Below are 56314 nucleotides of genomic sequence, written 5' to 3'. Positions count from 1 at the left end.
TTTAGGATTCAGCAGTTCCCTCTCTTTGGGGGTAGAGGCAGCTCTTCTGGTGTTTTCTCTCCACTTCCCATGGGAGCGTGCAGGGGTTACTGGGTAGCCAGTGCTTCTGAGCTCCAATGACCCTCTCCTGCTTGCTAAGAACTAAGAATCCGCTGCTTTTCATCCAAACATTCGATAGGGTAACATCCCCAGATGCAGGAATCGTCTTAAATCCGTGCAAGCCAGCACAAAAGTAACCCTTGCTGGTGAAGCATTCCATTCCCAAAGAGCAGAGGGAAGGCTGGGGGCCCATGGATGAAGTGCACAGACTGCTAGAAGCACCACAGCTCTTGAGCCCAACAGGAGGAATCTAACTTCCAAGATGTTTTAGAGATTGAGGGGAATACTCAGTCATGGGTACAAGCCCTAGAAAGGGGCTTCGAATTAGATAAGAGAGCTGAGAAGCACTTGGCAATTTGAAAAAGTAAAAGGTAAATCAAAGTAAAAGGTAAATCAAAATAAAAGGTAAATCAAAATCAATTCAAATAAAGCTGAATGGCAGAGCTAGGAAAAGCAAGGCTGCTGTTGCTCAATGAAAGCAAGTGAAAGAAAAGAGAGAGTTTTGCCTCTTTCATACCCATGTACAGCAGGAGGAAGGATTTGCCAGTGCCCATGTTTGACCGCTGGCAGTCTGGAAAGGCATCTGTGGTGCTACTCATACGGAGGTTCATCTGCAGGGCAAATAAAAGGAGAAGCTGGTGTTTCTTTAATCATAGCTGGTGGGCTGCTAACATCCTTGCAAATCTGCTTGTCTAATCTCCTCTTGCACAGTGACAGCCGCTGGTTGTACAGACCCGCAGGACCTCAGAGGGTCCAAACCTTTCTGTAGGGAAATGCAGTAGTCTGGACTGTGAAATTATGGAAAGGACCTGAAGCCTTTGCTCTGCTCCCATTTTAGACACCTGTAGGCAAAAAAAAAAAAAAGGATTATCCTTCACAGGGCATCATAGGACGAGCTGAAGCCAACTCGGGTTTTATAAATCACAAGACTTTTAGATATGTCTCCTGTGTACCTTTGAGATAAACAGAAGCAAAAAACCACATTTCTCTGCCCTGTCTACCTTATCGACTTGCTTGGAGGTCCATTCCATGTTCATATGAAAGCCTGATGTGTGGTACTGGTTTTAGCATCTTATAGCTGCCTTCCAAGGATGATGCGGCAGGCGCCGGTTTCCTCAGGGTTATCACTGACCCATGCTATGTGTTTGCTGCCTAAGTTGTTCTGCTTGCAGGATAACTGCAGCTGCACAAGCTTCCATGAGGAGATTTTCCATGATCCATGTAGCAGACTCATTTACCTACTCCAACCGCATTTAACATCCCTTCAGCAGCTATTTACTCCCTATGAGAAATAAACTCAGTGGGAAGGTTTTCTTTGCAAGCCGTCATACTTTTCCTCTAAGTAAACCCTGATCTCTTTGCAGATTTATATTATTTAAACCTGAGAGAGGCAAAAAGTTGCCTTAAATAGTATTAATAATTTGATTTTAAGTGCAGGTGAAAATCAGGGAGGGAATTTACCTGCAGGTTTCAAAGGTACATAGGTTTCTGTGTTTCAGTTGTACATTTTCAGCGTACAGAACAGCAGAACTAATTGTGGTAGAAACAAGTACCTTGAAAAACTTTGTATTTATCATAAAGATGAAGGTCTAATTAATCCCCAAATTCAAAGCAATGTTCCTTTGCATCAGAGGATGTAAACTCTCAAAACCAAATCCAGGGATTATGTCCTTAGTTCAAAGGACAGAGAAAGAGGCAATTAATTCTCTTTGTTCTTTTTCCCTTTCACTCTGTATGGTTTGAAGCACAACTGTCAAACCTTTGTTAGCCAGCGTTAGCTGGTTGGTACCTAAGAGAAGCTGGAAATTTGCTTGATTTAAAAGCTGCTTGTTAGATCCTCCTGATACTCAAAACCCCTCCTGATTAAACCTGAAGAAATATGATAGCTTTTTTCCTGCTTGAGCCTTGGGTTTCTTTTCTCTTTGCACGTTCCAATTTAACAATCCGAATAAAACCACGGTTGTATCAAAAGCCAGTTTCATTTCCCACACTAAAGCTCTTTGGTGAGCTCCAGGCCACCAAGTTAAGGATTTTTTCAGCCTTTTAACTCCTTCTTTAAAAATGTGGCTTCAATTCTGAAGTGTAATGGGCAGACCTTGACTGGTGGCTAGGTCTGCACCCCATCACTTGCTCAGCTCCCCCAGAGGGGTGGAGGAGAGAATCAGAAGGGCAAAAGAGAGAGGAAAACTCATGGGTCGAGTTTAAGACAGTTCAATAAGTGAAGGGGGGAGAAAGGAAAGGAAAAACTGATTAAGTGATGCAAAAGTAACCGTCGCTCATTGATGATGCCAAATCAGTCTCTAAGGAGCTGGAAAAATTCCCCCCACAGTTTTACTGCTGAGCAGGATGATATATGGTATGGAATATCCTTTTGGTTGCTTCCTAGAGGGGCCAACTGGAAAAACAGAGAAGGCTTTTGTGCTATGCATGCATAGCTCAGCAAGAGCTGAAACACCGGTGTCTTATCAACGCTGGTTTGGTCACTAATCTAAAACACAGCACTGTATGGACTGCAGTGGAGAAAATGAAATCCATCCCAGCCAGACCCAGTGCAGAAAGGAAAAACGCAGTTTTGAAACAAACAGAAAATGTAACAAAATAAGAATGATTTAAAAGTTAAATCTTTTGTTGGGGGTTCTCTGTGTGTGTGTGTGTAAAGTGTGTTCATGCTGTGGTTTACCCCAGCTGCAACTAAGTACCACAAAGCCACTTACTCACCTCCCTGCCTCCACTGAGATGAGGAGGAGAATTGGAAGAAAGGTAAAACCCCATGGGTTGAGACAAGAGCAGTTTAATAATTGAAATAAAACAGAATAAAAATAGTAAAATCATAATAATAACAATGATAATAGGAAATAAAGTGAGGGAGAGAGGGAAGAATAAACCCCACCCACCCCAAAACCACCAAGTGATGCACAGTACAACTGCTCACGACACACTGACCGATGCCAGGTTCTTCCAACCAACACCCCCCTCAGTTTGTATACTGAGCATGATGCTATATGGGATGGAATAGCCCTTTGGCTGCTTTGGGTCAGGTGTCCTGTCTCTGCTTCCTCTGCTTCTTGTGTCTCTCCTCACTGGCAGAGCCTGAGACACTGAACAGTCCTTGATCAGGGTGAGTGCTACTGAGCAACAACTAAACCATCGGTGTGTTATTAGTGCTGCTCTCAGGCTAAAGCCAAAACACAGCTGCTGGGAAGGGAATTAACTTTATCCCAGCCCAAAGCAGGGCTGTTCACAAGGTTTTTCTGGAATGTAGGTTTATCTAGAAAAAAACCCAAACTTTCTAGGGTGCAGTTTTCACCTGAACCAATGGACCAATGCTTCCTGAAGTAGTAATCACCACACCAAATTGTTTCCCAAAAGCATCTGCATCTAGTGGCAAAAATCACTCTTCTTGTTTGCAGGCGAAGGCAGAGTGAGGGGAGTTATAAAGGCTTCAGTCAGTGGGTGTATCAGGTGAGGGTCAAATATGGCATTGAAAGAGCACTGAAGGAGAGGTGGCAGGAATAAGTAGCAGTCACTCATTAGCAAAGCTCTTCAGTGCTGGATCTGACACCCTTCAACATCCTTACCACGAGCTGCTGCACCGGATGGGAGAGGGCAGGGCTGGAGGTCAGGGCTGTCATGCATAGGGACCTCAGGAGAGGGGAATGGGCCAGCAGGAATCTCATGAGGATATTAACAATAAGAGGAGTGCAGCTGTGGGCCAGGGGGCCAGAGAAGGTGTTTGGATTCTCCATCTCCATTTCCAAAGCACAACTAGACACAGTCCTGGGCAGATGCTTTTCACTTTGAGTTCAGCACACTTTGAGCAGGGGATACGACAGGATGACCTGAAGGCATCTCTTAGGATCTACTTTTTCCTATGATTCTGTGATGCTAACTCATCTTGAAACCACAGAGGCGAACCCCCCTGCCACATCTTTACTTCTTGTTCCAATCTGTGTGAAGGTGCAAGTTACTAAATGTGGTAACTAAATATAGTAACTAACTTGCAGCAGTTATTAATGTGGAACATCTAGTAACACAAATCTACATTACTATTTGCTCCTACACACGTTCTGACCTCCAGAACAGGATTTTGTCCTTGCTATTATATTAATAGCTTGGGGGTTTTCTGTCAGAGTAAAAATACCCCTTGACATTAAAACACATAAAACCACCGTGGTCTAACATAATTATTGTCTTTTTTCATTTTCATTTCACCAGTAGCTGCAGTGGTTTCACACTCCTACACGCTTTTGTAAACGGTGTTGTTATGGTGATGTATTTCACATGCTGTATTTTTCCATATGCCTCTGTTACGCCTTTTTCCGGTGTGCGTTGTATCGTTAAATATGCCCACAAGTGACCACTTTGGGATATTGAACCAAGGAACAGCAGAAGTTGTTTCTTGCTGGTCCATTTTTGTCTCCCAGCTTGGCTTTACTGATTTACCTGTGAACTCACTGCTTGCTGGCTAATTCCACGTGTCCACTTTTTCATCTGTTCTTGTAATTCTGCTGCTTCCTGGACTTCATATTCATTGGGGTGACAAGTTGGCTGCTGGTCTTTGCCTTGTGCGCCCTCCACACCCCAGTGCTGCATTACAGAAAGCTGCATCTCTCCTACAGCACCCGAGAAGGCTTACTCGACTGAACATTAACACTGCTCAGTGAAAGAGGTATCAGCATTTGCAGTCTGCTGTCAGTGGAGAATGGGATGAGAACTCCACTTGCACGTGTGGTTATTGTTTATTCCCCTATTTTTACTGAGTTTCCAGGTCGATTACTCTTGACACAAAGCAAAATGCCTGGAGTTTGGCAATATCCACTCTGCAGCCCTGAAAGGAGCATATTCTTCAATATCAGAGCAGCTCTGCAGTAAATTGCCTCTTTATTTATTACAAGATTGCATACAGAGGAGATAACAGCAGAGCTAATGAGACCGTGCATATATATGAGTTACATTAGTAATTAGAAACAGCTAATTAACTCTGCTCCCTAATGAAATTAAATTCATGCAGTAAAAGACATTTACAATAAAGCCAATACAAAACCTAAGTGTATTGGTTTCTAATTCCTTCCCTATGGTCAATGGCAGAGAGGCTGAGCTGAGTCCACAAGTGGGATTTGTTCCAAGCAGATCTAAGTATGATGCTCAGTAAGTGGTGAGCAAAAGCACACAAAGCATATTCCCATAGACCAGTCCCACAACTTATTGTCTGCCATTCACTCCGTGAGCATCTCCTTAATATTGCTGTTAGGAGGCTCTGTTAGCTCCTGCCTTTGAGTGTGTCTTGGTTTTCCATCCACCAAGCTGAGCTGAGGCCACAAATACTTTAGCTCTTGCATGTCTTGAGCAATCAACTCCGTTCCATCATGACCCTGCAATACAACAGGGGCTCCAAAATATCAATATGCACTGCATACTGATAAGGTTAATTTGCCCCTGTGCTAAGCACTCCCTGTTCAGAGCAGAGCAGCTAGGAAACTGTTTCAGCTGGTGCCGCCTTCTTTCTTGGTACACTACACAGAAGAGTTTTAAATGCTCAACAGCATCTCTGGTGATGTTTGCATACTTAGACAGCAAATGTTGTCACATGGTCGTAGCCACCATGGCCAGTAGCCATATATGCTTTTTTTTGGTGATATCATATATGTCCTCAATGTTCACATAGTATTTGGGAGATTCCTCTTTTGTCTGACTTCTCTCAATCCACTGCTCAGTGTCCCCACATTGTAGAATTTCATGTGTAAAATGAGGGCAAGTAGTTTATTAGCAGGAATTTGCATATTTAAATGGGGAAAGTGTTGATACATTTAGAGTTAAAAAAACCCAGAAAGAGAGGGTTCTCCATACTTACCTTGTAATTAGATGGAATCCATGTCGTGACTTTGACTTGGGGTTTTGTTTTGTCTTCTTTATTTCAGCAATAGTTGCAGATTACTGTGCCTTTGGGATCATGTACTTGGAGCATTTCTTATTCTTTTTGTATAGTTCTTCTCTAAATTTAACTTCAAAGTCCTGAGGCATCTTCAGGAATCATTACTTAGCAAGTAGAGAAATCTGATTCAGCTCCCTCCTTTTAAGTACAACCGCTCTTGCACCAACTTTTGACTTACACTGAAGTCATTTTGCACAATTACCAAAATCTTCAGCCATTTCTCAAAATTACTCCCGGTTCCTTTCCAAAATGACAGAAAATGGTAGGCAGGTATTATGCAAAGTATCCAATCTCCAGCTTCTTGAACTTATTGGATTAAAAGACAACAGGAACAGATGGTTTATTTCCTTTTATTTCCCAAACCATTCAAAGCCACACAGTGGAGTGCAGATCAAACTGTGTATCATGTTCTCTAAAACAAGAACTCTTCTAAGGCTAACTTTACTTGTAAACTTTGCAGCTGTTTTTCATGTTTTGTTCCATTAGATTGATACCTGAAACACCCTTTTCCACTACAGCAATAGCCACAATAGTTCACATTTCGTGGAATCCTAGAAATCATCAGGCATTTCAGGTGATGACTGAGTAAGGAAGGCAGTTCAGTGCTGTATTAAAATGGCCACTGCTTTCTGAAATGTCTAACCCAGCCATTCTACATGGCTGAAACAGTCACTTCATGGGAGAACTACAATTTCCAACTTATTTTGTTGCTTTCTTCAAAATAGCCGCTTCCACAGTGTCATCATCATATATGCAGATTGCCTGCTCTTTGGGTTTAAACTTCTGAAGTCCAGTTTAGTGTAGAGACAGTTTTATCCTTGCAAGCTGAGTTTAACTTACAAACTGCTTTTCACTACTTCGTGACACTATTTCTAGGGTATAGACACATCTCATGTCTTGAGCAGATCCTGTTTCAGCTGCTTCTTCTGTAGCAGAAGCTGGGAACTGCAGTCTGCCTCCCTGTATGTGCTTTGCACCCGTTTGTGTTTCTCTGTGTGCAGCCCCCAGACTGATGAGGCTCTCCATCTCTCCACAGGCATGATTGAAGGCTGTCCATCACAGGGTTTTCCACCAATGCACATAGAATCTGTGCTGTCCTTTCTTTCTTCTCTTCTCCTGTGCTTTTGTAGCACCTGACTAGTGGAGTCTCTGTAAGGCCTCACATCTGCTAAGGAAAAGCATTGGGAAGACAAAGTCCTATCTGCTATTCCTACACATCTCTGTTAGAGGACATAGTGCCACCAGTAGTGTGTGTCTCCTCCTCATAGGCAGCTTGTTGTGTTTCTCTATGCTGCAGACCTCTAAACAAATGAGGGGCTGTGAGCTCTCTTCCATGAGTGTGCTTCCCTTGGAGTGCAGCCCCCACTGAGCACAGGTCTGGGTCTTGCTTCCCAGGTTCATGTGAAACATTTGGAGATGCTCTTACATTTCTGTGCTAGCATCTGGCTTGCCTCTTTTGCTGGCATTAGGCATGTGGCCCTTCCTAACCATGACCTGACCACCCCCATGGATGGGGCTGCCTGTGGATTCAATAGGTGAGCCCCAGATAACATTGACATCATTCACATCAATTTTTATTTAGAAGAAAGCCACTATCTAGTACTTTTGTGATGCTGTGGTGCAGGCTGTTGTGAGTGTGTACATTTCTACAAGAATTAAGCAAGGTGTGATTTTAGCACATTCCTGAACAAGCTTGGTTAAGCTGGATGGTCAGGAGGTGCTGCTTGTAAACATCTGGTTTAGCTTTTGAAAGTCCTGCCAAACTTTAGATGGAAAATCTTCATTTATAGGCATTTTTGCAGGAAGGACTTGCTCAGCTTCTTCAGCACATAGTCATTTTGTTTGTTAGCAACTGTATTATGACAGAAGAGTTATAATAGAGTGTTCCAAAGGTATGCAGTGCCTACAGAACACATCCAAAACCAACGAGGTTGTTGGAGGAGGAAACAAAAAGGTTGTGTCATTTTTCATCTTCTCTCCTGCCACAAGGAAAAACTGATTTGTTCATGTAGTTTTAAAACAAACCTGGATCAGAGCAGTTTATTGCTTTCTCAATGACACATAAGTGACTAGTAATGAACTATGTATTCAAGCTGACTTCTTCCATGCTATGGAAGTCCTTGTAGTTGGCTGGGTACTGTTGAACCTGGCTGGTAGTTGTCATCTTCCTCTTTACTGTGATCCTTTTGGGGCAAATGCCTTCTCAGGGAGCTTTTTCCCCAGCTCCACACACACTCCAGGCTCTCACATCTCTACCTTAACAGATGCTGTGATCCAGGCTGTTTGCCAAGGGTGGGCCGTGTGAGCACCCCCACATCCCACTTGTGTTATGAACTTCAGCGATTTCCAGCTTATGGTGTTATGTTATAGCATTACTCAGGCTTTGACCTGAAAATACTTCCTCATGATGAGACCTCCCGAGAGATACAGAGGAGGTTGAAACAGAATGGAAGACAGGGAAGAAAGACTGTAAAGGAGATCAGATCCTGTAAAGTAACCATCTTGGTGGGACCAAAAGCAATGAGCATAGCAGTAAGATTGTACAGGTACAGCAAGATCAACCAGCTGTTACTGGATTCCTGTCTGATGTGCAAGACATGGTGAAGGTGGAGTAGAGAGGAATGGAAAGACTCAGAGATATGAAAAGGTGGACTCCAACAGCACCACGAGGTAACACTGTCATAGGAAACAGACCAGCTGATAAGTGATCAAAATACCATCCCTCTGACTCCAGATGAAAAAATGTGACCTTATACAGATGTGAAGAAGAAGAAAGATACATGAGCCATTGCTCTCCTGGGTTATAGCACTTAGAGATTTATACTCCTTTTCTGGCATAGGTGTAAAGCAGCTGAGCTATGAAGGCCTGATTGTCTTTCACAGTTTTATTTTGATGACTTTCTCCTCTTCTTTGGTGGAATTCGATTTTGTGTTCAGAGACAGCAACTGACAACTCCTCACTGGGATAGAACCAGCTTTTTAGCTTTTCCCATCCCTCCAATGCAAGCAGTAGCATCTTATTGCCACCAATACAGGGTATTAAGTTTTTAGAACTGATTTCAAGCTAAAGATACTGTGAGTAATTAGTTATAAACTTCAGGCTTGCACAAAAGCAGCATAAAGTAATCGTTGTTCTTGGAGACCCAAAATAGTTGACATTTTAAGAGACAATTGCTGTTGAAATGATCTAAATAAAATGATCTTCACTATTAAATATATATATATATTTTAATGGAACAATTCTGTAAATAAAATACAGGCTTTTGCTTGAACTTACAGCACTCATTTCCATAGCAAAGTGTAATTTTTGGTGTTAGAGACATTTACTTAGTGTGGAAAAAAGAACAAAACTTTCCTGCTGCAGTGATGCCATCTCCAGAAGGTGATTTTGAGGAAATATTTTAAGAATTTACTGTTTATTGCTGGTTTCTTTTAAATAATTCACTTAGAAAGTTACGCTTGCCTGTACAGCGAAGGAAGAGACTTGCTCAGGAGGAATAGCACCTTCCCTGGTATTTTATGAGAGCTTGAGGAGAATAAAGAAGAAAAATATATATGGAAAATGATATCGATCTTTATGTTTCAAGAACTGCACTTTATTCCATAAACCCTTGCCTTTCTATTTGTGTTTCTACATACTTTGCAGATCTTCTTCAGTCTCCTCCTAGTGCCTTTGACTTTGCAAACCTGGATGTAAAAGCATTACAACAGAAGAGCCCATGCCCTTTCCTCCCTCTCCTCCAGGAGCATCCACAACTGACCAGGTAGCACCATGAGGACATCCCAGAGGTAACCTTCCAGCTAAGGCACTAGAGGCAGTTCACCCCATGATTTCAGGAGGCAAGTGCATAGAGCCCTTCATGAGCGTGTTGCTCTGTTTCCAGGGCCCAACCTGACACGGTCAGGAGGGGTTTGCCGTGCCTGTCAAACACCAGGCTCCCTGCAGGAGGTGGATGCTAGCAGCAAGGCAGCCTGCTGAGGAGCATGACCACCTTTTGCTTGAAGAGGCGGCTTCCACTCAGCACGAAGAAGAGCAGGTCCAGGCAGCTGAGGGCAGTCAGGCTCAGGAAAACTTCATTGTAGCTTTCTAACTGGTCAAAATCACTCATGTGCTGTATGTAGTAGGCCCTGAAGAGGTGATAGGGGAGGAAGCAGATGATGATGACGCAGATGAAAATCAGGTTTTTGACTTGGGCCCAGAACTCTTGGTGTGACCAGAGGGAGGTGGAAAGTCTTCTCGACACTTTTACCAGGATGAAAATCTGCAAAGCCAAGAGGATGCAGGTGATGCAAGCGACAGTTACGATAATGGCGTAGTTGAGGGCCTTCACGCTCCCCTGCTGTAGCTCTCTGTGGAACTTGAAGCATATTGTTTCATTGTATGAGCCTGAGCGTCCGTACTCAAAGCACAGGACCGGCACCACGAAAACCATGACAAAGACCCACACGGCAGCACTCGCCGCAATGGCGTGCAGCTTCCTGTAAAACTCCACCTTGTCCTTCCATTGGAAGAAGATGAGCCACCGGATCACCAGCGTGATCACATAGAACAGGAAGGTCAGGTACATGTGGATGTGCACCATTGCACTCACTACTTTGCAAAGTGTCATCTTGAATACCCACTTCTTGTTGACGTAGTAGTGCAGGCGGAAGGGCACCGTGAAGAGGAGGATGCTGTGCACGATGACCAGGTTAATGATGGCTGTGGTGGTCACAGACAGAGTGTTCATCTTGACCAGCACGAATGACATTGTGATGGACCCAATTCCACCCCCAGCAAAGGCAACTGAGTAGGCAGCAATCAGGATGGCACTCGTGGTGTTGGTGTGAGTGAAGGCAGAGGAGTCACTGCTGTTCCTGTTCTCTTCAATCATGTTCCTGAAATCTTCCTTGTATGTATGCTAGGAATGAAAGAATAAAAGACTGAGATAAGGTAGGATTGAGAGGGCCCATCTGAAAATCCAGCAGAGCTTTCCACCTGGATCTTCCTCAGTGGATAACCCTGGAATGTCACAGCTGGTACAAGCTGCAAGCAGTAGTTTTATCCAAACATCCTCCAGACTGGAGGAAAAATGGCTGAGAAGGCTGGGCAGGGAAGCTGCTCTAGTCCTTAAGACATTGCTAGCCATACCCTTGAAACCAAGCATGAGTTAGTAATGTGTAGGGAAAAGAGATCCTCAGAGAAATGACATGACTGTGGTGGGTTTGATCTCTGTGTGTTGTTAGTTCTCTCTTCTGAGCATCTGCGTGTTTTAAATATCTAATCTAAACTGATCTCAGATTTTTCTGCTACTCATTCATCAGTTTGTTTATTTGCAGCACAAATCTGCCCTTCCCAGAGCCAGATAATAACCATATGTTGCTCTATCAAAGCTACAGATTCTATGTTGCTGAGAGCTGAGTTTTGCACACGTTGGCAGTCAACTCCTTCTCCATGGGCAGTTTATGAGCAGGGGATTAAACACCATGGACACCCCATGCTCCATGGCCATCCTGCTCAGATCCTGCCAGACTGAGTAGCATGGGCTGTGCTATCCTGGTGCTCAGGGACATTTCACATCTCATATGTGGTAATTGGGTGTTACAAAATGTGCTGTTAGAAAACGTTAGGAAAGGACATCCTGGGTTAGTGCAAATAAGCCTGCCTGCCCCGAGCCAGGGCTAGATGAGAGTAGGTAGCAACTTTAGTAACTGTGCTATATGTTTTTCATCTATCACTGCTTCAAAGAGGTATTAGATGTGATATCATTCTAAATGTAACTTCTGGTAGGATTTTGGGGGACTACAAGATCCTGTAGGAGGGGAATGTTCAGGAAGGGTGTTATCCTGAAGCATGTTTGCATCTGTGAAATCATCAAGAGAATGTTCACACTAGAGTCATGGAAAAGAAGCAGGGACAACTGAACAGTGCTGTGTTCTGTACTGTGCAGTTACACTGCTGCTGCTACCTGAACTGCAATTTCAAACTGACTCCGTATGTCATCCACTTCACTGGTGAATCCCACAGCACAAGAGGGGTTTTCTCCTGAGTGAGGTTCTGCAGTCCTGCTTTTAACGCTGCAGTGTTGTTGACTTCACGGAGTGGTTCCTCTCTCTATCTCTAAGTGTGGTCTTTTGGCTTACTTTGATTTTTAGGTGGCACATCCTGCCACACGTTGGGAGGGGAAAAAGGTTCTTTAACAGTTCTCCCTTCTGTGGAAAAGAGGAAATGCCCGGAACAGGTTTATAAACCAGCTTTGATCGCAGCAGAGTGGTTGTGCACAACTCCAGCTTCCAGGCATCGCACGGGCTGGTTCTGCCTTCAGATTTAAAACCCCCTGTTAAATTTTGCCTTTCCCTATAGATGCCCGAGATAAGTAGCAATAAGAGACCGAAGATACTTGTTTTCTCTCCATCCCAGTCATACGTGTAGCTCCTCACTGAGCTGCCTCCATCAGCACTGTGCTCCTATTTGGTTCTTAGATGCTTTTGGCAGTGGTAAAATTGATGTTGCTATTTTGCACCTGACTTATCAACCCAGATCAGCCTGTCAGTGGATTGCTCCCTTCATTGCTTCCTATATTCATCGGTCACCATTATGTTATATCAATATTATATCAGCTTATTAAAAAACCCCTCATTTGTCAAAACCAATGACACTGCTGCCATCCCTGCCAAGCAGTGAGCTCTGCACAACAAGCATCTGCAAAATATATCCCAGTATACCTCTGCTGAGGGACTGGTGGTCTTCACAGGGTTCTTTGTGTGTTCCAACAGTTGGGGTCTGCAGAAGCAGCGTTTGCAGCCTGCGTGCACCCAACTGAGATGTTTCGTAGGAATTTGGAGGGGAAAAGAAGTTCAACTCAAATGAAGGATTTCTATTTTTGACAGTTTTAATACAATAGAAAAATGAGGGTTTGTCAGGACTGACGTTTCTGCATCCAACTACACTGGGTTGGAGGCAGTACCAAATAACAATGCTTGTTTCAAACGTGCATTGTTTTCACAGACCTCCCTGTTTAGTCTCAGAGATGCTTCCTTTTGAGGGCATTGTAATTGCTTTCTATTTGCTCTAATCCCATGCTGTGTTATGGTAATGGAGGCTATGTCACTGGATTAACTGCAGAATTTGCATTTAAACAACCCAACAACCCACACATCTGATATCTGGAGCACAAACCTCTGCTCAGAGGAAAACATTACAAATTACAGATATGAAATACCATGTGTTGACTGTGTTGACAATATTGACGTTTTCAAGCAGCTTTTAGTGATACCTCTATTCATTCTCTAGCGCATTGCCTCACGTCTTGCAGGCTGTGTCATCACTGTACTGACACTTTTTAGTTTAATTCCAATCTATTGAGGAACAAATAGGATGGAAAGACATGTGCAGTTGGTTTTCTTTGGTTTGAGGTCTTGGCTGTTTTCACACAAGGATGAAAACTATGGAACCTTCCTAGCAATCATTATTTACTGCCCTAGCTATAAGTTATCAACGAGGACAAACTTACCCTTCTGGTCTTGACAGAGATTAGATAGCATCAAACACACACACAAAGATGGATGTAAACAAAAGCAGTTGCCTCCCAATTTTAGGAGGCAGTGCAGAACTAGAGGATAGCAATAGGAAAAAGGATGAAGCAATGTTTTCCCGTACCAGGAAGTTACAAATACCAGTGATGAAAACAGAACAGCTTTAAAATGTGTTAGAAATAAAACAACCGGACAACTGGATGCTTGCTTTTTCTCAAGTTGCAAACATGGTTTTAAAACCCTTACAAGCCAAGGGGCTTGTTCATTCTGTGTGTACTTACAGATTAGAGTTTCTCTTCACTCTTCAGGTGTTTTTGACTTGGCTCTTCATTTTATGGAGGCTCTAAGAACAAAAAGCAAAACACCTGATATTTTAAGGAGTCATTTCTTTCTTTGAACCTATGGCAAAGCAACAACCATGAGCATTAGCTATGGCAGCATAGGGCTGCCCATAAGCACACAGCCTCAGGAAGATTTCTGATTGCATCACAGGATCCCCTGATCTGCAGCCATTTCTTAGCTATAGGAGGTCTTGAAAGCCTCCCATTTCCAAACACTTGCATTCTTCTACTGCCTGAAATGATCAAGATACAAAGACACTTGTAAAGGTCATTCCCCAGAATGGAGGGGATCATTTAAAAGTGTTTTGAGAAAACTGGGTAAGACAGGAGCAAAATACGTCTGCTGTAACTGACTGTGGGTTTGGATAAGGTTAAAAGTGTAAGGGACGAAACAAAGCTCACCCTAAAGCCCAGCACTGTGTCTCAGCCCTGCTTTCTGCCAGGACTGTAGCTCAGCATCCAGCTCTCAGGACTCAGAGCCATTGCTACACCATTGCATGGTGCTGGCAAGATGGAACCAGGAGGTTTGAGTAGGAAAGCCCCATTAGCCATGTCGGTAACCAAGGCTCAGCATCAGTGATGGTTGCCATGTGGTGTGTGTGGTAAATGCTGTCTGACCATGCAGGACTGAGTCTGTGCTAGGTCACTTTTGCCCTCCTGCACCTTAACTCCTTCCTGTCCGAACACAGTTGAGTATCATAGTTTTGAAGGTGATGGTATTAACATTCACCATTTACGTATAGCCTTATGTAAGAATATTTTAACTGACTACATCCTGTTGCCTCACATTTGGTTAAAGAAACACAAGGCACATACTGTGCTGTGGCTCTTCGCAACACGCTGGTATGTGATGGGTTGTCTTTGCATTTTGCAATGTTAACAGTAGCTGACAGCTAAAGCACTGGGCAGATAACACTAAAAAGTGATCACAATAGTAATATCTATCTCTTACCTAGTATCTTTCTGCAGTTGATCTTAAACCTCTGCTACAAGGCAAACATGCCACTCTCCCCATGCTACAGCTGAAAAGCTGAAGCCTCTGCGGCAAAGACAGGTATAAAGCTAAGGTATCCTTAAGTCCTGTACCTTCTCCAGTTAGTCATGTTGTCTTGGCAGTAAATAGTTTGAGTAACTTTTATCTGCTACCACCAAAATTGTACTTTTGACTCATATTTCTAACGTGCCTTACTATTTCATGCACCTGAATAGAAAGATATTCATTATCTACAAGAGGAAAAATGTTCAGCATCAGTTACAGCCACAAACATTGTGTAGATAAGATAATAGGTTTCTTAAAATGTCTCTGTCTGGGTTCTGAAGCAGTTGTGATTTGGGGCTGTCCCCCAGGTGGTGCAAGGCATCCTATGTGTGAGAAACACTGCTTGTGGCACAGCTGAAAGACGTTTTGGAGAAGTATAGGGAGGAAAATGTGACCTGCAATTCCTTGTTTCACATGTCTTTGCACAGCAGAGATATCAACTAAAAAAGCAGAAATAGATCTGCAGGTATATCCATTTAACTAATATAGGGGAAAAAAATACCCACTTTGCAAGTTACTGTCCCCAGGCATTATTACTCAGAAGTACCTGAGGCAGAGTGCTGTGGAGGAAGGCTGTTTCCCCTTCAGTCTGATCTCACCACCTTTCCCTCTTTGAGAAGCACCAAAATCGCACCTCATTCCACACTGAAGTAGGGCACATCAATAAAACCACCTCAGATTTCCATTCAGCTCTTGCAATAATCCAGAGCTTTCAACAGAGAAGTGCTATAAACAAACCCAAACCTCAACCCACAGTAAAACCCTCTCCACTTCTTCCTTATTAACGTGGGGAGGAGGAAGCATAAATCTAACACAAACAATTCACCCAGCTTTCCCCATGCCTACTTCTGGTTTCTACCGACACTCCGCTTTGGCCTCAGTGTTTGTCACTGAGGACAGGAGGAGCGCTTAGAACCATGTACAAAAGGCATCTGTGCAAACTCCGGTCTGAATGGACCTTTCTGAGAAGGTGTCTTTTTAACAACTGCACACTTCCAGCAGTCACCAAGTTGAATGTTACCTTGTTGTGCAGGATTTCACTCGTTCGCATCTGCCGCATGCAGGGAGGCTGCTCAGGATGCGCCTTTCATCAGGAATCCAGCACGGCAATTCACTCCTTATTAGAGCTTGTTCTCACTAGGATAAAAAAATGGAGGGGGGGGGGGAGCTGACTGACAAGGAGATGCATTACTCCTGCCATAAGGATGACATTAGACTGCAGAGAATGAAATCATAGATGCAGAACCATACCGATCCCATATGCATACATGCCTTTCTGAGAAGAAAAAGCCCTTCCCTTCACCTTGAAAAGTCAGTGCTCATCCTAAAATTCGTTTGAACTCTGGGCTAGCCTCTCACTAATTGCCTGCTGAGGCAGGCTGCATATTGTAAGGAAGAATATTGTATGTAATATATTAAACCTATTGCTACTCTATATAAACCTATTGCTACTCACCCTCAACATGCTTACTGCAACGGCTAATACCGTTTTATTCCCAGACTGTTTATTCCATTTGGTTGCTGACTGCAGAGATGATACAAACGCTACCATTAGGTGTGTGGGAAAAATCATTTTACTGATGACCACCTTCATGCTGAATATACACATACAGATACTGATGAAATTCAGTATGCTAAAATGTGCTGCCTGTGTTGGCAAAGGGACAAACCTCCCTGCATTAGGTTGAGTGTCTGCCTGGGAGCAGCACAGAAAGCAAAGTAAAGTAATACCTGCGCTGCTAGATGGATAATGAACATACCTCATGTACTAAATATCAAAGAGACCTATTGACTGTGTCAAATGCCCTGTTGAAATCAAGGTAGATGATGTCTACAGTGCTCTCCTCATCCACTGAGCAAATTGTTTCGTCATGGAAGGCATCACAGAATGGCTGATAAAGTGGTTGCTGGTTTTGGCTGCGAGAGAGTTAGTTTTCCTCCCAGCAGCTGGTGCAGGGCTGTGGTTTGGCTTTAGTCTGAGAGCAACGTTGATAACACACTGATGGTTCAGTTGTTGCCAGGTAGCACTTGCTTGAAATCAAGAACATTTTAGTTTCTCATGTCCTGACGTGAGTACTGTGATACTGTGACACTGTGACAGTGGCAGATGCACAAGAAGCCAGGAGGGAGCAGAGACAGAACACCTGACCCAGACCAGCCAAAGGGGTATTCCAAACCATGGCACGTAATTCCGCGCTGCAGAAGCTGGAGGGGATTGGTCAGGAGGTGCTGACCACTGCTCAGGGACAGGCTGGGCATGGCTCAGCAGGTAGTGAGCAATTGTACTGTGCATCACTTGCATTTCTATTCCTGATACCTGTGTCACACTAAGGCTAAGCAGCACCTCCACTTATTGCTGGGACATGAAACTTAGGGAGGTCCATCTGCAGCGTCCATGTGCAGCAGTCTGTGCTACAAGAGGGTCCTCTGCCTCAACCCTGATATATATCATATGCAACATCTGCATCCTGTTTTTTCTCTTCAAGTCCCTCTACAGCCCTAGCCTTATTTTTTTAAGGGGGCTACTGCCAGTTTTAGAATGAGAATTATGAACTTCTGTTCCCAAAGACACCTCTTAAGGTAAGGATAAAAGATAAGGTAAGGATACTTACTGAGGGTCAGCTAGATGTCATAACAATGTTATCATTATGTGAATCTATACATAACAGTAACAGGGCTCCAGATATTTTATCCAGTTATTGGCATTGCTGGCTTTTCCACTTACAAAATGGTGAACAGAATCTTCTCAGACTCCAGCTGCTTCTGACAATCTACTTGAAAGGCCTGTTGCTTTACATACCAAAATGTAGTGCAACCCTATAGCATATAATCATGCAATCAAATCATATAATCAAAGCAAGGCAAAAGAGACCTCACTCTTTCAGCTGCTCTGAGCATCACTTTCAAATAATATGTGATCTGTGCAGTAGTTCTCTTAGAAAGATGAGTCTGTGTTTGGCTCATCACCTGAAGAGCAGTAAATACTTGATGTACTCAAAGAAGTGATGCCTTTCCATGGGTGCTAAGAACACTGGGGTGGTTTCAGCTCTCACATAGTAAGATGTTCCTGCACAGCAGCAAGTGCATGGAGAGTTATTGTGGAGTGTCTGTTTTTCCCCTGCTCCAAGTTGTTTGCGTGTTCCAGCTGATGGTGCTGTCTCGAAGATGAGAACTGCAGTTTGCAGGGGAAGGTGAACAATCAAGTCTGCTACTTTCTGTCCTCTCAGCAGCAGGGACATGGTGCTGTGGGTTCACAACAGGGGCAGGAAAACGCTGCCACTGCTGCTACAGAGATACAGACAACAAACCTGGTGCATGATCTAAATGATTCTATGATTGTGCAGCAAAGCTTCAGAGTCCAGGCAGAACACCACTGACGAGTTACCCAAATGATGTATGCATAGAGCAGCCTATGTCTGGTGACACAGGTCACTTTTGTTGGTGTACCTTCTGACCACTCACTTTCTCCTGACCTCCAGCCACTGCTCTGTCTTGCCTGACTTACCTGTACTGTTCAGCTCATATTATTCTTTCTCTTCATCACTGGGAAAGGAACTGAGCTGCTTGCTCTGGCCAATGAAGGAAAGCTCTGCAGCACCAATACAATAACCCCCTCCCCATCACCCAGGATTCTTTTGTTGCCTTCCCAATGGCCTCCTGTACATGCTGAGCAACAGGAGAACAGGGCTGTAAAATTCACTATCGGATCAGACAACCAGTGGCTAAGCCAAAGCTCCTTAAGAAGGGGACACTAAACCTTTAACCATCCCTCCTTGCTGAGCTTTGCAAGTGTCTGAGAGCCTCAGAGGTGGTGTCTGAAAGCACAGAAGTGAAGGCAGAGCTGGCAACCCTCTGACTGTCACAAGGACTTTTGATCCTCAGCATCTGGGTGGTTTTGAAAACCTTAGTGATGAGAGAGTGTCAAAGCCTATGAGGAAGTGAGCAGAAGGACCATGGAAATCCTCTTCGTTTCAAGACAAAGAACGCTGCTCTTGTCTCTCTGGTTCACATTTTCTTTTAATACCTTCATTTTCAGCAAGCGTGGATGCTGCTGTAAAAGGAGCCCAGGTGCACTTCCTGCAACACTGGCTCCTCAAATACACTTTAAATCACCTTCTCCTTTGCTTCCACAGCTTTCACAAAATCTGACATTCACAACTGCTGCAGCAGACTGAAAACCTGAAGCGCTTTTAACCTCCATCCTGCAGTGTTTCCTCCCAGCTTTGCTTGGAGCTTCCCTCCCACCAAGAACTGCTAAGCTCCCTCCAGACCTGCAGCCTTCTCATTGGAGTTTATCTCCCTCCTCGCCTCTGAAGTGACAGGTAAAATACACCCCTCTGCCTGCCTGCCTGCAGTACATCTGCTGGGTACCACTTACCTGGGGGCTCTCCAGCAGCACAGCAGGACACTCGCATCGCTCTGTGCAGCTCCCCAGTGCTGCAGTGAAGAGCTGCTGAGGAACTGCAGCACAGCTCCGTGTCCTTCCTGGTTATCACCCCCTGCACATAAACCACAAACAGCTGACAAATGTCATGGGACCATGTGGAGGTGTTGGGGGTTTTATGCGCTCCTGTTCAACATGTATGAAATACTCCCTGTTATTGCTAATTGCATCTGCTTGTAAGGAGTTGCAAGAAAGAAAGAGGACTAACGGACTGAAAGCACTATTGACAGTATGTGTTATAGTCACTTACAGAGTCACAGAATGGTTTGGGTTGGAAGGGACCTTAAAGATCATCTAGTTCCAACCCCCTGCCATGGTGGATATATACACCCAAGTATTCCTTTCCTGTAGTAAGGTCACTCAGCCGCTCAGTTAACACCTGAAAGGTGAATATATTGCCCTAGGAGCCCTCAAAGGAACTTTCCTTATGATGCAATGGTAAACTACATGTAGTAATCCTGAAGCAGGGCAGCCCTGGGGACTGAATGTTTTCTGGTGCTTCTGAGATGCTTGCCTCATTATCAAATGGTAGTCTTCCAAAGAGGTGTGAGGACCTGCTCTGCGGGTGCTTTTTGTATGCTACAGTCTCTTTATAAATTACAAGTATTGACTCAGTGTTTTTATAAATGAAGAGAATAAGGCATGTGGAAAGAAGAAAGTTTTGGCAGGGATTTGCTATGAGATTATCATGATCCTGTTCATTATACACTATTATTCTTAATTGCACCCAATTTATGTATCAGCTACCAGAAATCTGGCAGAACCGCACAAGGACAGCACAAAGGGTGCTGCTGTTCCCTCACCCCCTTTGATTTCCAGGGGTTGCTCTCTATCAGTGGTGCAGCAGAATAGCTGCAAACCTGGCCATGCAAGAAGCAGCAGGACAAACTCCTTTCTCTTCAAAACCTCGAAGAACATTCCCTGGAGTGTCAGCATGAATAATGAAAGTGCTCAGAATAAGGACATTCTTTCTTCAAAACTAAGGGGATATGTTTGGGGACTTTCAAATCCAAAAGATCATTAAATGTTCTTTTCTATCCCTATGTTAAGATTCTACAAGATTAAAGCCAATAGTGCAGAAAATATAATGCTGTCCCTGGCAATGTCCAGCTGCTCTTTTTAGGGTTTAATAAGGAAACTATTGCTTCCATTACTGGTTGAGCTTGGAAAATACTCTTGTAACTTACCAGCTCAGTATAAAAAAGACACAGAAATATCTTTTATCAAACAGAAAGTACAGAAATATTTTCATCTGTACCTAAATGAAAAACTAAGAAACAGCGTTGAATTGGTCTCAACTGTGTAATAGCCCACTAGTCCTGCATTACATGTGATGAAGGTAAGGCAGGAAAGACTTCAGATGATTTCTTCAAAGCAAGTCTGCTCCTGAATTGGAATTAGATTACTTTTCTTCTGGTGTCATGTCTTCTGCTTTAACCTGTAAGCTGTATTTTGCCTTTCAGCACCAGTCAGAGGGCTTTCAGAACTGAACTTTTCCCATTAACCTGTGAAATCCAGTAACCTCACTGTCACCTCAAGCTTAAAAGCAGCTATAAGGTTTTATGGAGCTGCTCATCCTCAGCACTTATATAGAGCATTAAATATCCCTGAGATTTGCTTCTTGGAAGAGTAAAGTTTGCACTTTCCCTGACATTGTGGCTGTACCATGGCTCTTAAAGACTGACCTACTTGCACAGCCCTAGGTCTGGGAGCAGCCAATGGTGGCAGTGGCCACTGTTGACACTAGGCGTGGAACATCCCTCCCTGCCATGCCTACTGCTTGCATCACAAGGGCTGGCAGCCCTGTACAGCATCTCTTGAGGCTGGATCCCTGCAGGCACAGACACATCTATGCCCCTGCCAGTGAAAAACATCCGTCAGGTAGGCACTAAAAGATACAGCAATAAGCCAACAGCTACTGCTCTCCTGCTTGATTTTGGGGGTAATTTGTCCTGATGGCTTGACCATGCCCATCAATAAATCACACCAGCAACCTGAAAGCCTTCAGCTGCCTCTATAATCTTTGTAAGAGAAGACTGCCTGATTCATGCCAACACTTCCAGAGAAAAGCAACAGAACTTTACAAAGTTTCCCACAGAACCATGGAAAGAGGGAAGAATATTTAAGCAAATATGCAGTCAATATGGCATTTAGTTGGCATGGCTTTTCTCTTCTATTTGCTGGCCAGTTCTTTCCTCTTGTGTACAAATAAGCTCTTACAACATAGCAAGGTGAAGATTAAGGATGAGGGTAGTGATGGAGCAAAATGGGACAGGGAAAGGGTGTGAGGGCAGGTGTGAAGACAAAGTCACCATCACCAGAAGAGCAGCAGACTCCACTTCCTGACCATGGGTTTGTCTTTCATTCCCTTTTTCCTGCTCCTCCTCAGTCTTTTTCTTACTCTTCCAGATGGGAAATAGTTGACTTTTTTCTTTTTCAGCTCCATAATTGCAGTCTTTGAAGGGTCAGAAGCTGTGAGAGGATGAAATAGCAAACAACCTTTGCTTCTGCTATTGTGGTGGCTAGTTTTGGGAACAAGTTTGCCTATGAGCAGACAGAACTTGTTTTGAGGCCACAGTCTATATTCTGCATTCTACACTTGGGTTTTCCAGTGTAGTTTATCAGTGAAATTGGGGTCAAAGTCTTTGGTCAAGAGAGGAGGGCGAAGCAGCTCAGACACAAGCAAGGCAGCTCCTTTGCTGCAGAAGTGTGTGAAAGTAAACTGGAAACACAAGGAACTCCAACGCTTTCTGTGCTGGAGTCACTTTTTGTCTGCCCCTCTCCTGGAGCAAACAGAGAAGTCTTGGTTTGCTGGGAAGGTTCCCAGCCTTAAGCAATGGGCCATGCCTTCGGGAGCTGTCTGAGGTGAAAAGCTAATCCAAGGCATAAGAACATAGCTATTTTAATCCCAGTTCAGATGCTGAGATGCTGGCATGTTGTTGTCATGGTTGCCAAACCCAGCTTTAAAAAAATGACAGATAGAGGAAAATCAAGGCTTTCCAAACACACGGAAGAAAGCTGAAGTACTTCAAGCACTGTGCTTGCTAAAAACAAGATGCAGAGATCCCTTATCTGAGCATTCATCCTTCTTTGAGCAAACAGACTAGGAAAAAACAGGGGATTTCATAAAAATACCATTGAATCAACCATGAAATTGCACTCTGAATGCAGAGCAATGATGAAATCAGAGGTAGGGGTTTTTACCCATTTTATCTTTTACAAGCAAAAAAATCTCTGTATAAAATATAAATGGCCATTCAGCTGCCCAAATAGGACAGGCATCTGTAGCACAGAATAGTCTTGTTCCAGTGAGGCTTTCTGCATCTGGACACCACAAGCCTTCTTCTGGAGGACAGGATAAGCACCTTGTGAGCAGTGTGAGCAGTGTGAGCAGTGTGAGCAGTACCCCAATACCTGCAGAGGGTGAAGTGCATGGTCTGTGAAGAGCCAGTGATGTCTCAAAGAAAGAAAACAGCCATAACACATGAAGGAGCACAGGCAGATAAAAGAAATAAGAAATAAAGGCCTGAAGTCAGGAATATGGCACCAGCGAGACTGCAAAATCAGGCACTCGGGGAATGAGGACATTAGAGCAGAACAAACCCAACTCTGTCCAGGTTTTCCTCAAAGCCAGTTTCCTCCATTCAGGAGACAGCGTTTCCAGTTTGCCAAGTCCTGGGAGGATGGAGAAAGGGAGAGGGCTGGCACTACAGCCGCCAGCAAGCTGCTAGGGTTAACCAGACACATCTGGGATGCTCTGCCTGAAGGCTGAGCCTCCCTTGTTTGCCTCAGTCACAATGTTTTAGTGATGTTTCTAGGAGATCTGATGAATGGGAAGACCAAGGTGATACTCTCTGCTGAGTCAGCTGAACATGGAGCCTAAACATACTTCATTTGAGCTGTAGCTGCTAAAATGGAAATCCTTATGGATGCTTTTGGGGGCTGGCATTCAGTGTGAGCCCCAGAGCACTGGCTGCGTTTTGTACATCGCTGGGAGATGGTTGCTGCCTGACAAAGCTCAGCCTGCACTGGAAGTTAAGGTAAAGCTCCTTCAGGGAGATAGCTCTTGTTGTTTGAAACTGAGCCAAGCCAACACCTTCCTAATCACCTATGCCTCTTGTATCACATCCTGAACCTTTCCTGCTTCAGTCAGTGACCTCTATATACCCTGCCTACGGGAAAAGAGTCTTAAGACTTCACTCCCATTCCCTCTATAGTCAAGACATGGCTTCTTCCTGGAGCTGTGAGTGCCATTCTCATCTCTAAATCTTCTCAGAAGCAGATGCAGAGTCCAAAATATCTAATCGAAGGCTGGTATTGTTTTTGTTCTCCCTGTCGTTTTTCATGTATTCATATACATGTGCATGCACAAACACCACAATGTCTTGGTTTAGACAGACTTAGTCCATAGTCCATAGCTGAACATAGTTGAATACCAAATAGGTGTATGAACTAAAATTAAACACTCCCTGCTAACACATCACACACCTACACAACTAAAAGCTAATGGCATAATGCTTGCTAATGCTAATTATCATAATAGCCAGCTTTATAGTTCCTGTTCTGCAGTCATGGTAGTGGCCTTCTGAAGCAGACTTTGGTGTACAGAACCAGCCCATCCCTAGAGGCTGACGTGGAAAGCCACGTCTCTAATACGTAAAGATGCACAAAACCAAACTACAGCATGAACCCAAAACAACCACAAAATCATTCTTCTGTTTATAATTAAAGTGAGAAATCCATCTGGGGACTGTTGGAAATGACAGCAGTTCCAGCTGGTCAGCCATGGGCTGCAGCAGTTTGGTCCAGGTTATTGAATCCATACATTAGTGTGTAGCACCACATCTAACTTATAGCATCTGTAGCTCCTCAGAGACTGTGTCTGGAAAATGACATCCTAGCTGGGCTGCTCAGCGCAGAGCTTGGTAACAGCATGGCAAACAGAGATGTCATAAGGCAGCAGCTTGCTGCATGAACCACCACAACCATTGCTTTTGTCCATCATGCAATTTCTGTTGAAAGCTTGACGCTGAACCCTTCTATACCAGTCATGTGGTTTAGTCAATAAACTCATCAGTGTATTTAGGTTAGGATGCCTCTGTGGTTAGCCTAAGCACAGCTGCATAGCATAAGATACCATTTGCTGGTTAGCAAGAGGTCTGTGGTGGTTTGTTTCAGGAGCCTGCTCATAGCTTTCTAATCACTTCTAATTGCCATCTTCAGCTGTGTGTGCAAAACCTTGCAGATAGCATCCTGGCTTCCCTGCTGCTCCCTGCACTGTTAATCCTTCTGCCTCTCAGAGGCACTTTTGGGTAGGCCTATTGTGATGCATGCTATAAAGCTCAGAACTCATGTGATTCCACTGAGACTGCCTCAACGCAGGAGAGAAGCTCCGTGTTTGGCTTTTAATACATAGTCCATTTGTTCATTGAAGTATATGACTGTCACTGAAGTACTGGCATTTCTTGGTTGGAAAGAGCTGACAAAGAACAAACCAACACATTTTTACTCTTTGCTATGTTATTACTGAACGTTGATAGCTTTTTCAAGGCTCTATCTGCATCTGTTTCCCCTTTTGAGGAAAGAAAGTCCAGGGCATGTATTTGTTAGCTGGAGCTTGTAATTGAGTAGACTAATGATTTGATTGGCATGATATAAGGCCCAATTTTAAAAGCACACAATTAACTTTAGGTACTAATATTCCCATTCAAGTTGGTGATTATTCCTTTGCTTAAGTGCTTTGTTGAACTGGCTCCTGAATATGAAGCAGCCCTGTGTGACAAAATTAATTGCCTCTCTGCCCAGGCAGCTTAGCTGCTTTGCTGACAGAACCAACACAGGGAAATTATATGCACTGCTCTCAATGGGAATTGATAGAGCCGCTATGATTTTATGCCACCTCACTATACCCAAAGGGCCCTGGGGCTTGGATGTGGCAGATACATCTGCAACCACGTTTGGGAAAACAGTTCTTCATCTTCTGCACTCAGCATCCTGGCTTTAGCTTTCCATAGTATGTTTTAATCCCTTTCCTTTTCTTTTGCTGTGATTTGTTTCTGGTTTGGATGCAGGGTTCCCTTGGGATGGGGGGGGCATGTAAATAGGTCCAGCTGGCAGGGTGATGTGAAGGTGTAGAAGAGGCTTCTGGGGTTATTTTGTGAGTTCTTGTGCCTATGCTTGCTTGTCCACAGTGGTGAACTGGGGTGAAAGACTGTACGGGGACAATGCAAGCATGTCTGGAGGCCCTCTGCACCTCCTCTCCTTCTGCTCCACAGTGCAAGTATTTACAGGGTAATACAGAAGACAAAATCCTGTAAGGAGCTAAGGTCATTTCTCTGCTGGATGGTCAAGCTGAGGGGAATCAAGGCACATAAAGCAGCTTTTAGAGAGAAGAGATGGTGTGGGATGTCATCTGCCCTATGAGTAAAGTGTGAGCGTCTGGGTTAACTGGGATTATCCTGCAGTTTAGAGATGGTACCTAAGAGTATAGTGTTGTGTGAATCCTGCATTATCTTTGCTCTCATGTGCCTTATTCAGTAAAAACTTGGGTTATGACAGAGTTTGAATGTTGCTGGACTGAGATGCCTGTGTTTCCTCCATCACCCTACCTACACCCCTGCTTCTTATCTCTCACCCGACAGATACTCTTGTCCTTTGGAGTCAGCTGAGGGGTTTTGTTGCTGTGCTTGACTATGCAGCCACCACTCTTGCCCATAGACCCTCATGGGGCTTCAGGCTGCCCAGGAGCTGCAGCACTCAGAAGGGCAGCTCTCCCAAATCTGTCCCTCCCATTTGTCATCCTTGTCATGGAGGCCAGAAGAAAAACTCAATCACTTCACTGTATAAATAGGGCAGCAAAGATGCTTCCAAAAGGTGAAAATGAATAAATCCAGTGCTGCAATACTAAATTTAATATAAGATTTATTATGGCTTAAAAAAAAAAGAAAGAACCAGGGGGGTTTGTGTTTGCCTTTTGCAGTTTCATGGCAGTTGCTGCTATGGAATAAGTTGTATTGGTTTTCTACCAGCCTGCCTCAAAATGTGAAGGAATCTGGTATTACAAACATATGTATAAGAGCCAACCCACTGTGAGGTCTGTCACAGCTGAGGAATTTCGGACAGGAAATGATAGGGTCGACCTGAGCATCTCATTCCAGCTCTGCAGGAGGCGGGACATGGCACAGTGTTTGATGCAAAACAACAGATCTTTCTGTGCTGTGTTTTCATAGGAAAAGACCGTTTTCAGACGTGACTTTGTCCACAGAGTGTGAAGAAGGATCTCAGCACGATGGCTTCCAACCTTCCTGAGGAAAACAAGCTGCTTCTCAGCGAAATCACATCTTTCAGGGGGTGAGTGCACTCTGAGCAGCTTCCCTCGCTACTGTGTCCTGTAGAACAAGCAGAAAGCCAACAGCTGTTAGAGCACTGAGCATAAGGTGATGAGGTGGACACCTTCTGGTGTCACATAGGCTTGAGCAGAAGCACAGGCACTGCTCATCCCACTCAAAACTGACAAGGAAAATGCAATTTTTGTCAGAGATCTTGCCAACTTCCTGATCCTTGTTAGGCTAAAGCAAACAGAGATAAGGTTGTTCCCCCTGGCTTTTGGTGCACCTACTTCTTGGCCAAGCCAGACAATGAAAAAGCACAGAAAAAGGTGAATGGGATAAAATCTTGTGGGGAGTTCATCAAAAGCTGTCACTGGTTGCAAACTGGGTGAAGCTGGTGGCACATAGAAAGGCTAGATTTGTTTGGTTCGTAATCATCTCCTGTCCCACAAATCAAACACAGGGAGAGGAAAGAGAGGCAGAAGTTAAGGTGAAGTTGGAATTCAGGTTTTAGTGCTCTTGCTCCTGCCTTGCTTATTCTCATGTAACCAGAAGGGTGGCCCCTCACTGACATCCTAATTCTGTAGCTTTCAGACGACACCTGCACCTCCAGGGGCTGAGATGCAACAGGATGATGCAGGCTTCCCTTCTGCAGCCATCAAGAAAGAACCAGAGTGGCAAGCAAAGGAGGTAGGACACGGGCTGCTAACAGGTCAAGGACCCACAACCATCTCATAGTGCCTGCCTATGGTGAGACCATGAGCATGTCACTTGTATTCCATGTAGATGGCAGAATCTTTCTGGGTGATTCAAAACAGCTTTCCCCCTCCGTTTGGTGTGCTTTGGGCAGACATGGGGAGGGAGCACATATACAGTCACACACTCCAATATTTACCAACAGCATGGTGGTAAAAGAAAACTTGTGAGGCCAGGTGATGTTCTACTTTAGCTAATTGCAAATGAGGGAGAAAACAGGTTTTATTTATGTGCTTTCCAAATCCTGTGAACTTCCTGACAGTTAAATACAACCAGAAAACGAGGCCAAAATACATTTTAAGGTACTTGAGGACTTACCTTGAGATCAGCCTTCGTTTTTCCAGTGCTCTTAAGTGGCACCTATTGTTACCTTAATGTTTCAGACATGTTTTGAAGATGAAGCCATGTCCTTGGTCCTGCTGTTCCTGTAAGGACACATCTTTAGAAACCATTTCTGTGCAAGGCTCTTCTACCACTGGGCCTCACAGGGGAGCTTTCTGTTGTCTTGAATAGAAGCACGCAGGTCTGAAGTATCAAGAGCCCTTGTATAAAGAGAATGGAGACAAACCCCCCCCCCTTCACTGCATTGTTGCTTCAATAACACATCCTTCATTTTCATTTTTTATGACACATATTTGGCTTTAATTTTCATCTTTCCACATTCCATGAATACAAACTCATTCAGCATCAGCAGGTCTCGCTCTTAGAGGACATCAGTCATTTGAAGGCAAGTAGTTGAATAGTAATGTATCCTGCTGATAATGATTTGACAGAATGTGTAGTACAGACCCTTTACATGTTTTGACTTGGGTTACAGAAGTGCCCACAGAGGCCTGTTTCCCAAGGGCTGGTTAACTGGAGCAAAAGCATCTTCTCTGGGAAAGGACGCAAGTGGTTGCTGCCAACACACTGGTTGGCAATAAAGCCAGCAGTAACCTGTGGTGTGCAGGGTCTTTAAGCAGGGGGAGCGATTGGTACACACCAGGTATTTTGCATGCATAAGGACAAATCCAGTTCCTCATCCAAAGGCTTTGCAGTTTAACCACAAGCACAAGAACACTTAAGGACCGAGTTACTGCTATTGGTAAAACAAGGCAAGAGGACTTCCTGTTTTCTGTTCAGCTGGCTCTTACAGCAGCTTCTCTGTATGACTGCAGTAAGAACGGGTTGTAGACTGAACACACACACAGGCACTTCATCTTCTTGCTTGTAAAGCAGCTGCAAATAACCGGTGCAGTGAGGATTTGATTCTTTGTTTTCTGATAGGAATGAAATCAAATAGCATAGTTAACCTCTTGATAGGTATGGAGACATGCAAAGCTTATGCCATGTGACTTGTGTTTGGTCTCCATCGTGTTAACCCTGTGTTCAAGGCCAGGCTGGACACAGGGGCTTGGAGCAAGCTGCTCCAGTGGAAGGGGTCCCTGCCTGTGGCAGGGGTTGGACCTGGATGAGCTTTAAGTTCCCTTCCAACCCAAACCAGTCTGGGATTCTATGATTCTCCCTGTGCCATATCCTGCCCACTCTCACCCATTGCAAACCCTTTTCTTGTGACAGACATCTTGGCAGGAGCTGAAGACGTGGCTGGAAGAAAAGGAAGACGACTTTATAAAGGTATGGAAATGCTCTTGCGAAGAAAGAAATGGGCATGAAATGTGAAGGGAGAGTGTGAGAGTCGACCATAAGGTTATTAAAAATAGACTGTAAGTTTGGACTTGCCCTGCAGCAGTGAAGACAGCTGCATGATTGCACCTCTGCCCAGACACAGGCTCACCAAAGGTTCTGCTGGCTGTTCACTGATGACAAAACTCCCCTGTCATTGCTGCATGAGTTCAGTGATGCCTGAGAGCAGGCTTTCAGACAGGTCACAGCTACCTAAAGCTTGTGGGTTACTGAGTCTGATGCCACCCAAAGTGGATCACAAGTTATGAGCTCCCAGAGCACGCAGTTACCTATGAAGAGAGGTACTTGGTTCACCTTTCTTTCACAGGTATCAGCTGGTTACTGGCCAGTTTTCAGCTGTACATTGATGGGCATAACAATGACCCCATCGCAGCAGGCTTTCTTCTGTTTTACCACAGGAGCAAGCAGAAGCATGTGTAGTAGCTGATGCCTTGATTTAATGTCCCTCCAGTACCATGGGTTTCTCAACACAGAGCTGGGATTTAAGCTAGCCTTTTGGAAACACAGTATTCCATCAACCACCATGAGGCTCTAAAAAAGCACAGTGCTAAACACCAGGCAATTTTGACTTAAACATTCCTTTTCCTGCCTCCTCCCCTTGAATGACTTACAGTTTCTTTTGTTCAGTCTAAACAAAGGAGATTATTTTGTTCCCAGCAAACAATCAAATGCAAGCACTTGTCATAACAAAGTCTCCAGCAAAGTCCTGAAGTGGTGCATTTGAATGGTGGTCTGTGATTTCATGCTAAGGTATAGAAAAGCAATGCTTTTATTTAGGAGAGGTCTCCACAAGCCAAACCAACTTGATTTGTGAGTCAGTGGAGTCATGGGATCACAGAATAATTCAGGTGGGAAGGGACCGTGGAGGGGAGCCTCTGGTCCCAGCTCCCACTCAAAGCTTAGGGCAGATTGCTCAGGGCTGCATCCAGCAGGGATGCAGCTCATTTCGGGGACATGGTGTCCATATGTGGTCTATGGAGTGCTGAATAGCGGGGGGCAATCCCTTCCCTCCACCTACAGCCCATACTCCTGAGCATAGGGGTGAGATGCTGCTGGTCTCCATCACTGCCAGGGCACCCCGGGGGCTCACTTCAGCTCCTGTTTTCCCATCCCCAGGCCTTTCCCACACTGAGGATGCTCTCCTGCCCAGGGTGTTCTGCACCCCACAGGCTACTGAGCATTTGCAGTGGCAGAAGAGCCAGGACACTTGGCTGATGTACATCATGTTGTTGAACACTGTGACTGCACTGGGACTAGAAAGGCTGTCAAACACACAGTGTGATCACATAATCCTCGCTTCTGACCAATGTTTGATGGATAGAAAGTGCTGCTTTGTAGCTTTTTAGTAGTCTTTTGACATTGAAAGTTTAACCAATGCACAGTAATAGTTTTCCCCTAACAAGTTATATGTTATTTTGTTGGTTTTTAGGAAAAAAAAAAGATATCAGAAGACAAAAGATTAGTCATGCAACAAGACAAAATCCTAGAGGTATGACATCCTTTTGCATATCACAGTACGTGCTCTTTCTTCGTTTAGACCAGCACCATTCTATAATAAGCTTTAAAAAGGTAATTACAAGGATGTCAAACAGCGAAGTGATAGAGTAGAATATAATATGGGTAAAGGTGTGGGAAGCAGGTCTGCCAGTAGTGTCAGGAATACAGAAACAATGCAACACCACACAGGTTTGGGTTAGAAGCTTTGCAGACAGTAGTCTGCAAATCACTAAGTACAGCTTTATAAGGAATGACCTTGTATCATGGGGAACATAAATCATCCAGGGAGTTACTGCAATACAAAACCAATACCAGGAGGGAAGATTCCTGTAGATTTCTATCACAGCCAATTTGGGAGAGCAGAATATGGTGCTGGGCTCATGCTAATAAGCTCTGACTTGACTTGCATTGCACACCAGAGCGAGGGACCAATATTAAGATGTTTGCTTTTCTTTTTGACCTTCTAAGGGCATGAAGATAAAAATAAGCCACTTAGAAGAACAGCTCCAGGGCCCTGAACTAATTGGGCTGTAAGTATTAGCGATGCTGTCTTCTCTGGGTTTCTGCTTTTGTAGCGTGGGGAATGTTTCCACATCAGCCGTACCTGAAACGTGGGCTATGGATTTAAGTTAATACGGTTTATGCAGCATCAAACAAGCACCCCATATTCATGTCAAACAGCTTCTTTTTCTGTCACACAATCACCCAAGCATAGACATGCAAACAAAGCTTAGATTTGGAAAGTCTCATCTCTCCCTTATTAGCAGATGCCAGCACTGGCTTATCTTGTCCCATGAAGACCAAAGTTGTGGGCATATCCTGGATATTAATTTCAACTCTCTTTCTGAATAACCTGCACCAGGTTCATATTATTGCTTTGCAGAATAACGAGCAAAAGCAGCAGCTTGAACAACAGCAGCGGCAGCAGCAAAGCCTGCAGCTACACAGTTATTTTCTGAGCAAGTCCTCTCTTTTTTTGGCCTGAATTCAAGTGCCATTAAAACCATGCCCTCCCCTCACCTCACTACTGGGCTGCAGTTTCCTTTAAGTAAGGAGGTTACACAGAATCTCTGTATTTGAAAACACTGCATTTAAGTACAGAGCCAAGCCCATGTGGGTCTGTGCACCAGACTTCTCACTCGCATTCCTCCTCTTCCCAAGTGCTCTGCAATGCAGAACTCCTCTAACTTCAGTAAACAGGAGGGGTTAAATATTCCTTCCAGCAACCACTCCCAAATTAAGCACAAAATATGAAATGCTGGCAGTGAGTATGAGCCCCGCTTAAAAACTCCCCTTTCAGTTCTGTGAAGTGATTTGAGGTTCAGTTTTGTGCTCTCTGGGTACTGGAGAGAAAAGCCATGTAATGACATTACGTATGCACTGCGTGAACTCTAACAACTGAGGCTGAAACACAACTTCAAGTTTAAAATGACAAGGATTTGGGGGAAAAACTGCTGTTTGCAGGAATAAGGCTATCCCCATGCTTGAGTGGCACAACAGATCTTCTACCTTCATTACCGTACTGTCTCCATCAATCAAAGTTGGAGGAGATGGTAGAAGACAATACCACCCCCTTTTTCCTACCTTGCTAGCATGGTAGCATGCTTGATGGGAGAAACCCAGCAATGCTAATGTTTTCCTGCAAGAAAATAGCATCAGCTCTGTGCTGTTGGTATGCTTTTTGGAAGCTGGCTGTCCCCAGACACCACGCTCAAGGTCATTGCTCATACCCAGTCAAAGCAAAGGAAATTGAGGTCCAAACTGAAATACAGCAACATGTACCTTTAGAAAGCAGAAACGAAAACATGCTCGATCTAGAAATGTGGAATTTAAGATGGGCAGAATTGGGAGGGGTGGAGAAATGAAATATTTCTTACAAAGTCCTCCAAGGAGCTGCTTGGCTTTGCCGTCAATCTAGTCTTTACCCTTTCCAGTGCTGCTGTGCAATACTTTTTAATGCAATCACCCTTGTAATGAAAAGCAGCAAGAAATCCTTCTCTACAACCCAGGCACCTGTTAGGTTGCAGCTGCTCCTCATCCTGTAGCTTTATGGTCTTCATTAGTGCTTGCAATGGGCCAAGTCATCCACAGTCTCTGGTGCTGTTTCTTTTTGCTCCACAGCCCACAAGGAAAGAAGGTTGAGAACTGCCCATGCTCTCTCACTCTGAAGGTAGCCATGGTGAAACTGGTAATAGAGAACTGCCTTGCTCCTCTTACCCCTTCACCTCCTCCAGCTCCCTTTGTTCCAAGCTGGAAATGTCCTTGTTTAATCAGTGAGATGTGCCTCATCTCTGAGGTTTTCAGCCCCAGTGGTTCCTTATATCACTCAGCTTCTGTGCCTCAGGCTCATCGCTTCTTGCTCAGTTTGGGCAGTTTGTGAGCTCTTTTTAATTCTTCAGTGTTTCCTGTCCTAGAAGTGAGAAGACATTTTCAAGTGATTTATACCTCTTCTTTCCCTTTCTAGATCGAGAAGCCGATGACCAGTTACCTAAGAAAAATCAGTCTCTGTTTTGGGTAGGTAAAATATTCACATAGCGTGCACATTCGGTGTGTTACATCTTGAGCACCATGGGGTCAGGATTATTCTGATTAATGCTGGAACATGATGGGAAAAACAGTGCAAGCAGGGAAGGGGAATGAGTTGCAAGTGTAGAGCTATGTGTGTGTTAACTAACTTAGTGGAGCAGCAGACTGAAGAAATCAGGGTGCAGGCTCTGTTCCGGCTCTTGGGATATGTTCCATTATGAGTCACTCCCCTGCCACCTCTGAAAATGCAGCATTTGTGTGCGTGTTGGCAAACGCCTCCTTCTTCCATCCTCATGGGGAAAGGGAGGAAGGTTTGAGTACATGGTTCTCTCCTCCTTGGTGCTCTGTTATCAGCCTTCCATTAAGCCACCTCTCTGCCATGCTCACTAGATGGATGCTGAGGGGTTGCTGGTGAGCTTCCATCTGCCAGGACCAAAGGAGTGTGGATTCACTGAGTGCCAGGGAAAGTGATGCCCTCTCTCTATTTTCTTAGTCTCAGTTGCAGGTAGTTTGAAGAAAATGAGGTGTTTATGGACAAACACTTGATGTTTGTATTTGGCTGTCCTTGTTTTATCTGCTGACCTTCTCAGAAGAATGGAAGGATTTCAGGAAGTAACAGCAAAGTGTTATACATCAGTATGCTTGGATGGGGCTTGGAGCAACCTGCTCTAGTGGAAGGTCTCCCTGTCCATGGCAGGAGGTTGGAAGTGGATAAGCTTTAAGGTCGCTTCCAACCCAAACCATTCTCTGAGTCTACGGATGAATCCTTCAGTTAGTTGCTTCGTGGTCAGGGTGCAAGTGCTACTGAAGCTGTTCATAGACTGTTTCATGAAGGCTGTTGGTGTTAGTAACCAACCATTGTTCATTTGCTTTGTCCCCTCCCACCACTCCAGCACCAGCAGGAGTTTCTCCCGAGACACATTTGCCTTCCTGTGATGGTCTTTTAGTGACTCATAAAAAGAAAGCAACTTACTGTTTGCTTCTGCATGGTAGGAAGCCTTGAGATGGATCTTGCAGACAGTCGTTCAGAAAACACATCAGTTGTTATCTCCTCTCCTGAGGACAGAGAAGCATTTTTGCTGTCTCACAGCCAAGAACAATTAGCAGGTGCTTGTGGCTTGTTTCATTTGTGGAGCTTCATTTCCATTTAAATCTGTGCATTTCAAAGTCAGGAAGCTGTTCCTGCTAACACGGGGCGTTCATTTGTGGGAGCAACCTTCCACAAGGAGCAGGGCTTGTCTGAACAGAGCAATGGAGAAGCGGTATTGACCTGGGAGCATGGCTGGGCTCACAGTGAACCCTGCTCACTCCCTACATCACCTCAGGCAGATTTCTTCCCTCCAGGCTTCAGTTGCCCACCTCTAAATGACACTGATATTATTCTTCTCTGCTCTGTGCCACTCTCATGTGTTCACACCACAAAATCCCTGGGGGCAAGAGCCACTGTTGAGAGTCAAACACTTGCAGGGGACAGACTGGTAATATTGCTAGCAAGGAACAAAGGGTTCTGCTTTGACCGGTGCAATCACATACAAGATGAGATGCCCTATTGGTTTTTAGTATTCATAAAGCAGTCTTAACAGCGTCTGTGTTTTTCTCTGTGCATTGTCCTGTCTCTCTTGTTGCAGGATCTCTTTGTGGCTGTTGGACAAGCTCTTACTGTACACTGGCCGCTTGTGCATAACACTGGCCTTGTTTGTGCAACATGTACCTGATCCTGCCTGCGTAGATTGGATACTGAACAGAGTCTTCCACCAGTGCAACGGATCTTACTTATGGCCACATTAATGCTAAGACTCCACATGGATTTCTGGAAAGACCCCATGCTTTAAAATAAAGCAATCATGGATGCTAAAAGCATGTGATAATGTCTGTCCTTCCTGTGAGAGCTGCTCTGCAGGGGCACAAACTAAAGCCCATGTACCTCAGCAAGAAGGAGTATGCTTACTGTTGGAGGTGAGTCTGAGATGCAAAAGTTGCTTTAGCACCATGTTCTGACCTACTCCCCAAATCCCTGAATGCCCTGCCCCTATCAGCACAGGCAGGGGTGTGGGAAATCTGTAATTAGATCTAAATAGGATCTTCTGTTAATGAAAACGGCAATGACCCCATTATCAGCAGAGCAGTGATAACTGATGGGAGCTGAAGCTTTGTCCTAAAAATGCCTCTTGCCTGACTCAGGACCAGTCAGCTCAGTGGAGGAAAATGTCAGCACAGCGCCTTGCTGCCTAATGACAGAAGTCCTGCAAATGGCCTCTCTCACACACAGAGCAATGCTCCTGCACAGCCACAGCAAAGCCCATGAAGAAAAAGGAGAATAGGAAAAAGAGAAAGAGGTGAGAGCAAAACCAAAGTGGTGTGGGAGGGGGCAATAAGGTCTGACTATGGCTTTGTGTAAGGACCGCAGTCACAAGGGATGGAGCACCCAACAGGAACGTACAGACCCGCCCCTGGCAGGGAAGATGAATCCTCAGAGCCATAGAAAAGGGAGAAAAAGGCCAGGGCAGGGCCTGCAGCAGTTGCATTGCTACTGGGAGGTGCTGCAGAGGCCAGGCTGGGTTGCTGGTGCTCACACACTGCCAGAGGTGCTCATGTAGCTGTAGCTTTGCTGCAGTTCCTTTTGCTAGATCTTGGAGCATCAGCGGTGACAAACAAATCGAGGGGGCCCTCAGGATGGTACATTAGTCAGCAAATGAGCCTGCTGACAGGTAATCCAGTGGTAATGCAGCATTTCCATCTATTCTGGTGTGTGTGAGCAGATACGCTGGTGGTTTCCAGTTTAGATACTCATGTACATTGTCTGTGATGGTACCTGTGTGCCAGTCCTTCCTGGGAGAATGAGCAGCACTGATTTATCAGGCCTTGTACAAATGCAGTCCTTGTGCCTGCAGGCACAGATATTCAGCTATTGCCAGAGAGCAGATGGAAAGGAAGAGTCCAAAGAGGAACAGGAGGCGTGGTGGTCCTCGGTTTCAGTGGGCTACAGGTCCAGGCAGTTGCATGCATTATCTGAATTACTGGGGAGTCTTGAGGCTACAGGAGTTAATACCAATGATTTCCATATCAAAGGGCTTTCTGAGGAAGTACCAGAGCAGACATTTCCCTCTCTGGGTGTTCTGGGGGCTTTGGGTTTTTTTAGTTCCAGAGACCAGAAAGAGGAACAGCTTAATCTTCTTAAAGGAGCCTTGATAATTTGCTAAGCAAAGATCTGGCTCTGGGATGAGGTTCGTAACTTACCTCCATAGATTGAGGCCAATCTCGAGCAAGAGAGAAATGCCCAGGTTCAGAAACACTAAGGTTAAATAAGTTCTGTCATTTTCAGGGGAGAATTGCCTAATGCCTTCTAAAATACATTATACACCCAGTGTGCCTTAACGTAATGGGTTAAAACTCAGAGAACTATACTTTACAGTCTGAGCCACACCATCTGCTTGTCTCCCTGCTCACTGCCCTAAGCATATGGCCAGAGAGAGTAAATTTCTTTTTCCCTTCTCTTCCATCTCCTTTCCTAATTCTGCCTAGCCCCATTACCTTAGATTTCCTTACACTGAGTTTATGTGCAGACGCTGTTTATTTGCCTTCTCTCTTAGTCTAGCTGTGTGATGCTGAACATCATTTAGGCTGGTCTGGCAACTCCATGCTTTGCCTTCTCAGAAGAATTATTCACCTTGATGCACATACGTTCTCCTAAATGATGATTTATAAGGAATAGAATTGGTCCTAAGGATGTTCTTTGTGTCACTTTACTGCCTCTTTCCTCTCACCAAGGACCATTTTCATGTCAATTCGCTCTTCCATTTTCCAACGTGTACGTGTAATTGTGGTGATAAAGTGAAGCTGTTATGTGCCAACAAAAATGGCTTTGAGCAGCCTTGGTTTGCACTGTGGTTTGGTTGTTTTTTACTAGATGGTTCTTCACTTGAAACTCCTTGAATAAGACCCTTTTCATGCTAAATAACATGAAAAGCACTCTGAAGAGCAATATTTTTGCTAAGACCCTATTAGTTCTGTTGGTCTTCAGGTGTGCATCCCTAGTGAGCGGATCTCTGTCTTAGCATATATATTAACTTTAGTGAGAGGAAGATACTGCTTCTGCCATCCTTGCCTCCAGGCAGTCTGACCTCAGTGCTGGTTTTCTGGCTGTGGAAAACTTCTGGAGCTACAGCAAATCAGAACTTAATGAATGTCCGGATATCAGCTGTGCTTGTAGTGAAGGAAACATCACCAGCACCGTGCAGCCCGTTTAACCTCTTCCCTGAACTTGTCCTTCCTACACAGACCTCACCAGAGCAGTGGGTTTGGTTAACCCTACCTCCTCCCTTGACCCATGCAGAGCTTCCATCTGGGTTTGTGTCCAAGCCAGGAGGCATCACAGCAACGAGATAGTTTTCTGATGCTGGTCTAGTGGGCATTGCTCGTGGCTGTGTATGCAGAAACGTCAGAATTAATGCCCACAGGGGCATATCAGAGCAGGGCTGCTCACAGATTACTGTGTTTCTATGGAAAGCAGTTCAGTTGCAATGCGACAGACTCGTCCTGCTTAACCATGTCCCCAGCAGAAACTGAATATCTTCAGTTCTCTTTCCATGTATAATCCCTGCCTAAAGGGGAAGAAAGGGCTTTGCATAGCCCATTATAGCCGTTATCACAGTGCGGTGTGCAAAATATGGGATGGGATTTAGATCGCTGGGTTTGCTTTAAAGGAATTGCTGCTGTGGTGTTTCAGTTCTGGTGTTAACCAACACAGCCCAGCAAAAATCAACAGTGTGGGGAGAAAACAGATGTGCCAATGTCTTTAGCAGGGTTTTCTTGATAAAGGGAGGTTTGACCTCAATTGACTTATCCAGATGTGGCAAGGTTCCATAAAATAACAACTGCCTCAACATATGGCACAGACTAGGTGTTTTCATTTGGGTCTGGCTGGTGATACAATCCTACAGTGCAGATTTGGGAGGCAATAAACCACCCCGGTTTGGAAAGAAAAGACAAAATAGTAGGCAAACTATGGGGACAGCTTTCTGTTTTCAGGGATGAGAGCGGTTCTGCAGCCTTTCAGCAGCAGAGTAGGGAAAGCTCTGCTGGGAAACCATTGCCATGGCTGCCTAATATCTATGGAGCGTTTTTACACGCAGTAGGGAACAATGCAACCGAAGCTGATGTCCAGCGTAACAGGCAGGAGCGTTTTATCTCCCTGGTATGGGAAATGCTGTGCTGAATGCGGCTATTAGAAGTGGTTATTTGGAAGGAAGGTGGTCTATAGGTTAGGGCTTTGGCTTCACACCTGGGATATGTCAAAGGTCTTTCTTAGCTCTGCCCAGTGCCATGGGCAAATCCTTTAGTATCAGCCACAGTTTCTTATCTAAAACATTCAGACCCTAATCCCTGTGTGTTTGAGGAGTGCCCGGTGGGATTGCACGCAGCAGTGGGATATCCATCCCCAGGGAAGAGAACGGGAGATAAAACCTATCCAAAGTGAGTGATCAGCACCTTCCTGAGTGAGCTGTGGCTCTGGCACTTTGCTCCAGGCAGATGCTTTTCCCTCTGAAGGAAGAGCAGTGCAGGAGCATCCCAGTGAGTCCCTTCTGACCTCTGCCCTGCACAGACCAGGTAGCAAACCGTGCTGTGACAAAACCACAGGCAATAGGTCCCTTCACCCATCAACCGGAGATGGCAAAAGGCTTGCCAGGGGCTATCTTCATTCCCCGAGCATCCCAGCCAGCAGCTGAGGTTCAACCCGAAGACCAAGGCCATGAAAAACACAGCAAATGCCTTCACTTCGGTCACTTTAGTAAATGGCTTCTGTTTCGGTGGCCCTGAAATATGTCTTTATGTTGAAAAATGACGAGCTGAGCTGCGAGTTGCCATGGATGCGGCATTCGGTTTGTTGCAGACTCTGTCTCTTACTGTGCAGGGCTTCATCCTCAGCGCTGTCCTGGGCTTATAACTAGTGAGGAAATTGGCCCAATTTCTCTCAGGAGTCAGAGGTAAAACTGCTGCTAATGTAGAGGTGTGGGCTCAGACCTACTATATTGTGGTACGTGGTCTGTAGCATTGCTCACTTCTGTTTGGGGTTGTGCCTCGCAAGTCAGGCTTCCACCCAGGTGTAGGTAAATCCTCAGCACATTAAAGGAGGAAAAGGGTCCCTTTCCCTCCATAGGCCAACAGGAGGGACTGTTCATCCCTGGGAACAGTTTTTGCCTGGGACTCCGTGGCAAGTGTTCTCCTGAGCACACAGAAAAGCGCACAGAAACTGCCTCTGCATTGCAGCAAGGTATCTGAAGGGATGGATCCCAATGATCTGCATAGAGTGTGCTGTTTAGCTGCAGTAGTTTTCCAGCCGGCCACGGCATCAGGGGCTAAATGGATGGTGCTGACAGATAAACATCTGAGAATTGCCGGGGCTGGCTATAGCTGCAATTACTGTAATGAAATGACATTCGTCTCTGGCCCTCTCTGAAGATATTTGCACAGAAATGGGTAGGGGTAGGGGCTAAATCTTCAAAGCCAGTTGGCAATACTGCTAAAAAAAGCTATGGAAATTGCCTTATATTCAGTCCTTCATTCTTCTGCTCTAAGCCATTATCTTTCTTTTCAGAGGAAGGAGCTCTGCAGATGCACAGGCATCTGTATAAACAGGTTTTCTCTACAGTTAAATCTCAAGCATTTGTCCAGTGGTTATAAAAGGGGGAAGAAAAGACTCTCATCATTCCAGGGCCACTCTTGAATTTGAAGTTGAATTTCCTGGGCTCTGATGGCAAACCATGGGACTTTAATCTTCCTCTTTATTCACTGCTATGGAGCATGGGGTCTCAACAAGCAGGACCTACTGTGTGAGATGCTCTACACTCACAGAACCTGGGGCAGCTTTCATTTAGGGTTCCTTCTATGCTTTTTATAAGCATCTTGTGAGACTTCAGGTGGTAAAAACCTCCCAACAGACGTCCTCATGTTCTCAAAAGCTTTGAAGCTGTCTCCAGTGGGTAACCCTCATCCAGGCCAAGTGACTTTTGCATGCAAAATGAGATGTCTAAAGTAGAGTACAAGGATAACGTAATGACTTGACCAAAATTGCTTTAAATAGAGATATCCATCATTATTTATCGAATGCTGACAGCTTATTTCACTTGTTTTAAACAAGAAAAGAGAAGAAAACATGAACTTCCCACTGGATTTGTTACATACACCTCACTCACCCCAATGTCAGCAGTTCTGATTCAGAGCAGCTTAAGTAACAGGAGGATGAGCTCCACAGTCACCTTCCCAGTAGGGACAAAGAATCCAGTTCCTAACTGGGCTGCTCAGAAGGAGACACTTTCAGGTTTGCCAGGTGGATTAAACCAATTCCCTTCTCTTCCCTGCTCCCTGAACCTGTTTTATACCCCCAAACCCAGAGGGTGCCTGTGTGTTCCCACAGTGCTTACACTGTGTGCAGGGTCAGCATATGACTCACAGCATACAACTCACAGGGTCAGCACATGATACCTGTTGAGGGTAAGGTACAGGTTTGTCTTTCCTCTGCAGCCAACCAAGTTGTGGCCTCACATCTTTTAATCCATTAAAATCATCTCCCTCCCAACACTGGGATCTTCGTGTTTCATCCAAGTAAGTGCAAAGAACTACATATGCCCTGTCCCATCCTATCCCCCAAAGAGTGTCCCTGTCCCAGCAGCATGCCCTTCAGCAGGAGTCGGGATGGGGACACTGGACTCCTGGCTTCATGCAATTAGGGCTTTGACCATGCAGATCCTACTTTCTTTCTCTTCTTTTTCTCTTCAGTCAGCGTGTCCTTGCAAAGACATGCTTCTGACTGGAAACCAGCTCTCTGGGACAGAGAGAAAGAGGCAGAGAGAGAGCAACGCTCAGGGTTGCTCCTTGCTTCCTGCCCTGCTTAAGCAAACAAACCCAGAACTAATAATCCCTGCAAAACGAGAGCTTTGTGTCCTGCACTGATTGAAGTTCTTCAATAGCTATGGAAAACTGGGGGCTGGGAGGAGTGAATTCTGGAGGAGAACTGCACCAACGCACAAAGGACATCCTGAGGATTACGGGACCATGCCAGGCTCGAGGTGAGTGACTGGAAATATTGCAGGTGAAGGGCAAATGCCATTTGGCATTAAGAAAAATGGTATGAGTTTGACTTTAACAAAGGTTTCATAAATCCAGGCCTGGGGAAGTGAGAGGACTGGGAGAATGAATCATCCCAAACAACCTCATGTGGTTTACACAGTCTGACACTTTATGTCAAGCCACCCAGACCTCCTATTTTTAGTACTAGAGACGGGCCCAGCATCTGAGGATTCAAGGCAATACTTTCCAGCATTCACAGATCTTCAGATAGAGATTTTTGGCTTGACTGTCAGCAAAGATTAGGTGCATCTGCAGAGTTTGGAAGCAGAATTATATATGGGTTTTTTCCCAAGGTTCAGGTTGAATTGTGTTGCAAGGCTCTGGATCAAGACCAGAAGTATCTGAATTGTGAGAACAATGAAGGAAACAAAGATTTCAGCCTGAGGATAGGTTTTCTGTTGTTCAGTAAAACATATTATCACAGCATCCCAGACTGGTTTGGGTCAGAAGGGACCTTAAAGCTCCTCCATTTCCAACCCCTGCCATAGGCAGGGACCCCTTCCACTGGAGCAGCTTGCTCCAAGCCCCTGTGTCCAGCCTGGCCTTGAACACTGCCAGGAATGAGGTGTTATGATTAAAGCTACCATGTTAAGTCCAGGGTAAAGAAGCTATTAGCACTACGCTGTTATTCTTACTTCAGAATTAGGTTATGAAATAGCTACACTTAATTACACTGAAAGTTTGGAAGTACAAAAGAACTTTAATAAGTCATACCAGCTTGTTAAAATACAATTTGTCTTTATTTCTGTAAAGGTTCAGTTGCTCAAATCCCTATCAATTTTTTGCTACATTTACTTGGATTTGAAGGGGGGATTTCGAATATTGATTCTTCCATCAGTAAGATAATCTTATGGCATTTCTTGAGAGACCAGTCTCAGAGCTGCAGGAGCATCCTATGGGAATCAGAGGAGATGCATGGGCAAGTGCTACCCATATGGACAGTGCTGCCTGCTCGGAAGGACCTATCAGCTCCTCTTGGCCTGGAGGCAGAACTTATCCTCTGAAGCAATTGCAGTTAGCAAGGTAGTTTAAACAGTAGGAGAACACATAGTCTTTTATTTAATAGCAGTTAATACTGTAATTATTACTAGCTATTTTCCAAGTGAGCAGAGAACTGAACTGCTTTCTGTCTTTCAGCCTGCATTATGAGAGGTTTGGCACATTTGACAGCGAGAATCTATTCTCCTGCTTTATTTGCCAGCCAAAACATATCGAGGATGCCAGTATTTTAAAATCAAGCCTGTAAACCAACCATCACATGTCTAAATTTGACGTGCAGGTGTATTATGTAGTAAATATTGAAACTGAATTTGCTGTCTTCTTTTGCTGCCACACAAGATGACTCTAGGACAAGTATCAGGCTTGGCCAATACAAGGCAGCAGGGCATATTCCTTTTCAGGAAAAACGAAAGCCCATGCACTAGCAATCCTGTGGCTTGGCATGCTGAAAGAAGCCAGGATAATTCAAGGTTATGGTTCCCTCAGCAACTGTATTCCAGTCACAGTGCATGTATATAATAAGCCATAAAAGTTAGCATTGCACACTGTGATACAAAATGCTGCACACGCCAGAGGGGCTTTGAGTTATGATTTTTTGCAGGAGTTAATTTGGTGCTTTTAGTGGAACGATTCCTTTAAAGGTGCAGCCAAGGTAACATTTTACATTCCATTTCCCCATCGCCATTTTCTTCGGCCTTGTCAGCTGTAAGGAAAAATCAATGGTGCATAAATCTCTGCTCTCGTAACTAGGCAGTAACAGGGGAAGATGCACAGCAGAGAGGGCACAGACGGCACTGCATCTACTTAAAACTCCTTGGAGCTGGATGATGGGCTGCCTTAAGGATCTCTGTTTCCTTTCCAGATGCTTAACCTCAACCAGTGGAAAGGCACCAACAGAGAATGATGGCTCAAAATAGAGGCGAGGGAGTTATTGGCCAAGTCTAACAATTGCCTTTTTTTCTGTTGCTGTCTGACCATATCCCTGGTTCACCCTTCAGCAGTTTTCCTCTGGAGCTCTTCACTCTCTAGCAAGATGCTGCCCATGCACTAATACAGAAGCACTCTCCAGGTGCTGTAATAAACGGTATGGCTTAACAAAGTGTTCCCTCTAGGGGTTTCTCCTGGAAAAAAATGCCTAACAATAAAGGCAGGGGGAAGTATTTCCCTGTCGCTAACATAGCAAGCATTGTTGTCCCACCCTTGGGATACCATAGATCGAGCTGTAGAGCTCTTCTTGCTCGCTTTCTCTTTTCCTCCTGAGTATAACTCCAGTAGTGCGTAGAACTGGGGAAACCAAGTGTTAACATTCTGACACACGTCAGAATGTGTAGCAATAGCCTGGGAAATCTTCCCTAATTTAGCCCTTAGTTATTTTATACATGACAGATGTCCCCACAGCAGTGACCCAGACATGAGCACATTGCTCAGGAAAAGCAACCAGATCCATGGAGTTTGGTTAGCAGCGACACAACAGATGTGCTGTGAAACTTAGATGTTGAAAAGCAACTGGGGTTTGTTGGTAAAGCTCATGTTTCCAGCTGACAGAAGAGGACAGCAAGCATCCCATCACTACCGTACAATTCTTCATCTGTTGCTAACCATAACGGCTGGTGTTTTCCATATTGCATTTCATGCGCCGAGCCAAGCAGCAGCGGGTATGGGTTACTTGCAGTAGTCCCCGTTCTATGCATGCAGTAACTGAAATGCAGAGGGTTTGTTAAAGTGGAGATGGAAGCCCGGTTTTGTGGACTTCAGCAGGGACAAAACAGTCATGCCCTAGTTTAACAGCTGCAGCTATGTGTTTTCACATGAGATTGTAAAGAGGCATGGGGGTTTTGTTTCCAAAAAGGAACAAGTTCACACAGACCTACTGGGAGACACAAGAACTCGATGCCTTTGGAAAGTAGGTCATTCCTATGTTTGTGCCTAATTTGACGTAGCCAAAGCTCCAGCACTGACCTAATTGCCACAGCAAATAAGAGATGCTTGAGGATCCAGACTGGGCATCTTGCAGCCGTGCCACTATACTTCCTGCTGCACACTGATGGAGAAGAAGCCTGAACTGCCCCAGATCTATATTTCTGTGAATCAGTTTAGGGATTCTTCTGACAGAAGTGCCTCAGCATTGCTGCATTCGTGTTTTAGCAGATAAACTTCACTGTGGTTCTGCTCTGGCCACCATCACAGCCACAGAAAAGGGGAACATTCTTGTTTGCAATGAGGATTTTATGACTTCTGTCCTGGCAAATCATCCCTTTGTTAGTGGGCCTTACCTGATGTAGCACTTGCTTTGCGGGTCCACTCTGACCCCTCCTTCTCAGGAGCATCGTTACTGTGCATCCACATCCTTCCTCTGTCAACCAGCGGCTGCTCACAGCTCCTGAGATTCCTGCTCCACAGCAGCCCCGAGGCAGAGATTTAGGAAGTCAAGCCACAGGGAAAGCACAATCAGCAGTGAGGAAGCTGCCTGCCCGCCTGCTGTGCTCAGTGGAAGCCAAGGTGAGGTGTTTAATAGTCGGAGGGGTTAGGAGGCTGTGAATTACCCGCATCCAGACAGATGAGCTTTGCCAGCCAGCATTGCTAATGCTGTCAATGCAGGTGCATGAACCCAATCAGAGAGCTTGTGCACTATGACTGCTCATGAGCAAGGATGGAAGAAAGGCCAGGAGCCAGCAGGTCTAAGAGTTCCTGGTTGCCATCCGTGCCTGATGCTGCATTGTCTGCCTGTGATTGCTCTCAGCTCGCGTAGCGGCTCTGCTGGCCGGTAGAGCTCAGTGTGTGGATGCAATTTTGGATGGGGAAATTGTTAAAGAGCAAATAAATCCAATGTGCAGCAGGGGTTCATCCAGTGCTGGCTTTCCTTAGTTAATTACATTTTGCTCAGTGAATTGAGCTGAGAAACAAGCACTTAGCACCAGCTTCACTGAATATTGCAGCCGAAAGCTAGAAGTAGCCAACCAATAGAAGTGAAAACAAACTATGATGACATGCAAAATAATACCTATCCCATGCAGGTTACTTGGTGGGAAATGTCTCCTCTGAGCCCTTGGTGACAGGAGGCAGAGCCAAATCAAGACCAAGGATCCACTGGAGGGACCACAGCCAGAGCATGGGTTATGTTATGTTGCCCACTTGCCTATCCATCCATCACTGCCTCCAGGCACATTCCATGTAAAACTCCTATTTTGCCACTGGTCTCCAATTCAGAGCTTCACCCCGCAGTGACCAGTGGCAATGGGCTGAAGGGTGAGCAGGAAGGCCTTGGAAGCATTTTGGTAAGGTATGTTGAGATAGGGCTGGAAAACACTGTGGGTATCTTCATGCTGTGGCCATCCCCTTCTCCAGAGCTTGCAGGCAGTCCTGGAGTGAGCGGGGTGGCTGATAGAGCTGTGCAGGTAAACCTTGAAGCCAGAGATGCTCCTTCTGTCAGCCTTTCTACGGCACAAAAGAGGAAAGGAGCTCAAGGACATAGGGGCTGGCACCATAGAAAGTAACATCATATTTGAGAGCTGGCTGCAGCTGGAGGAAAAGAGAGCTGTGTGCTGCTGCTCCTCATTGAAATGCAAAGCAATGTCCTTGTGCACTCTGTAAACACGACTATTTCTTCTTTTCTGCCTGTGAACTTCAAACAGGTACAAACCTTGGGTAGATGAGGTTCCAGAGACACAGTCAAAAGTGTTTCTAAGAATCACAAAATCTATCTGTCTTCGCTGTGTCTTTCGTGATGCCTGCACGTGCCGTGAGAGCTGGGGTGTAAAAAGGGGGCAATTTAGCTCAAGCATTTATCCTGCACATTCTGGAAAATACCATGGCTTAAAAACTGCCTGTGTACCCTGCAAAAATGCTCTGAAGGGGTTCCCCACCACATTTGTTCATCACATTAACCAGCAGTGAAGGTGCAACAGCAGAGTCTGCAGTGACTCTTCCTGCTGTTGTTTCTCTTTCATAGAATCACAGACTCCCAAAGTGGTTTGGGTTGGAAGGGACCGCAAAGCTCACCCATTTCCAGCCCCTGCCACGGGCAGGGACCCCTTCCACTGGAGCAGCTTGCTCCAAGCCCCTGTGTCCAACCTGGCCTTGAGCACTGCCAGGGATGGGGCAGCCACAGCTCCTCGGTGTCCTCCAGACACATTGCCCGCTTTGTACCACTCTGCCTCCAGCAACTCTAACCTGCAGTTGGCAGTGGGTGAAGTACACACCTACCACTGATGGTTTGGTACAGCACTCATTTTGTTCCACTTATCTAACGATGCACCATGCAGGGGCAGGAGTGCCTTCACTTCCTTCAGTCCTACACGCTTCCTCACCCTCTGCTCTGGATGCCAGACTGCTGTGCTTTGATTTGCACTGTTTGATTTGTAACTTGATCACGGTTTTGCACCAGTTTGCACCAGTTTCAATGAGGTTATCTCTTGGACACTCCAGCGGGTCTCAGGAACACAGCTGAGAGGCTAAGCCCACTCTGGAAGCATTGTGTCACCTTTTACTTTCAGCATCAGTGACACTGTTCAGGAGCAGAGCGTGTCATGTAGCCAACCAAGTGGAAGCGGGATGGAGTGAAAATGATTAATGTAGCATATATGGCTTTATTTTCCCTGCAAATCATGTTCAATTTAGGCCAAAATGACTTCTTCTAAAACCACATTTGGTTCTATATAACAGAACAGACAAGGGAAATCCACAGAGCTGTGGATCCGCTTTTCTGCTTAATGGAGAATGATTGCATTCATATCCTGATCCTTGTTTCTTTTTCTCCCCTCCATCCATCTTCATATATTTTCTTTTTACACTTACAATAAAATAAATTGACAAATAATTTCTCTTCTGAATTTATGAGGTGTTATTGGGGGGGAGGTCTCCAGTTAGCATGTAGACATTGCTATGCAGAGAATCTTTGCCATTCTGCTCTTCCTCCTTCCTCCCCTTGTCCTATATTCACACAAATACCATTGTTAATATAGGGCCTGCATTGTTTTGAGTTCTGCTTGTGAAGAACACACCGATCAGCAGAGGGAGAGAGGGACTACGTGTATTCCCACAGCTGTGCTGGCACGAGTGGAGATGCTGGTGCATCAACATGGGAGCTATCAAAACAGAGTCAAACAAGGCTCTGTTGTTTCAGTTTCATTGAGGAAAACAAGAGGGAATATTTTCTTTCCCCTCTTGAAGCAGGAGGAAAGCGGCACGGGCGGCCTTGCCTTATCCCAGTTTGGGAAATCGGCATCTTCAGGAATTTTTAGGGAAACAAAAATCCCACCTGGAAAAATTAAGACCGGGCCAAATGCCCTGAGCCTTCCTCTTGCTTTCTTTTCTGTTTGCCAGGCTTGCTCCCCAGGACCACAGCTCCCAGCCCTAGCAGGGGCTAACAGCAACTGCCTTTGCCTAGGCTGGGCGGCCAGCAGCCTGCTCCCACTCTTTCCAGCAACCTTACAGCCCTGGAAATGATTCCAGACTGGTAAATGTCATGATTTCTACGGGCCATTGCCTCATTGCAGCACTTGGCTCCATCCACTTTAGCATAATGTGTCTTTTCATGCACTATTTCACCACCCTGTTACCTCGGCTCCCTACGGATAACATCCAGGCACAGCGCCTTTTCCTATGCCTTGCGAGCACCATCCATGAGCAGCAGCATCACTTGCCTGGGCTCAGTGGCCAAAGACCATCATTGTCCAAGGCAGGGACCATTCACGAGCCTCTGCAAGGGGTTTGCCTCCCCCATGCACATTCACACCCCTGGCACACAAACCATGTATAGCCAATAGCTGTAAGGCTAGAATTCATTACCACTTAGGAAAGGATTTGGGAGATTGGGAACTGTTGGAGTTTCTTAGCTCTTTTTTTGTTCTTTCTTTTGGAAAGCAGTAAAGTTTGCAAACAGCAAGGGAAGTGCTGAGATAAACCCAGCGTTCCAAGTGTTACATTTGTCAGCTTTCCATATGGAACTTGACACATCCAGCTTGTTTATAAGTGGAAGGACTCAAATCCAAAAGGAGATGTGAATTTTTCAGTGCTGGGTACCGAGGGGATCGTCCCGTGATTTGCTGTCCCTTGTGTATCCCATTCGCACCGTTCAGATTTGTTCACCAACTTCCTTAGCTATCAGAAAGGAAAACTTAGGAATCCAAGGCTCTGGTTTCCTGTCAAACATCTGCACAGAGCTGTGTTCAGCTTCAAAGCTTAAGTCAACTGTGTTTAATATCTGAATTTGTCTCTGAAGCAGCAGCAGCAGCAACTGACAGTAATAAAACCCTACAGGAAATAAACCCGGAGCAGAGCAGATGTGAGCCAGGTCTCGGTTAGATCTGTCTCAAAAGTCAGGATAAAAGGCAAAGCCAAGAGGACTTTGTATCAGCAGGTTAAAGCGTGGTTGCCAATTGCTTGCTGGAATTAAAGGATCTTATGGGGCTGTTCTGTTCATCCCCCTCACACAGAGACTGCGAGGCTTTAAGTCAGCCAAGGGTCTTGTATTTCTAGCTATTTTGGTGCATTCTGAAATTGTTTCTATTCTTAATGCTCTGTAGTCATTAAATTACAGCCAGCTGCGCCCTGTCACTGACATCCTCCTGCAAACTGCTTTTCAAAGGCAGTGCTTGCAGTTCACAGACGCTTGGTTACCCGAGAGGTGAACGGCAAACCAGCATCTAGCAGAGCAGCGAGCAGCCTTGTCCTGCAGCATGCCACGGTTAATATGAAGCGCAGTCAATGTGCAGAAGGGGCTGGACACTGAGGAGAACTGGCCATGAAAGGGGTTTAAGGCATAAAGGAAATTACAGCACAAACTGACTTTGCTTAAGCGGGCAGGAGTGATGTTTTGACATGTCACATAACGTTTCCCACATGGCTTCAACCAGAGCTGGTTTGAAACCTTTGTACACATTTTCCTTGTGTGCAAAATGACCCTTTACAAGAAAGGAGGAAAAACCAGGCCCCAAACCAAACACAAACCCTTTGGCTATCAAAACCTCTCTAATTAAACAATTGAACCCACCTGTGTCTCCCAGGTGGGGCAGTTTAGGATGCTGCTATAAAGCAGCAGCTGCTGGGAAAGAGGCCTGTTTACTGCAGGGGAAAGGGAAGGGATGAGGGGATCCTGCTCTGCTCTCAAGCCTGCTGCTGGGATTCAGGGGAGCTCGCTCAGTTCTGGACATTCGGACCTCCTTCCTGCTGCGTGTTCAACCACATGAAGGTAAAGATTGCTGACAGCAGTGTCTGGTGTTGGGCTGTTAAGGGTTTTGTGTGCTGAGATGGAGCTGCTGCCTGGGAGTGTTGTTTTCCAGCTTTGCCCTTTTGGAAGGCATGGGTCAGAAAGGGTATGGTATGCTCCACGGTCAAACCCTGCCTTTGCAAATCAGGAGCCCAAGTGTATGAAGCCTGAAGCCTGTCTGTTCCCTTTCTACTCCTCCACCAAGTTTCCACCCGAAGCTCAGGTTGTGGAGCTGTGTTACTTGCTCTGCATCACCTTATGGTTCCCCTGGGAGGCAGGAGCTCTGCACAGCCCAGACGCTGTCTGACACTCACCAGGAATAGCTGGTGAGCAGAAAGGTAAAAAACCAAAAGGAAGGGGGAGGTTATATATAAGAGAAGTAAAAAATCCCAACAAGAACCCATAGGATGCTTCTGTAAACCAGGGACCAAGGAGTTGTGTGCAAGCTACAAACAAGTAAGCAAGTAGTGGTAACCTCCTTGCCAAGTGCCCTCTGCCTGCCTCCCAGGGCAGCTGTGAGCCCTTCTTATCCCCTGACAAGCACCCAAAGGGCAGGGGGATGCGGAGGGGTGTTTTGCTGTGCTCTATCAGCCTGCTCAAGGGGAGGTGTGGGCTGGGATGTAAAGGGTCTTCATTCCACTGCTGCCTGCCTGAAGCTGGGGGGTTCTACTCAAGGGACAAAGGCAGAACTACATCTGCCAATGCCAGAGGCCATAGGATCACAGGGCGGGTTGGGTTGGGACCAGTTCCTAGGGGAGGGGGAGCTGCTTTGCAGGGCAATTGGTATTTGCAGTGCGCAGTGTGCGATGCTCAGAGGACTGATGCTGCTTTGCCATAAAAATACCACTTCTAAGTGGCTCTTGACAGGCATTTGCCTCTGTGTGTGTGATAGGGTCAGGTCCACGTGCTCAGGACTCTTCCAGTGTCTATTTCTGTGGCTCTTAGGACAGTTGATTCAATCCCCCAGCACTGCCAACTAACACCTTCATTTCCTCCTTTTCCGTTGGAGTTCTCTGGTGCAGAAAGATTACCTGATAACCCCCTGCAGAGCAGGGAATGCTCCGCGTCCCAGTGGGATAGCGAGCAGCAGAGCTAATTCCTTCTTTTACCAATTATCTAATTTTCAAGCAAATGTTGCTGCCAAGTGCTTTGGCAAATAGACTGAGGCAGCTCAGGCTGGGGGAGGAAGAAAGCAGACAGTGACTAAGATCCCCTGTATTCCTTATTCTCAGTGGGAATGAGCACACTGCTTCAGAAAACAGAAGTGAGGGGAGGAAAGGCTGGGGTTGGTTTGGGGTTTTGGAGGGTATTAAATGTGGATGGGGTTGCAGTCAAGGTCATAACGGCTCCTTCAAGGAGGGTGTTAGTGCATGGTTTAAGCACGCACTGTTAGCAGGGAGAGCAGCTCGTGCAGCCACCCCAAACCTGCTGAGCTGGAGGGGAGAGGGAGCTCAATCTGTGCACTCGCTCCATAACCACACAGCATCGGGTCCCAAACTGGGTGAGGGTGAGGCAGCCGCGCTGGGGGGGTGATGGGTCACCCTGCCATGGCTAGGTCCCCTCTGTGTCAGGGGCTTCCCTCCTGCTGATGCTTGCCTGCTTCCTTCCATCCATCCATCCCTGAGTCACCCCTTGGCGCGCTGCCCTCCTCGCTCCTCCACACACGCAGCAGCATCAGGAGCATGTCCCTGGCCAAGTGTGGGGTGGGCTCGGAGCCAGCGGCTGATCTGCAGCCAGGGGACTGCCTCCAGTGTGTTTTACCAACAGGTGGGTCTCTGGCCCCAGGGGGTGATGTCTCCCTCTATTGCAGGCATCTGGCTTAGGATGGGTACCGAGCCCGCTGCACCAGAGTGCAACGTGGTACCAGTGCATCCCTTATGGGATTTCAGTGAGCTGTGCTCTAAGCTGCTCCCCTGATGGAGCTGCTGCCTCTGCCCTTGAGATGTTATGGGACCTTTTAGCCCTTTGCAGGACCTGTTTCTGAATAGCGTCCTCTGATGGGAACTAAGCTGTGGCTGCCCCATCCCTGGCAGTGCTCAAGGCCAGGTTGGACACAGGGGCTTGGAGCAAGCTGCTCCAGTGGAAGGGGTCCCTGCCCCTGGCAGGGGTTGGAGCTGGATGAGCTTTAACGTCCCTTCCAACACAAACCAGTCTGGGGTTGTGTGAAACCTCTGGTTTCCATCACAGGGAAAGGTTGTGCTGAGGTTTAGTTTTAGTGTCAGACTGAATTTAGGCAGCTTCTGAAGTGGTGCTGTCTGATTTCAGCATCTGATTTAAAAGCTTTCTGGGTGTTTGGAGGAACTGCACCTAGAGCTGAGATTTCAAACAGCAGGCAAGTCCATGACCAGAGTAATGTCATAAAAGATAAATGTATTCCTTCTGGGGATGCTTCTTATAAATCCATGATAATCCAGCCTTGGAGGTGGGACACAGAGCAGTGCATGGGATGGATGCGTCTGAACCAGTGATGGCAGTTCCTGCCTCCCTACAAGGAAGAATAAAGCAAGTGAGAGCCAGAGGAAGCTGAGCACTGGGGACAGTAAAAGCCTCTGGAGTTTATTACTACTTAGGTTAGTGCAAAAAGCCCTGCGGTTTTGTATGCAAATAGGAGGCAGGCACCTCAGCATAAGCCAGAGAGAGAATGGAGAGCAGAAAGGGTATTAAATAAGAGATGAGAAATGCTGATAATAAATGATCATGGCTTTAAGGGAAATGGATGACTCTTCTAAAGCGATTTTAATGAGCAAGTTTGGAGAGAGAAGTATTTCTGGAAACACTGCTCAGAGCTTTGCATTGGGAATCACTGCAGTGCCTCCAGCAAAGCGGCCTGGGGTGAAGAGTGAGGGGGTATCAGTAGCATGTTTGGAGAGGAAAAGCTCACCTGGAAGTGTTGATGCACTCCCAGCACCTCCCTGCATTGGGCAGTTGTTACCTCTTTGCCGTGTGCACCAGGTTAAAGATGCAAGGTTCACGGTGGTATGAGAGTTCAGCCACATTGTTGGACGCTTGGCAGGCTTTACTTACAGCCTGCCCATGTTTACTGGTACAGGGAATGTGTCATCTGCCCGTATCCCCACAATGGGGAACCCAAAGCAGCTGTAGCAACTCCCAAAACATGTCTCTCTCCAGCTTCCTCCTTTTGTGTGCATCCTCCCCCTCGCTCAGCTTCATCCATGGGGTCCTATGTGTCAGGAGCAATCCAGGGAGCAGTTTTACAGCTCAGCTGCAGTTCAGACACTAAGGCTCTTCTTCACAAGGGCAAAAGCTGTGTCCAGCAAAGGCTCCGGCATCCCTTAGCATGGCCTTTATGCACTCATTGAAATCTGCTTTGTTGCATGGGGTGGATGTCCAGCACCAGGGGTTTCTGTTCCATACAGCACCCACAGCTGTGCAGACCCAGACCCATCTGCAGCACTGTGCCTTTGCTGCACCTTTCCTTTCAGCCCTCCCATCTGTGGCCCCTTCACTGGGCAGGAGATGTGAGCATCTTGGACAGCAGCCTGCTTGGGCAGTGATTTGTGGATCCTCCTCATAGAGGGAGCAGGAAGGGCTGCGCGCTCTCTCCAAGGAGCACTTGAGGACATGATACAGGCTGTGCTTGTTGCTCCTCAGGATAGGGTGACCTTGTAAAGGAGAGGAATTCAGAGTGCAGCTGGGCTGTAGGGATTGCTGCGCTTCTCTGCACCGCTTCTGTTGGCTAACAATGGGCTGCCTGTTTTTGGACAAACAATAACAGAAAATATTAGCAAACAAGGGGGTGTGTGACTTGCTGCAGTGTCTGAATGTACAAGTGGGGTGCTGATAACCCCGGGACCAGAGGCAGCTACTGGACCAGTAGTGCTTAGCTGAAATGTGGAACTAGACCCGTTGCCCCCCCCCCCCAAACAGGCAAGTGCTAAGGTCTGTGATAACCAGTAACCTGGTGACTCATGATAGAAAGAACAGGATCTGCAGTTGGTTTTTTACCCATAAGCAAGAAGGGATTTGGCTCCTGGTGATCCCAATAGGCAGAAGGTTCCTGGAGGAAGATGCTCAGTTCTCCAAGGGCTGTTTCACTCTGGAGAGCGCTGCATGCTGGGCAGAAGGTTGTCTTTGATTTGCTACCAGTGATTTATTGAGGATAAGTCATCTTGCAGGAGAGCAGCAAACCCTCCTGATGACTTCCCCCCCACTAAGAAGCCATGCCGGTTCACGGGCTGCTTTGGGACAGGCTCCACCAGCTGCATCTGGGGTCTTGTTTGAGACCTGGAGCTGCCTTTCAGCTGCAGAGCAGAGTGGAGTAAGCAGAGCTGTTCTCTTGGGGGACTGCTTCCTTCCAGCCTGAGCCCGTGGGGACCACAGGATATCCTTCCCATGCAGCTCCCAAGGAGTGTATCCCAGCAGAGCAGCCTGCCTCAGCCCTTTGCAGTAAGATAAACACATGGGCTGAGCTTCCCTTTCCTATGTGTGCTCATAGGTGTCTGCAGGGCAGGCGCTTGTGCTGACAGCCTGCCACTCAAACTGCAGACAGAGGTCACCGAGTCGGGTATAGGAAGTGAACCAGAATAAACAGCCTCTTTATCAGGCTCTATTTTCCAGCAGGAGGCTCTGGCTTTGCTCCCTATGGGAAGCTGCCTGCAGGGAGATGCCTGGGGAATCATCTGGCTGTGGCTCAGCTCATTTCCACCCTTGGTCTCCTCTCCCACATGTGCTTCCTCTTCCACCTCATGCTTGGCACCTTCTCCTTCTGGTGGAGGCCGGTTTGCTGCTCTCTGGGTGAATCCTGTGCTGGTGACGTTATCCTCGATGGAATTTCCCAGTGCTTTCCTCCTGGGAAATGAACCTGTTCAAGTGGCTTGTGCTTCCATGAGCTACCAGGACCCCTGCCTGGGTTGCTGTGTACAGTGTGTTTCTGGCTTCAGCTGGCTGTGCTGTGCCCTGCTCCACAGCCCAGGTAAGCGTGATGCTGCCTGGCCAGGCCCTGAGAGTGCAGTGACCTGTTTCACACCAAGCCATCTGAACAGGAAAGGGAACAGGCCCTTTTCTCACTTCCCCCTCACTAAAACAAAGCCTTGTTCTCAAGGGCTGGTGTTTTTCTCCTTAACTCTCTTTCTCCATGGACAATTGCCACAGACCAGCACGTACCGATAGCATCAAAGTTTTCCTTGGAAGCCCTCCAAAGGGATTCAGCTTGGTGGACCACACAGTCACTCGTATGCAGTTTGGGAGCTACTGATCTGCCTGAATCCAACCGCATGTTTGTTTCTCTCTGTGCCATTGATCTCACACCTTTCTCAATCACCAGGATGCAGTTAGTACTTCTCATCTGTATCAATGTTATTCTTTGGGCATCATGCGCCCATTACTTGGTATGCCTGCCCCCACCCACATCCATGTACCCCTTGGAGCAAGACCAGCCCCATCCTTCAAGGTTTAACTTGTTTATTCTCTTGCTTTTCAAATGTACTGAACAGTTGCATGTGCCTAAGCAAAAAGAGAACATTTAGAGGTGAGGGCTCAATGCGTGTCGTCAAGGTGTGATGCAGCCGTGATCATCCACACCAGAAACATGGGACAGGAGCACAACATCCCTGCTATCAAGTCTCAAGGAGCTTCTCCATGGCGGTTCCTACCTAGAACTTTCTCCCAGCTTTTCATGGGTCTTCAAATCCTGTGAGCATGGGGTAGGTTTCTGGGTAAGCATCTTTGCATGCTTTTCTTTGGGGTTATTTGAACCCCCCTTGATGCTGTGGGGCCCATGATGGGGGTTTAGCCTCTTCCATGTCCCATTGCGGAGTATTTGTTAGCCTTATCCCTAGGTTACTGGTCTGATTTCACCCCTTGCTGCATGCAATTCACAGGGCAGCATCTGTTGAAAAGCAGGAAGGAAGCTTTGCTCACTGGCCTCAGGCAATGAAGCAGGAGGCTTTGTCCAGCATGGCCATAACCTGAGCTTTCTCCTGCTCAAGCTTAACACAGATCTCTGCGTGCTCTCTGTCTCTGTGTGATTTTATCCTAACGGGTTTGCCATGAGGAGAATCCGCTCATCTTGCAAGGTCTTCATGTGCTGTTTTGGGTGCTCACTTTTGGGGATAAGCACAAATGAGAAGTGATTTGGTGGGCCTGTGTTTGGCTAAGAGGTGCCAAAGCTGCAGGGCAATTCCACAGGGTTATTCCTTGGGAAATGGCTGCAATCCTGTTTCTGTATGTGGGGAGGGAGAGCAGCCTGGAAGAGGTGCTGCCCCCAAAGCTTTCAGCTTGTTCCTACCAAACTGCACTCCAGCCTGGCTTACGCTGCATTAGAAGTATTTTAATCATGTTTAGGGCCTCATTGGCAATATGCTCAAGCAAGTCTGGCTGCAGCTGAGATTGCAGCATGAATGACTGGGAAAAGCTGCTCTTTAGGAAAGGGTTATTCTGTTATGGACAGCTTGTATAGCAAGAGGTTTTTTCAAGGAATACCTCTGGCAGGAGGACCTCGAAAGCAGTGTCCTGTGGGGAGTAGGTGTCCTGCAGTACTGCCCTGAATTGGAGCTTACAGAAGAACATGCTTGCATTCATACAGCCTGAATAAGCTGTCATTTCAAAGCGTGCCCTGGGATGTGACTGTTGCTGCCATTGTTCCTGCCTCTGAAAGAATCTGTTGGCAAAATGAAGCGGGAGCATCTGACTCGAGCTGTGGGAGCTGCCATCAACCCTCCACCATTGCCTCAGTCTGTGGCCTTGGGCAAGCCCTGTAATTACACTGGGACCTTGTTTCCCAGCCCTGAAGCTCGTGCAATAAACTCACACTAGTTTTTCTGTGACACTTGAAGCCAGCCACTGCTTCTGCCTTTCTCCTT

The 56314-nt window shown here is 45.9% G+C and overlaps 1 protein-coding gene across 1 annotated transcript; it reads right to left on the bottom strand.

Moving 5' to 3' along the window:
- Positions 1–9412: 9412 nt before the first annotated feature.
- Positions 9413–19212, bottom strand: LOC133220101 (probable G-protein coupled receptor 141). Its single transcript, XM_061367949.1, has 2 exons — positions 19149–19212; positions 9413–10916 (listed from the first exon to the last, which is right to left on the bottom strand). Exons 1-2 carry the CDS (start codon positions 19210–19212, stop codon positions 9988–9990), a joined length of 993 nt encoding a protein of 330 aa, XP_061223933.1. The 3' UTR covers positions 9413–9987.
- Positions 19213–56314: the final 37102 nt, after the last annotated feature.

The sequence above is a fragment of the Neopsephotus bourkii genome, unplaced genomic scaffold (assembly GCF_033783945.1).
Source record: "Neopsephotus bourkii isolate Nb327-2 ecotype Australia unplaced genomic scaffold, CSIRO-AGI_Nbou_v1 NB_1417, whole genome shotgun sequence".
NCBI classification, from domain to species: Eukaryota; Metazoa; Chordata; class Aves; order Psittaciformes; family Psittacidae; genus Neopsephotus; species Neopsephotus bourkii.
The sequence above is the reverse complement of the archived record's forward strand: the minus strand, read 5'-3'. Positions and strand labels throughout refer to the sequence as shown.

Coding starts and splice junctions, on each gene's coding strand:
- LOC133220101 (XM_061367949.1), bottom strand. CDS start 19,212: ATGAGAAGGCTGCAGGTCTGGAGGGAGCTTAGCAGTTCTTGGTGGGAG. Junction 10,917..19,148: donor GGAGGGAAGCTCCAAGCAAA/GCTGGGAGGAAA, acceptor CATACAAGGAAG/ATTTCAGGAACATGATTGAA.